At 38.2% G+C, this 72,089-nt stretch overlaps 2 non-coding genes and 1 pseudogene across 2 annotated transcripts; 2 read left to right on the plus strand and 1 right to left on the minus strand.

The window, feature by feature from the left end:
- The first annotated feature begins 21,300 nt into the window (after positions 1-21,300).
- Positions 21,301-21,404, plus strand: LOC112788183 (small nucleolar RNA R71). Its single transcript, XR_003195559.1, has one exon. It is a non-coding gene; the product is annotated as a small nucleolar RNA R71 (small nucleolar RNA).
- Positions 21,405-35,050: 13,646 nt separating this feature from the next.
- LOC112787627 (small nucleolar RNA R71) lies at positions 35,051-35,157 on the plus strand. Its single transcript, XR_003195030.1, has one exon. It is a non-coding gene; the product is annotated as a small nucleolar RNA R71 (small nucleolar RNA).
- Positions 35,158-46,862: 11,705 nt separating this feature from the next.
- Positions 46,863-46,964, minus strand: LOC112787762 (small nucleolar RNA R71; annotated as a pseudogene).
- Between the last annotated feature and the right edge of the window lie 25,125 nt (positions 46,965-72,089).

The raw sequence follows: 72,089 nt of genomic DNA on the forward strand, positions 1-72,089 counted from the left end.
CGGAGTCTAAGTACTTCGGTTAATTTTCATTTGGGGTTTGTTAATCGTGACACAACTCATATTTTAATTTGATGTGAGAGTTGTTTGTTAGTTTGCAGCTATGCTTGCAACGAAATTCTTTTTTCTATAAGAGAAATTCCTAACCAACACAATTTTCACTCATTAGGAAGTCCATGAAACTTGCAGTTCTGTTGCATCAGAGAAACTAATTGAGGCTTTAGCTCAAAATTGTTTGCTCTAATGGCAGGGATTGAGATGCTTCTTCCATGTAAATTGGAATTTGGTGCAGTAAAGTCACCAAGCATCTTCCTTGCATTGTTATTATTTTCGGCCATGTCTCCTTCTTTTTCGAAAATTTCTGTCAAATTTTCTCCAGAGAGTTGTGCTTTAGCTTCCTTTAGCTTCCTCTTCAGAGTCCTTTCAGGTTCAGGATCAGCCTCAACATGAATGTTCTTATCCTTGTTCCTGCTCATATGAAAAAGAAGAGAACAGAAAAGAAAATATGGAATCCTCTATGTCATAGTATAGAGATTCCTTTATGTGAGTAGAAGAATAGAAGAGTAGAATGGAGAAGAGAGAAGATGAAGAATTCGAATTTCAAATTAAAATAAAAGGAAAATATTTTTGTTTTTATTAAATTAATTAATTAGAATTCAAAAATATAAAAATAAATAAAATAAGATTGAAATTTAAAACAATTAGTTAATTAAAAAGAATTTTGAAAAAATGGTTAGTGATTTTCGAAAATTGGAGAGAGAAAAGTAGTTAGGTGGTTTTGAAAATGATATGATTAAAATAGAAAACTTTTAAAATCAAACAAAAATTCAAGTAGTTAATTGAAAAAGATTTGAAAATCAATTTTGAAAAGGTAAGAAGTTAGAAAATATTTTGAAATTAAGTTTTGAAAAAGATATGATTGAAAATTATTTTGAAAAGGATTTGAAAAGGAAATTAAAAAGATTTGATTTTTGAAATTAGAGTTGATTACTTGACTAACAAGAAACTAAAAGATATGATTTTTAAAATTTAAAGATTGAATCTTTCTTAATTTTTGAATAAAAATATTAAATGTTAGTTTTAATTTCAGAAATATAAGATAAAATTAAGAAAAAGATTTTTGAAAAATTAATTTTTAAAATTTTCAAAAAAATTTAAGAAGAAAAATAAAAAGGATTTGATTTTTGAAAAAGATTTGAAAAAATAGAATTTTTAAAATGAAAATTTGACTTGACTCATAAGAAACAACTAAATTCATAAGAAACAACGAAAATTTATGAGTGAATAAGGGAAAGATATTTTTTTGATTTTTGAATTTTTAATGAGGAGAGAGAAAAACACCAAAAAGACTCAATGCATGAAAATTTTGGATCAAAACAAGTGATGCATGCAAGAACACCATGAATGTCAAGATGAACACCAAGAACACTTTGAATGTCAAGATGAACACCAAGAACTTATTTTTTAAAATTTTTAAGAAAAGAAAAACATGCAAGACACCAAACATAGAAATTTTCAATAATTAGACACTAACAAATTGAAAATGCATATGAAAAACAAGAAAAGATGCAAAACATGAAAATGCAAAGATCAAACAAGGAAAATCATCAAGAACAACTTGAAGATTATGAAAAACAAGAAAGAAACTCAATGCATGTGTTCTTCGAAAATTTAAGAAAAGTTAAAAGCATGCAATTGACACCAAACTTACAATTAGACACTAGACTCAAACAAGAAACATCAAATTATTTTTGATTTTATGATTTTATAAAATTTTTTGGATTTTTCGAAAATTATTTTGAAAAGAAAAATAAGGATTTCAAAATTTTTAATAAGAATTCCAGGAAACTTGCAATGTTAGTCTAAAGCTCCAGTCCAGGAATTAGACATGGCTTACTAGCCAGCCAAGCTTTCTGTGAAAGCTCCGGTCTAAAACACTAGACATGGCCAATAGCCAGCCAAGCTTTAGCAGAACATTACATACAATAGCTAATTTGTTGAGAAAGACAAAGAAACTCTTCTCAAGATAGGTGAAACCTCGATCCAAAAGATTAGACATGGCTTAACAGCCAGCCAGGATTTAACATATTTCATGAAACTCTAGAATTCCTTCTTAAAAATTCTGAAGAACATAGAATAATTTATTTTTTTGAATTTTTTTTGAAAATTTTTTTTTCGAAAATAAATAAAAACAAAGAGTTAAAATTAAAATAAATTACCTAATTTGAGCAACAAGATGAACCGTCAGTTGTCCAAACTCGAACAATCCCCGGCAATGGCGCCAAAAACTTGATCGTTCATTCCTTGGTAACGGCGTCAAAAACTTTGTATGCACGTTCATAATCTTAACTCTTTGTCACAACTTCGCATAACTAACCAGCAAGTGCACTGGGTCGTCCAAGTAATAAACCTTACGTGAGTAAGGGTCGATCCCACGGAGATTGTCGGCTTGAAGCAAGCTATGGTCACCTTGTAAATCTCAGTCAGGCAGATTCAAATGGTTATGGTGAATTGATAATTAAAATATAATTAAAATATAAAATAGGATAGAGATACTTATGTAATTCATTGGTGAGAATTTCAGATAAGCGTATAGAGATGCTTAGTTCCTTCTGAATCTTCGCTTTCCTACTGCTTTCATCCAATCCTTCATACTCCTTTCTATGGCAAGCTTTATGTAGGGCATCACCGTTGTCAATGGCTACATCCCATCCTCTCAGTGAAAATGGTCCAAAATGCGCTGTCACCGTACGGCTAATCATCTGTCGGTTCTCGATCATACTGGAATAGGATTCAGTAATCCTTTTGCGTCTGTCACTACGCCCAGCACTCGCGAGTTTGAAGCTCGTCACAGCCATCCCTTCCCAAATCCTACTCGGAATACCACAGACAAGGTTTAGACTTTTCGGATCTCAAGAATGGCCGCCAATAATGCTAGCCTATACCACGAAGACTCTGATCTCACTATCAGGAGGCTAAGAGATACACATTCAAGCTTGTTTGCATGTAGAACGGAAGTGGTTGTCAGGCACGCGTTCATAGGTGAGAATAGTAATGAGCGTCACATAATCATCACATTCATCATGTTCTTGTGTGCGAATGAATATCTTAGAGAAGAAATAGGCTTGAGTTGAATAGAAAAACAATAGTACTTTGCATTAATTCATGAGGAACAGCAGAGCTCCACACATTAATCTATGGTGTGTAGAAACTCTACCATTGAAAATACATAAGAATAAGGTCCAGGCATGGCTGAATGGCCAGCCTCCATGATCTAAGAACTAAACGTCCAGAGATGTCTAACACAATAGTAAAAAGTCCTATTTATACTAAACTAGTTACTAAGGTTATAGAAATAAGTAAATGATATAGAAATCCACTTTCAGGGCCCACTTGGTGTGTGCTTGGGCTGAGCATTGAAGCTTTCATGTGTAGAGGTCTTCCTTGGAGTTGAACGCCAGTTTGTAACCTGTTTCTGGCGTTTAACTCTGCTTTGCAACCTGTTTCTGGCGTTTAAATCCAGAATAGGGCAGGGAGCTGGCATTGAACGCCAGTTTGTGTCATCTAAACTCGGGCAAAGTATGAACTATTATATATTGCTGAAAAGCTCTAGATGTCTACTTTCCAACTCAATTCAGAGCGCGCCATTTGGACTCATGTAGCTCCAGAAAATCCACTTTGAGTGCAAGGAGGTCAGAATCCAACAGCATCTGCAGTCCTTCTTCAACCTCTGAATCTGATTTTTGCTCAAGTCCCTCAATTTCAGCCAGATATTACCTGAAATCACAGAAAAACACACAAACTTATAGTAAAGTCCATAAATGTAAATTTTATTTAAAAATAATAAAAATATACTAAAAACTAACTAAATCATACTGAAAACTATGTAAAAACAATGCCAAAAAGCGTATAAATTATCCGCTCATCAATAAACTACTCCAATTTCAACTCAGGATAAACCCTAAAAATGGGGTTTATCACTCTCTCCCTCCATCTCCTTCTTCTACTTTATTCTTCTCTTTTATTTATTTTTGCTCAAGGATGAGCAAAGCTTTTAAGTTTGGTGTTGGAAAAGCATTGCTTTTTGCTTTCCATTCCCACTTATGGCACCCAAGGTTAGAGAACCCTCTAGAAAGAGGGAAGGAAAGGCAGTAGCCGCCACCTCCGAATCTTGGGAGATGGAGAGATTCATCACCAAAGCCCACCAGGACCACTTCTATGAAATAATGGCAGAGAAGAAGGTGATCCTTGAGATCCCTTTTAAGCTCAAGAAGAATGACTATCCAGAAATCTGAAGAGAGATCTGGAGAAGATGTTGGGAAATCCTAACCAATCCCATCCAAGAGGTTGGGATCATAATGGTGCAAGAGTTCTATGCTAATGCATGGGTCATGAAAAACCATGACTTTAGTGTGAACCCTAATCCCAAGAATTAGAGCACCATGGTCCGAGGAAGAATCTTAGATTTTAGCCCAGAAAGTGTGAGGTTGGCATTCAACTTTGATCAAAGACTGGATCAAGTGCTCTTAGACATCTGTGTAGAAGGAGCACAGTGGAAAAGGGATTCCCAAGGCAAGCCCATTCAAATAAGAAGGCCTGACCTCAAGCTCGTAGCTGGAGGATGGTTGGAATTCATCCAACGCTCTATCATACCTACTAGCAATCGGTCAGAAGTGACCATTGACAGAGCCATCATGATTCATTGCATCATGATTTGGAGTGTGGTGGATGTACATGAAGTGATACCTCAAGAACTGTACAAGGTAGCTGAGAAGCCTTCCAACCAAGCAAGGTTAGCATTCCCTCACCTCATTGGTCACCTATGTAATTCAGCTGGAATTGTCATAGAAGGAGACACCTTTATTGAGGAGGACAAGCCCATCACTAAGAAGAGGATGGAGCAAACTAGATGGCATGCACGTGAGCCTGTGCAACCGCCTCAACATGAGATCCCTGAGATACCTCAAGGGATGCAATTCCCTCCTCAAACCTATTGGGACCAATTGCATAATTCTCTTGGAGAATTAAACACTAGTATAGAGCAATTGAGGTTGGAGCATCAAGAGCATTCCACCATCCTCAATGAAATAAGGGAAGACCAAAGGGCCATGAGAGAAGATCAAATGGCTATGAGGGAAAAACAATAGAGACAAGGGCGTGACATTGAAGAGATCAAGCACTACATTGGATCCTCAAGGAGGAGTAGTAGCCGCTATCACTATGGTGGATTCGTTCTCTTAATCCCCTTTTCTTATGTTATTTTTCTGTTTTCTGTTATGTTGTATTGTTTGTTCTCTTGTTTTTATTGCATAATCATTTCCATCTATGTCTTTAAGTTATAAAATGTTCTATATATCTCTCACCATTATTTAAAAGAAAAATTTATTTGAAAAGAATTAAGAGATACATGAATTTCAAGTTATTTAATAAGAATAGTTCAATTATTTTGATGTGGTGGCATTGCTTTAGGTTTTTGAATGTATGAATAAACAATGCAAATTTGAAATTGAAATTAAGAATGTTGGTTCTTGAAAGAATGATGAGAAAGGAAAAGTATTATTGGTAATCTGAAAAATCTAAAAATTGATTCTTGAAGCAAGAAAAAGCAGCAAAAAGAAAAAGAAAAAGCATGTTGCAAAAGTAAAAATATATATATATATATATATATATATATATATATATATGCATGCAAAGAAAAAAATAAAAAAATAAAAAGCAGAAAAAGCCAATAGCTCTTTAAACCAAAACGCAAGAGCAAAAAGCCAATAACCCTTTAAACCAAAAGGCAAGGGTAAAAAGATCCAAGGCTTTGAGCATCAATGGTTAGGAGGGCCTACAAGGAATAAATTCCTGGCCTAAGTGGCTCAACCAAGCTATCGCTAACCATATGCTTATGGTGTGAAGGTGTCAAGTGAAAAGCTTGAGACTGAGCAGTTAAAGTTGTAGTCCAAAGCAAAAAGAGTGTGCTTAAGAACTCTGGACACCTCTATCTGGGGGTTCTAACAAAGCTGAATCACAATCCGAAAGGGTTCACCCAGTTAAAGTGTCTGTAGCATTTATGTATCCAGTGGTAATACTGGAAAACAAAGTGCTTAGGGTCACCGCCAAGACTCTAAAAAGCTGTATTCAAGAATCAAAGAGAACTAAACTAGGAGAGTAAAAAACATCATCTGGATTCTAAGTTCCTAAAGAGACCAACACTTGTGAGTTTCAATGGATAGTGAGATGTCAAAACTATTTAGAAGCAAAAAGCTACTAAGTCCCGCTCATCTAATTGAAACTGAGCGTCATTGGAAACTTTGAGATTTGTTATATCTTACTCTTATTTTTATCCTACTTTATTTTTAGTTGCTTGGGTACAAGCAACAATTTAAGTTTGGTGTTCTGATGAGCGGATATTTTATATGCTTTTTGCCACCATTTTCATATAGTTTTTAGTATGTTTTGTTTAAGTTTTATTAAATTTTCATATGTTTTAGTGTAAAATTCACATTTTTTTATTCTACTTTACGGTTGTGTGTTTTTATGCAATTTCAGGTATTTTCTGGCTAAAATTGAGGAGCTGGAGCAAAAGTCTGATTCAGAGGTAGAGAAAGCACTACAGATGCTGTCTGGATCTGACCTTCTTACATTCGAAAGAGCTTTTCTAGAGCTAAAAAAGTCCAAATGGAGTGTTCTCAACGGTTATGGAAAGCTAACATCCAGAGCTTTCTAGAAATGTATAATAGTTTATACTTTGTTTTAGAATTAGAGGCCCAAAACTGGCGTCCAACGCCAACCTTCTGCCCCATTCTGGCGTCCAGCGCCCAAAGGAGATGAGACCAGCGCCTAACGCCCATAACGGCCCCCTAGCCAGCGTTCAACGCTCTAGAGGCCTCCTAGCATGTGGATCTCATCATTTCTCAGCCCAAACACTCACCAAGTAGGCCCTAGAAGTGGATTTTGGTACTAAAAGACTGTTTTACCATTCTTGTGTACTCCTTAGTCATTAGTATAGTATTTATTTGAGAATTTTTACACTATTCAAGACCCTTAGACACTTTACACATTTTTCATATTGTATCTTCTATCAGTATAATTTTCTAAACCTCCTTGGTTGAGGGGAGGAGCTCTGCTGAGTTTTATGGATCAATAAAAGTATTACTGTTTCTTTTCAATCCGTGTTTGATTCTCGATTCTAAGATGTATCTTCATTCTTCATCATTATGAATGCGTTGAACTGGAACAAGGTTATCTCAATCTACATGGGTTCAGAGTGCGTCTTTCATTGGACAATGATGAACCACTAGCTTGATTATACATCTCTTAGACGGCTAATCCACGACTTCGTTGGGGATTTCTCGAAACATCAGTTCATCCGAGGTAGTCTTTTTAGTAGAGGCTAGAACCCAAAGGCACAGCATTCTCTGATCCGGAAGATTCGACCTTGTCTATGGCGTTTTGAGTAGGATCATTAAGGAGAATGGAATGTAGGAGCTTCACCCTCAATCAGAATGGATCCATACTAACCCTGGGGTTCAGATCTAGAGGAGCATTGGCAACCTCTAAACCAGCGTTAATCACATACAGCCTGTCATAGAAAAAATCGTTCGCAGTTGAAGAAGATAGTAAAACCAGAGTTATCCAAAAGAACAAAGCATCTCCAAGCCTTAGCCATCTTCTTATCACTGGTTATAGTCAAACATTGTAATTCCATCTTATTCTAATTTATGCGCTTTAAACAACATGCCTACTTCTTCTATCTGCCTGACTAGGATCTACAAGATAACCATAGCTTTCTTCAAATCACAATCCTTGTGGAATCGACCCTGAATCGCTCAGTTATTACTTGGATGACCCAGTGCACTTGCTGGTTCAGTTGTACGAAGTGTGAGAATTCTTGCCACCAGGCATCTTGAACAAGATGTGGTCCTCCCAAAACTGTAGAATCAGCTTTCCCTTTGCTACATCAATGATGGCGTTGGTAGTTGCTAGGGAGGTTCTACCAAGGATGATGGATTCATCGTCTTCCTACCCAGTATCCAAGATTATAAAGTCCGCAGGGATGTAAAGGTTCTCAACCTTTACTAGGATATCCTTTACCAGACCATATGCCTTTTTCATTGACTTGTCTGCCATCTCTAGTGAGATTCTTGTAGATTTCACCTCAAACATTCTCAGTCTCTCCATTACAGAGAGTGGCATGAGGTTAATGCTTGACCCTAGGTCATACAGAGCCTTCTCAAAAGTAATGATGCCTATGGTGTAAGGAATTAGCAAGCGTCCGGGATCCGGCAGCTTCTAAGGTAGTTTCTTTTGAACCAAGGCATTGCGTTCCTTGGTGAGCACTGGAGGTTCTTCCTCCAATGGCTCTATTCTAAATAGCTTGGCATTTAGCTTCATGAGGACTCCTAGGTAACGAGAAACTTGCTCTTCCCTTGTTTCCTCTTCCTCATCAGAGGATGAGTGATCCTCATAATCCATGATTTGCAACAAGGCATTCAATGGAACTTCTATAGTTTCCTCATGAGCCTTAGTTTCCTTAAGTTCTTCATTGGGGAAGCTTTTAGTGGGCGTTGAATTTCCAGTAAGGTCTTCTGGTGCACGAAATTGTGATCTCTAAAACGGCGCCAAAAACTTGGTACGCACGATTGTAATCTCAACTCCTTTTCACAACTACGCACAACTAACCAGCAAGTGCACTGGGTTGTCCAAGTAATAAACCTTACATGAGTAAGGGTCGATCCCACGGAGATTGTCGGCTTGAAGCAAGCTATGGTCATCTTGTAAATCTCAGTCAGGCAGATTCAAATGGTTATGAGGTTTTGATAATTTAAAATATACATAAAATATAAAATAAGATAGAAAAACTTATGTAATTCATTGGTGGGATTTCAGATAAGCGTATGGAGATGCTTGTTGCTTCTGAATCTCTGCTTTCCTATTGTCTTTATCCAATCATTAACACTACTTTCCATGGGAAGCTGTATGTTGGGGGGTCACCATTGTCAATGGCTACCGTCTATCCTCTCAGTAAAAATGGTGTAAATACGCTGTCACCGCACGGCTAATCATCTGTCGATTCTCACTCAAGTTGGCATAGGATCCATTGATCCTTTTGCGTCTGTCACTACACCCAACACTCGCGAGTTTGAAGCTCGTCACAGTCATCCCTTCTCAGATCCTACTCGGAATACCACAGACAAGGTTTAGACTTTCCGGATCTCAGGAATGACCGCCAATAATTCTAGCTTATACCACGAAGACTCTGATCATGAACCAGGAGGCTAAGAGATATGAATTCAAGCTTGTTTTCATGTAGAACGGAAGTGGTTATCAGGCACACGTTCATAGGTGAGAATGATGATGAGTGTCAGATAATCATCACATTCATCATGTTCTTGGGAGCGAATGATTATCTTAGAATAAGAATAAGCTTGAATTGAATAGAAAAACAATAGTACTTTGCATTAATTCATGAGGAACAGCAGAGCTCCACACCTTAATCTATGGGGTGTAGAAACTCCACTGTAGAAAATACATAAGTGGAAAATGTCTAGGCATGGCCGAATGGCCAGCCCCCAAAACTTGATCAATGGTCTCAGTTTCGAAATATGAAAACTGGATACAAAATAAATCTCTAAAAGTAGTTTTTATACTAAACTAGTAACTAGGGTTTACAGAAAATGAGTAACTAAGTGCAGATAGTGCAGAAATCCACTTCCGAGGCCCACTTGGTATGTGCTTGGGCTGAGCATTGAAGCTTTCATGTGTAGAGACTCTTCTTGGAGTTAAACGCCAGGTTGTAGCCTGTTTATGGCATTTAACTCTAGTTTGTAACCTGTTTCTAGCGTTTAACGCCAGAATAGGGCAGGAAGTTGGCGTTTGAACGCCAGTTTGCATCGTCAAAACTCGGGCAAAGTATAGACTATTATATATTTCTGGAAATCCCTAGATGTCTACTTTCCAATGGAATTGAGAGCGCACCAATTGGGTTTCTGTAGCTTCAAAAAATCCATTTCGAGTGCAGGGAGGTCAGAATCCAACAGCATCTGCAGTCCTTTTTCAGCCTCTGAATCAGATTTTTGCTCAGGTCCCTCAATTTCAACCAGAAAATATCTGAAATCACAGAAAAAAACACAAACTCATAGTAAAGTCCAGAAATGTGAATTTTGCGTGAAAACAAATAAAAATATACTAAAAAGTAGCTAGATCCTACTAAAAACTACCTAAAAACAATGCCAAAAAGCGTATAAATTATCCGCTCATCACAACACCAAACTTAAATTGTTGCTTGTCCCTAAGGAACTGAAAATCAAATAGGATAAAAAGAAGAGAATATACTATAAATTCTAAAATATCAATGAAACTTAGCTCCAATTAGATGAGCGGGACTAGTAGCTTTTTGCCTCTGAACAGTTTTGGCATCTCACTTTATCCTTTGAAGTTTAGAATGATTGGCATCTATAGGAACTCAGAATTTAGATAGTGTTATTGATTCTCCTAGTTCAGTATGTTGATTCTTGAACACAGCTACTTTATGAGTCTTGGCCGAGGCCCTAAGCACTTTGTTTTCCAATATTACCACTGGATACATAAATGCCACAGACACATAACTAGATGAACCTTTTCAGATTGTGACTCAGCTTTGCTAGAGTCCCCAATTAGAGGTGTCCAGGGTTCTTAAGCACACTCTTTTTGCTTTAGATCACGACTTCAACCGCTCAGTCTCAAGCTCTTCACTTGACACCTTCACGCCACAAGCACATGGTTAGGGACAGCTTGGTTTAGCCACTTAGGCCAGGATTTTATTCCTTTGGGCCCTCCTATCCATTAATGCTCAAAGCCTTGGATCCTTTTTACCCTTGCCTTTTAGTTTAAAGGGTTACTGGCTTTTTCTGCTTGCTTTTTCTTATTCTTTCTTTCTCTTTTATTTTTTTCGCCATTTTTTTCTGCAAGCTTTGTATTCACTGCTTTTTGTTGCTTCAAGAATTAATTATATGATTTTTTAGATTATCAAATAACATTTCTCCTTTTCATCATTCTTTCAAGAGCCAACAATTTTAACATTCATAAACAACAAATTCAAAAACATGCATTGTTCAAGCATTCATTCAGAAAACAAAAAGTATTGTCACCACATCAAAATAATTAAACTAATTTCAAGGATGAATTCGAAATCATGTACTTCTTGTTCTTTTGTGATTAAAAACATTTTTTATTTAAGAAAGGTGATGGATTCATAGGACATTCATAGCTTTAAGACATAGACACTTAGACATTAGTGATCATGTAATAAGACACAAACATAAATAAAACATAAAGCATACTTTTCGAAAAAAAGAAAAAATAAATAGATAAATAGACAAGGAGATTAAGGAACGGGTCCACCTTAGTAAGGGTGCCATCTTCTTCCTCTTGAAGAACCAATGATGCTCTTGAGCTCCTCTATGTCTCTTTCTTGCCTTTGTTGCTCCTCCCTCAAAGCTCTTTGATCTTCTCTAATTTCATGGAGGAGGATGGAATGCTCTTGGTGCTCCACCCTTAGTTGTCCCATGTTGGAACTTAATTCTCCTAGGGAGGTGTTAATTTGCTCCTAATAGTGTTGTGGAGGAAAGTGCATCCCTTGAGGCATCTCGGGGATTTCATGATGAGGAATTTCCTCATGCTCTTGTTGAGGTCCATGAGTGGGCTCTCTTGTTTGCTCCATCCTCTTTTTAGTGATGGGCTTGTCCTCTTCAATGAGGATGTCTCCCTCTATGACAACACCAGCCGAATTGTAGAGGTGACAAATGAGGTGAGAAAAGGTTAACCTTGCCAAAGTGGAGGACTTGTCAGCCACCTTGTAGAGTTCTTAAGGTATAATCTCATGAACTTCCACTTCCTCCCCAATCATGATACTATGGATCATGATGGCCCGATCCACAGTTACTTCGGATCGGTTGCTAGTAGGAATGATAGAACGTTGGATGAACTCCAACCATCCTCTAGCCATAGGCTTAAGTTTATGCCTTCTCAATTGAACCGGCTTGCCTCTTGAGTTAATTTTCCTTTGAGCTCCTTCCACACATATGTCCATGAGGACTTGGTCCAACCTTTGATCAAAGTTGACCCTTCTAGTGTAGGGGCGTGCGTTTTCTTGCATCATTGGCAAGTTGAACGCCAATCTTACATTTTCTGGACTGAAATCTAAGTATTTCCCCCAAACCATTGTAAGCCAATTCTTTGGATTCGGGTTCATACTTTGATCATGGTTCTTGGTGATCCATGCGTTTGCATAAAACTCTTGAACCATTAAGATTCTGACTTGTTGAATAGGATTGGAGAGAACTTCCCATCCTCTTCTTTTAAACTCATGTCGGATCTCCAGATACTCACTCCTTTTGAGCTTGAAAGGGACCTCAGGGATCACCTTCTTCTTGGCCACAACTTCATAGAAGTGGTCTTGATGGACCTTTGAGATGAATCTCTCCATCTCCCATAACTCGGAGGTGGAAGCTTTTGCCTTCCATTTCCTCTTTCTAGAGGTTTTTTCGGCCTTAGGTGCCATAAATGGTTATGGAAAAACAAAAAGCAATGCTTTTACCACACCAAACTTAAAAGGTTTGCAAGTCTTCGAGCAAAGAAGAAATAATGAAGGAAAAGAAGAAGAAAATGGAGGAGATGGAGGGAGAGGGTGAATTTGGCCAAGGGGGTATAAGGTGTTTGTGATGTGTGAAATTGAAGGAGGGATAAGGGGTATATATAGGAGTGGGGGGGAGGGTTAGGTTCGTGTATTTGGGGTTGGGTTTGGGAGGAAAAAAGGGTTTTGAATTTGAAGGTAGATGGGATTTTGAGGAAGAGTGAATGAGGTGATTGATGAAGGATATTTGGGAAAGAGTGTTAAGAAAAGGTGTGAAGAAGAGAGAGAGAGTGAGTTGAGGTTGGTGGGGATCCTGTGGGGTCTACAAATCCTGAGGGGTCAAGGACTTAGCATCCCTGCTCCATTTAGGCATGTAAAACGCCCTTAGAATGCACTTCTGGTGCTTGTTTCTAGCGTTAAACGCCAGTCTGGTGCTTGTTTCTGGCGTTAAACGCCCAGAATGGTGCCAGGCTGGGTGTTTAACGCCCATTCTGCTACTCTTACTGGCGTTTAAACGCCAGTAAGCTCTTCCTCCATGGTGAGCTATTTTTAATGCTGTTTTTTATTCTGTTTTTTATTTTTTCAGTTGTTTTTGTGACTTCACATGATCATCAACCTAAAGAAAATATAAAATAACAATGGAAAATAAATAGATATAATTAAATAACGTTGGGTTGCCTCCCAATAATTGCTTCTTTAATGTCAATAGCTTGACAGTGAGCTCTCATAGAGCCTCACAGATAATCATAGCAGGGTTTGGGCCTCTCAATACCAAACTTAGAGTTTGAATATGGGAGCTTTCTTTGACCCTGTATTGAGAGAAGCTTTTCATGCTTCCTCTCCATGGTTACAGAAGGAGAACCTTGAGTCTTGAATACAAGGCAGTCCTCATTCAACTGAAGGACCAACTCTCCTCTGTCAACATCAATCACAGCTTTTGCTGTGGCTAGGAAGGGTGTGCCAAGGATGATGGATTCATCCTCATCCTTCCCAGTGTCTAGGATTATGTAATCAGCAGGAGTGTAAAGGCCTTCAACCTTTACTGGCACGTCCTCTACTAGTCCATAAGCCTGTTTCATTGATTTGTCTGCCATCTTGAGTGAGATTCTTGTAGCTTGTACGTCAAAGATTCCCAGTTTCTCCATTACAGAGAGTGGCATGAGCTTTATCCCTGACCCCAGGTCACATAGAGCCTTCTCAAAGGTCATGGTGCCTATGGTACAAGGTATGAAGAATTTTCCGGGATTCGGTTTCTTCTGAGGTAATGTATGTCTCATTAATGCATTCAGTTCATTGGTGAACAAGGGGGGTTCTGATAAACCCCATATTTAGGGTTTATCTTGTATTGATTTTAGGGGGATTTTATCACCTTTTACCCAAATTTATTCAATGAAAAATCATGTATAAATGGAGAACTCATAAAGAAATGAAGGAATCACAAAAGCTATCAAGCCGACCTTTTCGCACTTAAACGGCCATAACTTAAGCTACAGAAGTCCAAATGATGCGGTTCTAGTTGCGTTGGAAAGCTAACATCTGGGGATTCGAAACGATATAAGATTTGACATAGTTGCTACATGTATGGTGATGCGTACGCGCACTGTACGTGCACACGTCATTTCTGCCATATGATCCACTTAAAGCAATACGTGGCCAACGAATTCTAAAGCCTTGTGGGCCCAATCCAACTCATTTCTGATGTTATTTAACCCAAGGATTGAAGAGAGATGGGACATGGAGTCATTAGTTTAGTTTTATTTTAGTTTTATCATGCTTTAGTTAGTTTTTAGAGAGAGAAGCTATCTCTTCTCTCTCGAATTAAGAGTAGGTTAGATCTAGATTAGGAATTCTTAGATCTAGGTTAATTTCATGCTTTGATTTACTTTTTCTTTTGCAATTCTTCTTCTTCTACCTTTCCTCTCTCTAATTTAGCATTTAATTCATGTAATTCTCTACTTTTATGTTGATGCACTTTTGTTCTTCTATCTCTCTTTCAATGCAATTTATGATTCATGTTCCTTTATTATTGATTTGATTTGTTGTTGTTTAATTCCTTGCAATTGAGTAGTTTAGATTTACTTTCCTTGCTATTTTACTATGCTTTCCTTTTATTCCTTCTAAGTGTTTGATAAAATGCTTAGTTAGATTTTAGGGTAGATTTTAGTGATCTTGGCTTGGGAAGGTAACTTAGGAACTCTTGAGTTACTAATGTCCAAGTGATTGATAGTTGGGAGCCATTAACTCTAGATCTCACTAATTGATTTGGTGTAGAACTAGGACTTATGATCTTGGATTGACATAGCTCACTTGACTTTCCTTTATTAGTTAGAGGATGACTTAGTGGGGTTGATCCTTGCCAATTCTCATGTTGTGGTTAGTGATTAGGATAGAGATCTTTGACCACCAAACCTTGCCAAGGCCTTTGTTAGTTGTTAGTTTATTTTCATTGCATTTTACATTTCTTGTCTATAATCCCCAAAAACCCCAAACATAACTCATAACCAATAACAAGACACTTTATTGTAATTCTTAGGGAGAATGACCCGAGGCTCAATACTTCAGTTTATAAATTTAGTGGTTTGTTTTAGTGAGAAACAATCTTTCGTATGAAAGGATTATTGTTTGGTTTAGAAACTATACTTGCAACGAGATTTCATTTGTGAATTCTAGACCATCAAAAAGTCTTCTCATCAGGTTCATCCTCCCAAGTCCAGTACCAAATAACTTGGCATTCAGCTTCATGATTGCTCTTAGATATTTAGCAACTTACTCTTCAGTGATGTCTTCATCCTCTTCAGAGGAAGAATATTCATCAGAGCTCATGAATGGCAGAAGGAAGTTTAATGGAATCTCTATGGTCTCTGTATGAGCCTCAGATTCCTTTAGTTCCTCAAAGGGAAACTCCTTTCTGTCCAGAGGACGTCCCATAAGGCTTTTCTCACTGGGACTCACGTCCTCCTCACTCTCTCCAGGTTCGGCCATGTTGGTCATGGTTATGGCCTTGTACTCTCTCTTGGAATTTTCTTCTGTATTGCTTGGGAGAGTATTGGGAGGAGTTTCAGTAATCTTCTTACTCAGCTGACCCACCTGTGCCTCCAAATTTCTAATGGAGGACCTTGTTTCATTCATGAAACTTACTGTGGTCTTGGATAGATCAGAGACTATAGTTGCCAGGCCAGAATGGCTATGTTCAGAATTTTCTGTCTATTGCTGAGAAGATGATGGAAAAGGCTTGCTATTGCTAAACCTATTTCTTCCACCATTGTTATTAAAGCCTTGTTGAGGCTTCTGTTGGTCCTTCCATGAAAAATTTGGATGATTTTTCCATGAAAGATTATAGGTGTTTCCATAGGGTTCTCCCATGTAATTCACCTCTGCCATTGTAGGATTCTTAGGATCATAAGCTTCTTCTTCAAAAGATGCTTCTTTAGTACTGTTGGATGCAGCTTGCAATCCATTCAGACTCTAAGAAATGATATTGACTTGCTGAGTCAATATTTTGTTCTGAGCCAATATGGCATTCAGAGTATCAATTTCAAGAACTCCCTTCTTTTGAGGCGTCCCATTGTTCACAGGTCTCCTCTTAGAGGTGTACATGAACTGGTTATTTGCAACCATTTCAATGAGTTCCTGAGCTTCTACAGGGGTTTTTAGATGAAGAGATCCTCCTACAGAATGGTCTAATGACATTTTTGATAACTCAGACAGACCATCATAGAATATACATATGATGTTCCATTCTGGAAGCATGTCAGTAAGACACCTTTTGATCAATTGCTTATATCTTTCCCAAGCTTCATAGAGGGACTCACCTTCCTTCTGTCTGAAGGTTTGGATTTCCACTCTAAGCTTGCTCATCTTTTAAGGTGGAAATAATTTGGCCATGAAAGCACTAACCAGCTTTTCCCAAGAGTTCAAGCTTTCCTTAGGTTGTGAATCCAACCATGTTCTAGCTCTGTCTCTTACAGCAAAAGGGAAAAGCATATGCTTGTAGACCTCGGGATCAACTCCATCGGTCTTGACAGTGTCACAGATTTGCAAGAATTCAGCTAAGAACTGATGATGATCTTCCAATGGAAGTCCATGAAACTTGCAATTCTGTTGCATTAGAGAAACTAATTGAGGCTTAAGCTCAAAGTTGTTTGCTCCAATGGCAGGAATTGAGATGCTTCTTCCATAGAAATTGGAAGTTGGTGTAGTGAAATCACCAAGCACCTTCCTTGCATTATTGTTGTTGGGTTTGGCCATAGCTGTTTTCTCTGTTTCAAAAATTTCAGTTAGGTCCTCTTCAGAGTATTGTGCTTTAGCTTCTCTTAGTTTCCTCTTAAGAGTCCTTTCAGGTTCAGGATCAGCTTCAACAAGAATGCCTTTATCCTTGTTCCTACTCATATGAAAGAGAAGAGAACAAAGAAAATATGGAATCCTCTATGTCACAGTATAGAGATTCCTTTATGTGAGTAGAAGAAGAGAAGAATAGAAGAAGGAGAAGAGAAAAATTCGAACACAGAGAAGAAGAAGTAGTTCTAATTATGAGTAGAAGAGAAGTGTTAGTAGATAAATAAATAAATAGAAAGAGATTAGAGGGGGGATAATTCGAAAATTAAATAAAATAAAATAAAAATATTTTTGTTTTTATTTTAAATATTAGTTATAATTCCAAATTTAAAAAGAGAAAAAAAATAAAATTTAATTACAATTTAAAATAATTAGTTAATTTGAAAGGAATTTTGAAAAAGTGGTAAGGGAATTTCGAAAGTTAGAGAGAGAAAAGTAGTTAGGTGGTTTTGAAAAAGGATATGATTGAAATTCATTTTGAAAAAGATTTGAAAAAGAAATTTAAAAAGATTTGATTTTGAAATTAAAGTTGATTACTTGACTAACAAGAAACTAAAAGATATGATTTTAAAATTTAAAGAATGAAACTTTTTTTAATCTAAAAATTGAATGCTAGCACTAAATCCGAAAATATGAAACAAAAATAAGAAAAAGATTTTGAAAATCAATTTGAAATTTTTGAAAATATGAAAGAAAAAAAATGAAAGAGATTTTATTTTTGAAAAAGATTTGAAAAGATAGGATTTTTAAATTGAAAATTTGACTTGACTCATAAGAAATAACTAATTTTTTTTTTAATTTTTGACTAGGTCAATCCAAATTTTCGAAAATTATGAGCAAAATAAGGAAAAGATATTTTTTTTTATTTTGGATTTTTAATGAGGAGAGAGAAAAACACAAAATTGAAACAAAACATAAAAATTATGAATCAAAACAACTAATTCATGCAAGAACACTTTGAATGACAAGATGAACACCAAGAACACCTTGAAGATCAAGATGAACATCAAGACTTATTTTTGAAAATTTTTAAGAAAAGAAAAACATGCAAGACACCAAACTTAAAAATTTTTAAACTTTAGACACTAATAATTCAAAAATGCATATGAAAAAAAGAAAAGACACAAAACATAAAAATACAAAGATCAAACAAAGAAGATCATCAAGAACAACTTAAAGATCATGAAGAACACATGCATGAGTTTTCAAAAACTTTAAGAAAAGTTAAAAAGATGCAATTGACACCAAACTTACAATTTGACACTAGACTCAAACAAGAAACGCACAATTATTTTTGGTTTTTATGATTTTATTAACTTTTTTGGTATTTTTCGAAAATTATTTTGAAAAATAAAAATAAGGGTTTCAAAATTTTTAATAAGAATTCCAGGAATCATGCAATGTTAGTCTACAACTCCGGTCCAGGAATTAGACATGGCTTACTAGCCAGCCAAGCTTTCAGTGAAAGCTCCGGTCCAAAACACTGGACATGGCCAATGGCCAGCCAAGCTTTACCAGATCATTACATTCAACAGCAAGATTCATAGAAATCAACAAGCTCTTGTGATGATAAGTTGAAACCTCGGTCCAAAAGATTAGACATGGCTTCACAGCCAGCCAGACTTCAACAAATCATCATGAAACTCTAGAATTCATTCTTAAAAATTCTGAAGAACATAGAATAATTTATTTTTTGAAATTTTTTTTCAAAAATAAAAATAATAAAAAAACAAAGAGCTTAAAATTAAAATAAAATTACCTAATCTAAGCAACAAGATAAACCGTCAGTTGTCCAAACTCGAACAATCCCTGGCAACGGTGCCAAAAACTTAGTGCATGAAATTGTGATCTCTAAAACGGTGCCAAAAACTTGGTACGCACGATTGTAATCTCAACTCCTTTTCACAACTCCACATAACTAACCAGCAAGTGCACTGGGTCGTCCAAGTAATAAACCTTACATGAGTAAGGGTCGATCCCACGGAGATTGTCGGCTTGAAGGAAGCTATGGTCATCTTGTAAATCTCAGTCAGGCAGATTCAAATGGTTATGAGGTTTTCATAATTTAAAATATAAATAAAATATAAAATAAGATAGAAATACTTATGTAATTCATTGGTGGGATTTCAGATAAGGGTATGGAGATGCTTGTTGCTTTTGAATCTCTGCTTTCCTATTGTCTTCATCCAATCATTCACACTCCTTTCTATGGCAAGCTGTATGTTGGGGGGTCACCGTTGTCAATGGCTACCGTCCGTCCTCTCAGTGAAAATGGTTCAAATGCGCTGTCACCGCACGGCTAATCATCTGTCGATTCACACTCATGTTGGAATAGGATCCATTGATCCTTTTGCATCTGTCACTACGCCCAACACTCGCGAGTTTGAAGCTCGTCACAGTCATCCCTTCCCAGATCCTACTCGGAATACCACAGACAAGGTTTAGACTTTCCGGATCTCAAGAATGACTGCCAATAATTCTAGCTTATACCACGAAGACTTTGATCGTGAACCAGGAGGCTAAGAGATATGCATTCAAGCTTGTTTTCATGTAGAACGGAAGTCGTTCTCAGGCACGCGTTTATAGGTGAGAATGATGATGAGTATCACATAATCATCATATTCATCATGTTCTTGGGCGCGAATGAATATCTTAGAATAAGAATAAGCTTGAATTGAAAAGAAAACAATAGTACTTTGCATTAATTCATGAGGAACAGCAGAGCTCTACACCTTAATCTATGGAGTGTAGAACCTCCACCGTAGAAAATACATAAGTGGAAAAGGTCTAGGCATGGCCGAATGGCCAGCCTCCAAAACATGATCAATGGTCTCAGTTTCGAAATATGAAAACTGGATACAAAATAAATCTCTAAAAGTAGTTTTTATACTAAACTAGTAACTAGGGTTTATAGAAAATGAGTAACTAAGTGCAGATAGTGCAGAAATCCACTTCCGGGGCCCACTTGATGTGTGCTTGGGCTGAGCATTGAAGCTTTCATTTGTAGAGACTCTTCTTGGAGTTAAACGCCAGGTTGTAGCCTGTTTCTGGCATTTAACTCTAGTTTGCAACCTGTTTCTGGCGTTTAACGCCAGAATAAGACAGGAAGTTGGCATTTGAACGCCAGTTTGCTAGAAAGCCATAGATGTCTACTTTCCATAGCAATTGAGAGTGCGCCAATTGGATTTCTGTAGCTCCAGAAAATCCATTTCGAGTGCAAGGAGGTCAGAATCCAACAGCATCTGCCGTCCTTTTTTAGCCTCTGAATCAGATTTTTGCTCAGGTCTCTCAATTTCAGCCAGAAAATACCTGAAATCATAGAAAAACACACAAAGTCATAGTAAAGTCCAGAAATGTGAATTTTGCTTGAAAACTAATAAAAATATGCTAAAAAGTAGCTAGATCCTACTAAAAACTACCTAAAAACAATGCCAAAAAGCGTATAAATTATCCGCTCATCACCTTCCTTACTGGCGTTCAACGCTAGTGATGGCTCCTCTTTGGGCATTGAACGCCCAGTAGGGACTTCCTAACTGGCGTTCAACGCCAGTGATGGCCCTTCTTTGGGCAGATCATCCCTTTCAGATTTGGCCTCAACTTCTACAGTGATGGCCTTACACTCTTCCCTTGGGTTACCTTCAGTGTTACTAGGAAGAGTGTTAGGAGGGGTCTCAGGGATTCTCTTGCTTAGTTGACCAACTTGTACCTCCAGATTTCTGATAGAGGACCTAGTTTCTATTATGAAACTGTGAGTGGTCTTACAGAGTTCAGAGACTATAGTTGCTAAGTCAGAGAGACTCTGCTTAGGAGTCCCCATGTTTTTATGAGAAAAAAGGAATGGTTTATTATTAAACCTATTCTGGTTTCTTTCACCTTGATTATTGTTGAAGCCTTGCTGAGGCTTCTGTTGATCTCTCCATGAAAAGTTAGGATAATTTCTCCATGAGGAGTTGTAGGTGTTTCCATAGGGTTCTCCCATGTAATTCACCTCTTCCATCATGGGTTGATCTGGATCATAAGCATCTCCATCACAGGGAGCTTCTTGAGTACTGCCAGCTGCAGCTTGCATTCTAGTCAAATACTGAGATATCATATTGACCTATTGGGTCAAGATCTTGTTCTAAGCTAGTATGGCATTCAGAGTGTCAACAGTCAGGACTCCTTTCTTCTGAGCTACCCCATTGTTCACAGGGTTTCTCTCAGAAGTGTACATGAATTGGTTGTTTGCAACCATTTCAATAAGTTCCTGTGCCTTTTCAGGCATTTTCTTCAAGTGGAATGATCCACCACCAGAATGGTCCAAAGACATCTTGGAAATCTCAGATAGACCATCATAGAAGATACCTAGGATAGTCCATTCTAAGAGCATGTCAGGAGGACATCTCCTGATCAGTTGCTTGTATCTTTCCCAAGCTTCATAGAGGGATTCACCCTCTTTTTCTCTGAAGGTTTAAACTTCCACCCTGAGCTTGCTCACCTTTTGAGGTGGAAAGAACTTGGTCAAGAAAGTATTTACCAACTTTCCCCAAGAGTCTAGGCTTTCCTTAGATTGAGAATCCAACCATATCCTAGCTCTGTCTCTAACAGCAAAGGGAAAAAGCATAAGTCTGTAGACCTCAGGATCCATTCTATTGGTCTTAACAGTATCACAGATTTGCAAGAATTCAGATAGGAATTAATGTGGATCTTCTAGTGGAAGTCCATGGAATTTGCAATTCTGTTGCATTAGAGAGTCTAAGTGAGGCTTAAGCTCAAAGTTATTAGCTCTAATGGCAGGTATGGAGATACTTCTTCCATAGAAGTCAGAAGTGGGTGCAGTGAAGTCACCAAGAACTTTCTTTGCGTCTCCTCCATTATTCTGATTGGCTGCCATGTTTTTATTTTCAGTTTCTTGTTCGAAATGTTCTGTGAGGTCTCTTCCGGAGTATTGTGCTTTAACTTATTGTAAATGCTTCCTTAGGGTCCTCTCAGGTTCAGGATCAGGATTAAAGAGAGGTTCTTTATCTCTGTTCCTGCTCATAAACAAGAAAAGAAGAACAAGAAAGAAAGAGAGTGGGAGTTTCTATGTCAAAGGATAGAGAACTCCTTGTGAGATGTGAAGAAGAAAGTGGAATTCGGATAGAGGGGCAGAAGAATTCAAAAATTTAAGAAGTAAAAAGAGAAACTAGAATTAAAATATTTTTGTTTTTATTTTAATTATTAATTGAATTAAAAATATTTGAGAATTGAATGTGATTTTCAAAAAAGAAGAAAGAGAAAGAAGTAAGAAGTTTTCGAAAATAGAAGACAGAGGAATTAGTTAGGAAGTTTTGAAAAAGAGGGAAGGAAAAAAAGTAACTAATTAAGAAAGATTTGAATATAAGATAAGGTAGGAGATTTGAAAGAGATTTGATTTTAAAATTTTTTAAATTTAAAATTAGAAAGTAAAAGTTAACAAGATAAGATAAGAATTGAAAAGATTTGAAAAAGATTTGATTTTGAATTTTGAAATTGAAATAAGATAAGATAAAGATTTGAAAATAAGTTGAAAAGATAAGATATGGTGAAGATTTGAAAAAAAATTGAATTTGAAATTTAAATTAAGATAAGATAAGATAATGATTTGAAATTTAAAGAAAGATAAACCAAAGATAAGATAAAGATTTGAAAAGGTTTTGAATTTTAAAATTTTAAAAGAAAGATAAGATAGGAAGGAATCAAATTAAAAGAAAAGAATTGAAAACAATTTAAAAAGATAATATTTGAAATTTTACTTTACCTACAAGAAAACACTGATAAACCACTATTTTATGGTTTATCTTATACTAATTTGAGTGGTTTTTATCAACTCTTTACTCCCTTATTCATACTATTTGCAAGATTTTACAATTCCTTCCTAATTATGTTCTATGATTGAAAACTTGCTTCCTAAGCCTTTAAATTATGTATTTTTAATGTCCTTTCATACCATTCGATGCCGTGATCTGTGTGTTCAGTGTTTTCAGGCTTTACAGAGCAGGAATGGCTTAGAGGATGGAAAGGAAGCTTGCAAAAATGAAAGGAACACAAGAAACTAAGGAGATAACCAGTGAACATCGACGTGCACGCATGGCTCACGCATGCGCGTGAATTGGAAAAATTCACAGCGACGAGTGCACGTACCTGACGTGTACGCGTGACACACAAAATTGACCATCGACGTGTACGCGTGACTGACGTGTACGCATGACATGCGCGACCTGCAGAAATCGCAGAAAATGCTGGGGGCGATTTTGGGCTGAGTTTGGACCCAGTTTTCGGCCCAGAAACACAGACTAGAGCCAGGTTACAGCAGAGACTCAACACATTCTCATTACATATAGTTTTAGTTTAGTTTTTGAATCTTAGAGAGAATTCTACTCCTTCCTCTAGGGTTCTTCACATTCATAGTTTTAGAGTTTATTGCTTTTTCTTTGGATATTGGGAGACATCATTACCTCCATGGAAGTTTCATTATTCTAGTTTGTTTTCTTATTCCTTTACTCTTTTGTTGCCCATTAACCCTGTATGGATAAGTATGTTTATGATTTTGGGATTTATTAATGCAAAGAACTACTTTTACTTTTAATTAATTTTTAGTTTCTATTTTATTTAATTTATCATGTCTTCTTCTTATATTTCTTTGAACATTACTTTTATGTCAATAGAGTACATCCCCCACTTGACTTTGGGGTTGATTAAAAGGAGACCCTTGAGTTGGAATGCTGATAAACCTCATTTGGAGGGTTTATCTTGTGCTTGATTTAGGAGATTTTATAACCTTTTACCCACATTTATTCAATGAAATAGCATGGTTTCATGATTGTCTCCTAATTTGTGCTTAAATGTGAAAACGTGCTTTTTAGGCCCTTAATTGTTTAATCTTGATTCACCTTTGATTCCACTAGATACCTTGATTTGTTTGTTAAGTGATTTTAGATTGAAAAGGCTAGGAATGGAGAGAAAAGCATGTAAAGTGAAGAAATCATGAAAATCCAAAGATTTGGAAAAAATCCCATAGGCGCGCGCGTGCACTATGCGCCTACGCGCGGATCGCGTAATGTTCCATCAGCGCGTACGTGCACTGTATGCATACGCGCTAATGCCATACGTGACTTTTTGAGTGAAAATGTGCCTGGCGATTTCTGAGGAGGCTCTGGCCTAATTTGGAACTGACTTTGGCGCCAGAAGTGCTTTAAAAGACCAAGGATTGAAGGGAATTGGGAACTTTTCATTCTTTTGTTCATTCATTCACATTAGGATTAGTTTAGAGTTATTTTTATCGAGAGAAGCTCTCACTTCTCTCTAGAATTAGGATTAGGATTAGGTTTAGGTTTAGTTTTTAGATCTAGGATTTAATTCATGCTTTCTTCTACTTTTGCTTCTCAATTCCTTGTTGTTGCAATCATTACTCTTCTATTCTTTTTTGTAATGTCCTTTATGTTGTTCCTATACTTTGTTGTAGATCTACATTCCTTCTTCAATGCAATTGGTAAGTTCTTTGTTGTTTCACAATTGTTCTCCTTTTCTATTGTTAATCTCTTGCTTTTGTAGTTGTAGATTCCTTTAATTCTTGCAATTAATAATGTTTTGCCTTTATTGCCTTCTATGTGTTTGTTAAAATGCTCCTTTTAGTTGTGAGTTAGATTTTTGTTCCTCTTGGCTTAGGAAGGTAACTTAGGAACTCTTGAGTCACTAATGTCCAAGTGATTGACGATTGGGAGCCATTAACTCTAGATCTCACTAATTGATTTGGTGGAGAACTAGGACTTATGGACTTGGATTGATATAGCTCACTTGACTTTCCTCTACTACTAGTTAGGGGATGACTTAGTGGGATTGATCCTTGCCAATTCTCATATTGTGGTTAGTGATAAGGATAGAGATCCTTGACCACCAACCTTTGCCAAGACCTTTGTAGTTGTTAGTTTATGTTCATTGCATTTATATTTCTTGTCTAAAATCTCAAAAACCCCAAACATACCTCATAACCAATAACAAGACACTTCGTTGCAATTCCTAGGGAGAACGACCCGAGGTTCCAATACTTTGGTTTATAAATTAAGGGGTTTGTACTTGTGACAAATAATCTTTTGCATGAAAGGATTATTGTTTGGTTTAGAAACTATACTTGCAACGAGAATTCATTTGTGAATGCTAGACCGTCAAAAATCCACTCATCAAAATGGCGCCGTTGCCGGGGAGTCACAATGGTGTTGTGTTATTGGTTATTGTATATATGTGAATATTGTGAATAGCTTGATTTTTGGATTGCTTGCTAGTTTTTGCTAGTTTTAGGACTTTGTTTTATTCTTTCTTATTAGCTTTTGTTTCTTATTTTCTCTTCTCATTATGAATTCTCACTTTGGCTATGAGTTTGGTTCTAACTATGTTGTAGGAAATGAGGAGTACAATGAAGATGTGTATAAAGGATGGGACAATCAAAGGTGGGAAGAGCCATATGCATATGATCAATCCTCATGGCAACAACCTCCACCAATACACTATGAACAAGAGCCATTCTATGATGCATATCAATCCAATGGCTATGGTGAATCTCCTTGTGACTTTCAAGAACCACCACCATATGCCGATGAGCCATATCCTCAACATAACCCTCAACCATACTCACAAGCCACTTTTCACCAACGACCTTCATATGACCCTCATCCATACCCACCATTACAACAACCATATGAGCTATATGAACCACATATAGAGCCACCACCATTCCAACCTCAATACTTTCAAGAACCACCCCCTCCATATTATTACCAAGATGAACCACCTCCAATGTATGAAAATTTTCAACCACAAGATGACTACTACTTTCCACCATAACCTCCCATTGAAGAATACTCATGCCCATTGATCCAAGAGCCATATGATCCTAATCATATTATCCAAGAGGAACAAGAGTCAAGAGATCGTCTAAAGGAAACATTGGATCAACTTCAAGCAACCATGGAGCGTGTTGTGCAACAAGTAGAAAGAGTGGAAAGTATTGAACCACCACAACTCTACCAGGAGGAACCACCTCCCTACTATGAATCCTTCCCCCAAATTGATGAACCCTTCCATCCACCCCAACTTCCAATGGATGACATCCTTGATTTTCTTGTTCAAGGACAAGAGGAGATGAAAAGGGATGTGCAACAATTCACGGCCGCCTTGGACGAGGTGGTAAACCGGTTAGCATCCCAATGCTTGAATACTCAAGGAACTCCCATGGCTACATGTGGAGAACCTAAGGAAGAGCATAGCATGAAGGAGAGATTGGAACAATTAGAGGAAGCTACAATTATTGAAGAAAAGGAAGAAGTGGTTGAAGACTTAGGAGATGCGGAGCCTCCATGGGAACATAGAATTGAAGAAAACCCCTCCAAGACGATTGAACTTGATACTAAGGAGGAATGTGCACAACCTCCAAGGCATATTCCATATGAAAAATTGGACGGGATAGAGCAAGAATTGAGTTCCCTTGGTGATGAAGATCAAGCATCAAGTCTTAGTGGTAAAGAATCCTTTGAGTTTGAAGAACCTTCTCTCGGTGAATTTGAAGGCAATGTGGAGGTAAAATTCTCTCACCTTCCCATTTATGATTTAAGTAAGGGAAAGGACTTAGATAGAACTGATAAACAAGGGATTGAAATTAAGAGATCTTGTGAAGATGTGGAAGTCCCTAGAAATAGAAGGATGGGAATTGAATACACTTTGTCAAGATCCTTGGACGCTTCTTCGCCTAGGTTGCCATCTACACCTTCATTTGAGTGGGTGAAATTCATTTCTATTAGCTTTATTATCCTACTTGAATATGGTTTGCTTGAAACGGATGGCCAACGTACGGAATTTTATGGGATGAAGCGTAAGCGAAAAAGGTTTTGTGGTTGGCGTTGCAAATCAAGGCTCATTATAGTCGATGCATCAAAGATGGAATATAAGGGTTGGAATAGAGCTCAATTAGATGGGTCTAGGAGGATTGTTGGGAATTTCATTGAGAATTCACCTTTCTTGCCACTCGGATGGACTAATAATGATAATCAACTTCAAGACGGGTGTGAAAATAAAGTATGGAATCCTAGATTACAAAAAGAGGATCAACTTTGGGAGCCCCAGGCTTGTGAAGAACTCCATCAAGACTTGGCTCAATCCATGAGGAATCTTGCGGCACAATGGAGAACCAAGCATTGGTGAGAGTTCCAAGATGAATTCAAGCACAAGCCACCTTGAGAGGAGCTCCCCATAAGTCCAACTTAAGGACAATAAACAAAAGTGCTGATGCATGGAAACTTTTCTCTCAACAATTTTCCCTCGGCAAGTATACCAAATTGTCGTCAAGTAAAAACTCATAATAGAGTGAGGTCGAATCCCACAGGGATTGATTGGTCAAGTAACTTTAATAAGAGGAATGTTCTAGTTGAGCTAAGCAGGAATTGACTTGAGATTTGCAAAAAAGTAAATGGCGGGAAAGTAAATAACAAAAAATGTAATTGCTGGAAGTAAATGACAGAATGTAAATGACGAAAAGTAAATTGCAGAATCTTAAATAGGGATTTGGGGAAATGAACCTAAAGGTAAATGGCAGAAAGTAAAGAGAATGGGTAAGATCAGAAGTGAGGGATTCATTGGGCTCATGAGATGTTGTATTCTCCAGATCAAATTCATTCTCATCTCTTCCTCAATCAATGCATTCATTGATCTCCTTGGCAATCTTAAGTGATTGGATTCCAATTCCTTGGCAACCCAATCTCTCAAATCTTGATCAATAGCCAATTCCTTGGTCTAATTGCTCATAAGAAGAGATGAAGTATGGTCACTGATTATACCACATGTATTCCCAAATCAAAGTGTTAGTAGGATTATATGTCACCATATCCATCCAAACCCTGATTTGGTCCAACATGAGAAAGCATTTCTAGCATGATCTCTTCATTCCTCTTCCAAGGTCCGAAGAGATCCAAGTATGAATAGCTTCTTTTCTAAGACAACTACCCAATTGGATAAAGATTGAAAGCTTTCTAGTAAAATCAAGAGAAAAGAAAGAAGAAGAATAATGAAAACTATTATTGATCCATCAAATTACAATAGAGCTCCCTAACCCAATGAAAGGGGTTTAGTTGTTCATAGCTCTGGGAATGGAAAGTGTAAATGAAAAATACATTCTGAAAACTCAAACTAGAAAGTGCAGGGAAAGTAAAATATATACAGAGTGTAGTTCTCCACAAAATGCCAAAAGCTCCCTTACTAGTTCAAAACTACTACTATATATGCTACTCTTCTGATCTTCTAGTTGGCTTCTTCAAGTCTTGGATATGGGCCTTTGGATCTTTAGTTGAAGCAGTTACACTCTTCAGTGGGCTCAGCTTTGCTTGCAGAGAAAGTGTGAGTTAGGCATGGACGTTAGTTAGGACATTAGTGGTGTTAACGTTAAGTGAAAGTGTGGTTTCGAGAACGTTAGTGACGATCACCTTTTTCACTAACGTTCCAAGCCAAAATTGATTCACGTTAACTTCAATGTTAGTGGCATTAACGTGACCGCAAACATTGCGTCTTGATCCTTCGCGAACGTTATTGGCATTCACCTTTTTTAATAACGTTGCTTATTGCCCCTTTTCCCCACGTTAGAGTTCACGTTAGTATAGCTAACGTGACCTTTAACGTGGACTTGCCTATTCTTCGAGAGTGTTAGTGACACTTACCTTTGTCACTAACGCTCCAAACGCCCCTCCTTCCCACGTTAGAGTTCACATTAATTAGATTAACGTGACCACTAACGTGGTGGTGATTGCCATCTCCAACGTTAGTGACAAAGGTTAGTGTCACTAACGTTGGTCCATCAATTCCTCTTCTACGTTAGCTTCCACGTTAATGTAATTAACGTGGCAACTAACGTGGGCAATAGTGGCTTAATAGTGGCTTAATCCAACGTTAATGACAAAGGTGAGTGTCACTAACGTTGGCAATTCCTTATCCCTTCCACATTAGAGTTCACGTTAATGTAATTAACGTGACTCTTAACGTGGCCAAGTGTGCCCCTTTTTCCAATGTTAGTGGTATTCACTTCTACCACTAACGTTAGAGCTTCACTTCTCTTCCACGTTAGCTTCCACATTAACGTAATTAACGTGGCAACTAACGTGGGCTATAATGGCTTTCGAAGGCGTTATTGGCGATCACTTTTCTCATTAACGTTGCAAGCTAGCTCCCATTCCACGTTAGTGGTCACGTTAATTAGACTAACGTGGCTACTAACGTGGTTCTTCCTTGCTTCCTTTGTCCTGAAATCAAGCAATTAAAGTGCATCAAAGCTTTATTCCAAGTCATGAGATCATGCATTATCCAATTTGTCATTAAATTCATGCATAATTCTCATGAAATCATGTAAAGTTCACAATGTTTGCTTGAATCAAGATGTAAGTGAATATCTACCCAAAACTTGCTTATTTGCTTAAGAAAATGCATGAAACTACCCTAAAACAGTAAAGAAAAGGTCAGTAAAACTGGCCAAAATGCCCTGGCATCACAACACCAAACTTAAAGCTTGCTTGTCCCTTAGCAAGTACTGAAACATAAGAATGATGAATGAAAGAACAAGAGGAATAAGTTCTTGTTATAGAAGTAAAGCTCTTGGTTTATGGGATTTCATGCATAGCAACTTAGATTCATTCCTTTACTGGTTTCCAAGTCCTTATCATGCTTTTGAAAACTTGCTTGATTGCATCCTATGAGATCCTTATTCTTTGATCCTTCCCCTTTTCAAGGTTTATTGCATCCTTAGGCTAAGTGCTCTGTGAGGGGGCGACTCTTAAAATAAGCTTTCAGCCAACACTCCCGAACCAGTTGGTTCAAGGTGCTAGGTGTTGAAACACCCCTAAGGATTTACTCCCTCAAGTCTCTCTCCCCCATACATGTACACCACAGGCACATGGTTTGTTATTTTCTTTCCTTGAGGTCTTGGTGTCCAGCACCTCTTTGAGTTACTAAATGTTCTGTAGCAAGGTTGCTCTTGATAGTGGATTTTTAGTTGATAATCTCGGGTTAGTTAACCCAAGTTATCAAGTGATGAAGCACTCCTAAGAACTTATTCATCCAAGCAGATCCTTGGTACAGGATCACCACAGACACATCCCTCAAGATTTAAACCATTGGTGCCTAGCCTTATTTCTTATTACTTTATTGTTCTTTCTTTTTCTTATTAGGATCTTGTTGTTCGGTTAATCTCATAGAATGTGTTTCAAGCATGTAATTCAATGCATAAGTGTCCTTATACCTTACATGTGAACCAACTTAGCTAAACTATTACCACACCACATACCTTGAGAACTTACTCCACAATGTGAACTTCACTATGGTTTTTCTTTTCATAACATTCTTTTTCATTAAATTCAAAGGGCAAGCATACAAGTAAGTAGGATGAAAATGAAAACAGGTAACTTGGACAGCACACATATGACAAAAGCAACGAAAAATATTAGAGACAGAATTGAAAATTCCTAAGCTACTATGGAAGCACGTTCTGTTTCATACATGATTTTCCTTATTTAGACTTCAAAGAGATAAAACGAAGAGGGAACTCCACCACCTTTTACTCACGGGGCTGCCCATGCTCTTCCTCTTGTTTGTCCTCTTTGTGTCCACTTGTGTTTCCTCGTATCCGTGTCATTCTGGCTCTTTTCCAATCCTCAAGTGCTTTTCTTACTAATTCATGACTCCTTTCGACTTTTTCTCTTTCTTCTCGCGCTAAGTCATCCTTCACTTCTTCATATCTTGTGATTCTCGGATGCAATATAGGCAGTTGTCCGACTAAGTATCCTAGCCTCGCTTGAGTGTTCACATGATGTCCAGTCTCACTCATGTTAACTCCTTCTGAAAATGCCCTGTATTCATCGAAGAGTTCTGCCTGTTCTATTTATTTCCGATGCATCTCATATATGTGTGCACCTTGATATACTTGGATATTGATTAGCTTTTGGATGGCTTCTTGTTGTTGTTCTTGCCTTTGTTCCAACCTGTGGAAGGATTTACCCCACTGTTTCCCTTGTTCTAATTGCTGTTCCATCATTTGCTTTTGCCACTCCTCCTGTTGATTCATCCATCTAGAGAGTGATTCTTCTTGGCGGTTCATCATTTGTAGTTGAAGCTCTCTCTGTGTCCCTCTATTTTCCACATATTGTCTAGATAAGCCATCAATGGCTTCCTGTAATTGGTGCATGTCCAAACTGGCTGGGGCTTGCTCCCCTAGGTCTTGTCCTTCTACCACTTGATGGGCTGTCCTCTTTCTTAGCCTTTGCTGAGGTAGGGGAGATGCAACAGCATGCATCTGCGAATAGTATAGGGATGCCAGTTTTTATCCATTCGAGGTTCTCATCTTCGAACACCACCCCAGTTATGTCACACAGACGGAAAATAGTACTGGGGTAGCCTAACTTTCCTCCAGAATCGCTTTTCTCAGCCATCTTCCTAATGCCTTGGGCTATGAGTTCATGAACCTTGATCTCTCCCCCCTTTTAGTATACATTGTACCATTGTTACTCTCTTAAGATTCATCTCTGAGTTATTTCCGGCGGAGAGGATGGATCTTCTTTCAATTTTGAACCACCCCTTTGCTTCAGGGATAAGGTCTCCTCTCTTGATGAACTTGGACTTTCTTTGAGGATCTCATACCCAATCATCTCCTTGCACGTAAATATCTTGCACAATTTGGTCATAATTGGGACTGCTATCTATTCTGGAGTGATAGCTTTCCTCTGCAAATGGTATGATTCTTAGTTTTAACGCCCTCATAATGCTCATGGGACTAAAATCCACTGTTGCTCCTCTTACAAAACTTATATAGGACTCATCTGCCTTATCATACCAGACCACATTTGCATAAAACTCTCTTACAAGGGTTGCATTTACTTTAGTGACCGGATCAGTAAGGAGCTCCCATCTTCTTTTTTCCACTTTCTCCAAAATTTTGGGGCACTCAGTTTTCTTGACTTGAAAGCCTAGCTCATATATAATCTCCTTAGCAGCCATCCACCCAAATTGAAGTGCATGGTGAGAGGTTCTAAACTTCTTTTCATCAAAAGGGCGTTGCTCCATAGGCTCCTTCCCCTTTCGTCTTTTAGAGCTGGATGAGGCCATAAGTGACTTCTGAATTTGAATTTGTAAATGTATGGATGATTGGTGAGAGTATCTTTGATGGGGTAAGAGGTGTTGGGTTTCGAAAGTGAGAAGTACAATGAATGGGAATTGGAATGTGAAGGGGGTATGGAATAAGAACCACTTATATAGAAAAGTGGTGAGTAAATGAAAGGTGTGGATTGATGGTGTTGGTGTATGATGAACGGATAAGGTTTAGCATGGGATAAGCACAAGGATCATCAACTTTATGATGGGGTTAGTTCGATTTCCAAGTGTGTCATTCTTCCAATGCTGCATGGCAATATTTCTCAATGCATTCCCCTTGAAGACATGTGTATAGTCCCCTCTTTTTGAAGTGGCCGAACCCTCCTTCTTTAATTGTCCCATCAATTCCTTCCAAACTACCCTTCATTTTCCCTAAAAAAAGAATGTTATTAATAACTTTTTGGATAATGGCGGCAAAATTTAAAAAAAAAAAAGGAAAGAATAACTACTTTTTAAAATTTTTGTTTTTAAATGACTAAGTGCTATTCATGAATGCAAACCAACTAACTATTTAGTTATCCATGTATGCAACATTGGTGACACTAAACTTAGTTTGTAGCCATGTGGTGTAAAAAGATTTGTTCAAGGTTCTAAGAGTAACATGATATGAATTACATTCATGTCCTCTTAGTGTGCCTTGAACACCAAACTTGTTCTTCACTATATGTTGCATAAAAGGATTCATTCAAGTATATGTCAAAGTTGATTTGGAATGCATGAACCTTGCATTATTAACTACTTTAAAAGCATATAAAACATGGGTTGCCTCCCATGAAGCGCTTCTTTAGCGTCACTAGCTTGACGTTCTGCCTTTGTCAGGGTGGTTGGTAATGCTTCAAATCTTCCCCCCTTGCAGTGAATCTATCTCCATTGGCTTCGTTAAGGATCTCCACGTGTTCTAATGAGAGAATTCTGTTGATGGTGAAAACTCTAGGCATCTGAGATGGGATGGTAGGGAGATGAGGTGGGATAACTGGGAGATAAGCTGAGATCACTTTATCCCCTGGAGAGAAATCCTCTGTAGGGATCTTCTTGTTCCTCCATCTCCTTGGTGCCTTCTTCTTTGTTTCTTTTAATGTTGCCTTGCTCTTTGTGGCCTCTTTTTCCAAAAAAATTTTGTTGCTGGTCTCATATGAATCTAGTGGTTTTGGTTCCTCTTGGATTTCCTTTAGCTGTGGTACCTTCTGACTGTTTTGCTTACCAGCCAAAGGGATTCCCAGGTGTACAGCTTGTGTTTGAATGCTTGTTTCTTCCACCAGTGCCTTGTCATGTTCTTCCCTTGGTTCCTTGTTTTCTTGATCTGCTTCTTGTGAGGGTTTGAAGACATTGAATGCGAGTTGTTCATCATGTATCCTCAGGATTAGCTCTCTTCGCTCCACATCTATAAGCGCTCTGGCTGTAGCCAGAAATGGTCTTCCCAATATGATTGGATGGAGGTTACTTTCTTCCATTTCCAATATGACAAAGTCTGTAGGAAGGAAGTAGTTCCCAACCTTTACCAACACGTTTTCAACCACTCCTACTGCTTGTTTTTGAGTTTTGTCAGCCGACCTAATAACTACATCTGTGGGCATTAGCTCATTGATCTGCAGCTTCTTCATGAGGGATAGAGGCATTAAATTAATGCTTGCTCTCAGATCACAGAGTCCCTTATCAATTACTGTTTCTCCTATGGCACAGGGGATGTGAAAACTCCCTGGATCCTTCCTTTTTGTAGGCAACTCTTGTTGAATGAGAGCACTGCACTCCTTATTCATCACTATTGTTTGCCCTCCTTTGAGTGAGCTTTTCCTGGTCAGCAGCTCCTTCATACACTTAATGTATGAGGGCATTTGTTGGAGAGCCTTGATGAATGGTATGTTTACATGGAGAGATGCAAACATATCAAGGAACTTTGAGTATATTCTCTTTTCTACACCACCCTTGAGTCTTTGGGGAAAAGGTGGATAGAGTTTCAGAATCTCCTTCTGTGTAATTTTGGTTTCTTAGTGACCCTCTTCCTGCTTCTCTACTGAGGTGTCTCTAGGTTGTACGAATGGTTTGTTCAGCTCTTCCTCAGTCTCCTTATCACTTATAGTAACCATCTTGCATTCTTGCCATCTTACTTTCTTTGCTTCACCTCTCGGGTTTTTCTCTGTGTCACTTGGAAAGCTGTCAGTAGGTTTAGGAATCTTCATAGAGAGGTATCCCACTTGAAATTCTAGCCTCTTGATGGTGTCTCCCTGGTTTTTGATATTGGCTAGCACCTCCTCCTTGAACACCTTGTTATCTTGGATTTCCTTACATATGCCTTCAAGTAGAGTCTCAATCCTTGAGAGTCTATCTTTGGATGATGGTGAGTTGAGATTGGAGGGATGAGAAGGGCCATTTTGGTTTTGATATGGATGTTGAGAAGTGTTGTTAGGTGGGTGCTGATATGATCTCTGTGTGGAATGTTGGTGAGCTGCATTGTTGTTGGGGTTGTGACATCTCTGATCTTGGCCTTGATCTTGTTGATTTCCCCACCCAAAGTTTGGGTGGTTCCTCCAACCAGGATTATAAGTTTTGGAGTATGGATCATGGGTCTACCTAGGTGAGTTCCCAAAGTAGTTGGCTTGTTCCTGATCACCCTCTGCCTCTGCATTCACTCCTTCTTGAGCTGCTGATGAGGTGGTGATTGCTGTTACTTGGTTCGTTTCCATCTTCTTGGTAAGGTCAGCCAGCTGCTTGGTGATCATCTTGTTTTGAGCCAGCAGTGTATCCACTTTGCTTAGCTCCATCACTCCTCTAGTGTTGCCTCTTTCAAAAGCATAGAAGTAGTCATTCTCAGCTACAGTCTCAATGATATCTATGGCTTCTTCAATGGTCTTCTTCTTGTTCAGAGATCCCCCGGATGAGTGGTCTACTGCCTTCTTTGATTCATAAGAAAGACCTTCATAGAAAATATGTAACTGCACCCATTCATTGAACATATCTGGCGGGCACCTTCTTGTCAAGTCCTTAAACCTCTCCCATGCTTCATAGAGAGTTTCACCATCTTGTTGCCTGAAGGTTTGTACCTCAGCTCTCAACCTGTTGATTCTTTGAGGAGGATAGAATCTCACCAAGAATTTGTTCACCATATCTTCCCAGGTTGTTAAGCTCTCCTTCGGGAAAGACTCCAGCCATTTAGATGCTTTGTCCTTGAGTGAAAAGGGGAATAAAAGCAATCTATAGGTGTTAGGATGAACACCATTAGACTTCACAGTATCACATATCCTCAGGAAGGTGGTTAGATGTTGATTGGGGTCTTTTTGGACACTTCCTCCGAATGAACAGTTGTTCTGAACAAGGGTGATGAGCTGTGGCTTTAATTCAAAGTTATTGGCATGTATGGTTGGCTTTTGGATGCCACTTCCACAGTTTCCTGGGTTTAGATTGATATAAGAGCCTAGAACTCTTCTATCTTGTCCAGCATGATGCACTGGACCTTCTCTGCCATGGTTGTGAGCCTCTTCTTCATGATGGTTCTCCATATTCTCATCCATGTCTGGTTCAAAATACTCCTCCTCTTCCTCATCACTAACAACTCTCTTTCCTCTTGCTTCCCTCCTTAGTCTAAGGAAGGTCCTCTCAGGTTCAGAATCAAAGGAAGTTGAAGCCCCGCTTCTTCTACCTGTCATACAACCAACAAGGCACAAGCAAGAAGGAGACAAATGCAGGAAGTATTCTCGTCAGAAATGCTGTTAGTGTGAGTGATGCAATATGTCAAACAGTTAGTGGGTTAGTGAACTGAATTGCAACAAATAAGAGAACACCACAAACGGGTAAGGGGTAAAGGAAAGAAAATAACTAAAACTGAAAGTAAATCACTTAAACAGAATTTAAATAAAACAAAAGAAAAATGCTCAATCTAGTTATCCACCAATTTAATCATTGTTGATACAAAATCAATCCCCGGCAACGGCGCGATAAACTTGATGCATGGAAACTTGTCTCTCAACAATTTTCCCTCGGCAAGTATACCGAATTGTCGTCAAGTAAAAATTCACAATAGAGTGGGGTCAAATCCCACAGGGATTGATTGGTCAAGCAACTTTAATCAGAGGAATGTTCTAGTTGAGCTAAGAAGGAATTGAGTTGAGATTTGCAGAAAAGTAAATGGCGGGAAAGTAAAAAATAGAAAATGTAATTGCTGGAAGTAAATGACGGAATGTAAATGACGGAAAGTAAATTGCAGAATCTTAAATGGGGATTTGGGGAAATGAACATGAAGGTAAATGGCAGAAAGTAAAGAGAATGGGTAAGATCAGAAGTGAGGGATTCATTGGGCTCATGAGATGTTGTATTCTCCGGATCAAATTCATTCTCATCTCTTCTTCAATCAATGCATTCATTGATCTCCTTGGAAATCTTAAGTGATTGGATTCCAATTCCTTGGCAACCCAATCTCTCAAATCTTGATCAATAGCCAATTCCTTGGTCTAATTGCTCATGAGAAGAGATGAAGTATGGTCACTGATTATACCACATGTATTCCCAAATCCAAGTGTTGGTAGGATTATATGTCACCATATCCATCCAAACCCCAATTTGGTCCAACATGAGAAAGCATTTCTAGCATGATCTCTTCATTCCTCTTCCAAGGTCCGAAGAGATCCAAGTATGAATAGCTTCTTTTCTAAGACAACTACCCAATTGGATGAAGATTGAAAGCTTTCTAGTAAAATCAAGAGAAAAGAAAGAAGAAGAATAATGAAAACTATTATTGATCCATCAAATTACAACAGAGCTCCCTAATCCAATGAAAGTGGATTAGTTGTTCATAGCTCTGGGAATGGAAAGCTTAAATGAAAAATACATTCTGAAAACTCATACTAGAATGTGCAGGGAAAGTAAAATATACAAAGTGTAGTTCTCCACAAAATGCCAAAAGCTCCCTTACTAGTTCAAAACTACTCCTATATATACTACTCTTCTGATCTTCTAGTTGGCTTCTTCAAGTCTTGGATATGGGCCTTTGGATCTTTAGTTGAAGCAGTTACACTCTTTAGTGGGCTCAGGTTTGCTTGCAGAGAAAGTGTGAGTTAGGCATGGACGTTAGTTTGGACGTTGGTGGTGTTAACGTTAAGTGAAAGTGTGGTTTCGAGAACGTTAGTGACGATCACCTTTTTCACTAACGTTCCAAGCCAGAATTGATTCACGTTAACTTCAACGTTAGTGGCACTAACGTGACCACTAACGTTGCCTCTTGGTCCTTCGCAAACGTTATTGGCATTCACCTTTTCCAATAATGCTACTTATTGCCCCTTTTTCCCACGTTAGAGTTCACGTTAGTATAGCTAACGTGACCTTTAACGTGGACTTGCCTATTCTTTGAGAGCGTTAGTGATACTTAACTTTGTCACTAACGCTCCAAACGCCCCTCCTTCCCACGTTAGAGTTCACGTTAATTAGATTAACGTGACCACTAACGTGGTGGTGATTGCCATCTCCAACGTTAGTGATAAAAGTGAGTGTCACTAACGTTGGTCCATCAATTTCTCTTCCACGTTAGCTTCAACGTTAATGTAATTAACGTGACAACTAACGTGGGCTATAATGGCTTTCGAAGGCGTTATTGGCGATTACTTTTCTCATTAACGTTGCAAGCTAGCTCCCATTCCACATTAGTGGTCACGTTAATTAGACTAACGTGGCTACTAACGTGGTTCTTCCTTGCTTCCTTTGTCCTGAAATCAAGCAATTAAAGTGCATCAAAGCTCTATTCCAAGTCATGAGATCGTGCATTATCCAATTTGTCATTAAATTCATGCATAATTCTTATGAAATCATGTAAAGTTCACAATGTTTGCTTGAATCAAGATGTAAGTGAATATCTACCGAAAACTTGCTTATTTGCTTAAGAAAATGCATGAAACTACCCTAAAACAGTAAAGAAAAGGTCAGTGAAACTGGCCAAAATGCCCTGGCATCAAGTGCTAGGTGGGAGACACCCCACCATTGTAACACCTTTTCATTTTCTCTTTTCTAAATAATGGTAGAAGTAGTTTAAATTTATGTTTTAATTGATTTGTTGAGTTTAGTTGATAGTTTAGCATGTTAAACAAGGTTTTATGGTGTTTTGGTAGCTGTTTGGAGGTTTGGAATGCTTGGATTGGTGCAAAAACATAGAAAAATTTTGAAAAACAGAGCACCATCCACGCGTACGCGTGCATTAAGCCTTTTCGCCCCTCCACGTGCACCTGCCATGTGTGTGTACGCGTGGATTGCAAGATTTCATTCCTCCCTACATTGACCCGAGAGTTGTGCCAACGTTGCGCACCCATTGTGCCTTTCGCACAAAACCACTCGCGCGTACGGGTACATGACGCGTACGTACCACTCTCGAAATTAGCCATCGACGTAGACGCGCCATGCACACATACGCATCACATCCATTGCACCACCATCTGCACGCGCGTGCCATGCATGCGTACGCGCGGATGTCCTTCCTTCACTACACTTCCTTTCTTCTTCTCTTTCCATTCCTTTCCTTTCCCTTTCTTTTTCCCTTCTCCTATCCTCCTCCAACACTTCCAAACACCATCCATACCACTTCTTTTAGTTAGCTAGGTTAGTTAGTTAGTTGCTTAGTTTACTTTCATTTCATTTTTTCTTTTTCATTATAAGTGTTGGATTATTACTTTTGTTGATATATATTGCTGCCTATTCCTAATTGCATGCTATCTTAGCATAATTGTTTTTGATATTCATTGTTGGACTCTATTGTTGAGGTTATCATTTGCTACTTGGTTTTAAGTTTTTCATGCTTACCTTTTGAGAATACCAAGTGATGAGAATTGCCTTCGAACTTGTAACTCTTTATGAATTGCATGATTTGGCCACCATGTAATTGGAATCCTTTTTTCTCGATTAGGCAACTTCTCGATGGATGTTGTGTATTTACCTTAATGCATTGTATTTCATGATCATATGCATCCATATGCTTTTAGCTTGAATGCTCTCATGCTTCTTTAATGCTTGTTTTACCTTACAAGTTTACTTAAAGCATCTCAAGCATACTAGAATAAGTGAAGTGCATGCTTCTTTTGTGACATCGCTTTTCATGCTAATGTGTGTTCTAAAAGGCGCAATTTAGAATTCACTATTTGTCATTAATGTCACACTAATTCACTCACTCAATTCTAGTGATTTACCTCATCCCAACAATGTATGCTTCCTTGCTTTGTATTTTCTCATCTTATGGTGTTATTTTCTATTTTTTATGCGTGATGCACCATAAGCAAAAATGGAAGCAGAAGCAAAGAAAACGTAGCACCGGTTGATCTACCAGCTGAAGGTGGCAATCCGGAAAGTCGCCGTACCCTCTTGCTTATCTTTGAGTGCACCGAGGACGGTGCAAACTTTTAAGTGTGGGGAGGTCGTCTGACCAATCGGCGATTATGGGTGACAAATTTCTAATCCCAACACTTTTGTATTTCATTTTAGGTTTTAGGATTTTTACTTGTATTTTCTTAATTTGGCATATATATACATAATAAGCTTAGTCAAAATAATAAAATTTTTCAAGATTTCTATCCATAGGGCACCTCAATTGATTTGAGTGAAAACTTTTCATAGAACTTGCTTGAATTATATATATTGTGGAACATGTTTTGAGCTAAGAACACAAGCAAGTGAGATTTGAGCTTAATGGTGTGGTTACATCTTATAACCACTTATTTTCCTTCTTGTGTGTAATTATTCTCTTTCTATGATTGTAATCTTTGATTTGTTTGATTCTTTATGTCTGTTATTTTGTGTATTCATGCATTTATATGATTGAGGTCATCATTTCATTTAGCTAACTTACCCAAATAGCCTCACCTTCTATCTTCCATTGTTAGCCGAATTTGAGCCTACGATTAACCCACTTGTTCTTAATTTAGCACATTACAAGCCTTAAAGCGAAAAATAATAAATTTCCTTTTTTTAGATCTTTGATTAGCTTAGGCTAGTGTGTGTGTATCATTCAAGTGTGGGAACCTTGGGACATTGGGTGAATAAAAGGGTAGTTTTATTTTTTTATTGCAAATATCGGGAATTGGGTACATGCTCATATGTAATAAATGTAAAACCATATGCATTGATGCTTTTGTATATATTTTATTGCAAAGCAAAAAGAAAAGAAAAAAAATGAGAAAAAAAAAAGAAAGAAAGTAAAAAAATAATAATATATCAAAAAAAGAAAAGAAAAAAATTAGAAAAAGAAAGAAAAAGAAGAAAAAAAGTAACAAAAAGTGGACAAAATGCCCCAAGGAAAAGTGAAGCTCAATAAAGTCAATGCATATGAGTTATGATAAAGGAAAGAATGCATGAGTATGTGAAAAAAGTGAAAAATGGGTAGTTAGGTTAGCTTTGAATTGTATAGGTTATCATAGGTTAGGTGGAAGTCTAGGCTTATCAAAGATTCAAATTTTAAGCTCACTTGACTAAATATGCATCCTACCTTAACCCTAGCCCCATTACAACCCATGGAAAAGACTTCATGATATGTGTATGCATGCATGAAATATATGTTGATTGTTAGAAGAAAAATAAATCTTAGAAAGCATGAAATAGGGGAGAATTGAGTGAACCAACCCTAAACACTTGAGCAAATAGAGTGCAAACACATCCGGTGAGGGTTCGATTGCTCAATTACATTTTTTCACCTATGATCATCTCTTCTTGCAAGTTTGTAAAAATATTTAATAACTCAATTCAATTGTGGATTAGACTTGCTAGTCCTTAGCCCTTATGCATATATGTTTCTTGGGAATCGATTTATTTTGGCCAAGCAATTGCATTCATGTAGATAGTTGCATATAGCAAGATTGCATTTAGTTAGTTTACATTGAATAAATGTTGATACCTTTTGCTCTCTCTTGGTTTAAGCATGAGGACATGCTTGGTTTAAGTGTGGGGAGGATGATAAACCCCATTTGGAGGGTTTATCTTGTGCTTGATTTAGGGGATTTTATAACCTTTTACCCACATTTATTCAATGAAATAGCATGGTTTTATGATTGTCTCCTAGTTTGTGCTTAAATGTGAAAATGTGTTTTTTAGGCCCTTAATTGTTAAATCTTGATTTACCTTTGATTCTACTAGATGCCTTGATTTGTTTGTTAAGTGATTTCAGGTTGAAAAGGCTAGAAATGGATCAAAGGAATAGAGAGGAAAGCATGCAAAGTGGAGAAATCATGAAAAGCCAAAGATTTGGAAAAAAGCCCATGGCGCGCGCGCGCACTATGAGCCTACGCGTGGATCGCGTAATGTTCCATCGCCGCGTACGTGCACTGTACGCGTACGCGCCGATGCCGCACGTGACTTTTTGAGTGAAAACGTGCCTGGCGATTTCTGAGGAGGCTCTGGCCCAATTTGGAACTGACTTTGGCGCCAGAAGTGCTTTAAAAGACCAATGATTGAAGGGAATTGGGAACTTTTCATTCTTTTGTTCATTCGTTCACATTAGGATTAGTTTAGAGTTAGTTTTAGAGAGAGAAGCTCCCACTTCTCTCTAGAATTAGGATTAGGATTAGGATTAGGTTTAGGTTAAGTTCTTAGATCTAGGGTTTAATTCATGCTTTCTTCTACTTTTGCTTCTCAATTCCTTGTTGTTGCAATCATTACTCTTCTATTCCTTTGTTGTAATGTCCTTTATGTTGTTCCTATACTTTGTTGTAGATCTACATTCCTTCTTCAATGCAATTGGTAAGTTCTTTGTTGTTTCATAATTGTTCTCCTTTTCTATTGTTAATCTCTTACTTTTGTAGTTGTAGATTCCTTTAATTCTTGCAATTAATAATGTTTTGCCTTTATTGCCTTCTATGTGTTTGTTAAAATGCTCCCTTTAGTTGTGAGTTAGATTTTTGTTCCTCTTGGCTTAGGAAGGTAACTTAGGAACTCTTGAGTCACTAATGTCCAAGTGATTGACGATTGGGAGCCATTAACTCTAGATCTCACTAATTGATTTGGTGGAGAACTAGGACTTATGGACTTGGATTGATATAGCTCACTTGACTTTCCTCTACTACTAGTTAGGGGATGACTTAGTGGGATTGATCATTGTCAATTCTCATGTTGTGGTTAGTGATAAGGATAGATATCCTTGACTACCAACCTTTGCCAAGACCTTTGTAGTTGTTAGTTTATTTTCATTGCATTTATATTTCTTGTCTAAAATCTCAAAAACCCCAAACATACCTCATAACCAATAACAAGACACTTCATTGCAATTCCTAGGGAGAACGACCCGAGGTTCCAATACTTCGGTTTATTAATTTAGGGGTTTGTACTTGTGATAAACAATCTTTTGCATGAAAGGATTATTGTTTGGTTTAGAAACTATACTTGCAACGAGAATTCATTTGTGAATTCTAGATCGTCAAAAATCCACTCATCAAATGCTCAAGTGATTAGTCAAATTAGAAGTTATTGGCTAATTCTCTATTCACTAACGCTAATCCTTCCCAAGGGAGAGGATTAGGACTTGCGAGTAAGAGTTAGCTCAATCACTTGACTTTCCTTTATTTAGTAAGGGTTAACTAAGTGAAAATAACAACCTCTTGATACTCCACTTGAGAAAACCCAACAAGGATAGAACTTTCAATTAATCTACCTCCGGTTAAGGCTTTTATTTGATTATATAAATCCTCAATCATTTATTTTTTTGTTCTTCAACTCTCAAAAATTCTCGGAAAACCTCTGACTAATAAAATAGCACTCTTTTGTCAACTCGTTGGGAGACGACCTGGGATTCATACTCCCAGTATTTTATTCTTAAATCAGTGATAACTCTTCTAAATTGATAAGTGGATTTTTGCTGGTTAAGAACTGTACTTGCAACGTATTTCTTATATTAATTTCTTAATCGGCCAATTTCCACCACGTCAAATTTTGGCGCCGTTGCCGGAGAGTTGCAACGGTGTGCTAACTTATTGGTTGGAATATATTTATTTGCATTTTTTTATTATTTATTTTGTTTTATTACCATGAGCTGTATATTTCTTTCGTTGAATGACGCGTTCACTGCCTGATTCGAGCTTAGCCGCATTTGATCCTGCAATCGAAAGAAATCTTTCACGTATTAGGCGAGCTCGGCGTCAGTTAGCCTCTGAGGGCGGTGAATTGTCATTTGAGGAAATCTGAGAGCAAATCTGAACTGTCATTTGAGGAAGAAACAAGCTCATCTACTACTGATTCGGTTGATTTACGTGCAGGTGACATTGGCAGAGCCCAGGAGAATTACTCTCCAGGAAGCTGGAGCCCTAGACTTCACCCTGCAACTGTATCTAGTGCATCACCCAAATCTGGCTGCAGATTTTGAACTGAAGACTTCGCTAATCAACCTAACACCTAAGTTTCATGGCTTACCTGCTTAGGAGCCTATAAAGCACCTCAGGGATTTTCAGACAACCTGTTCTACTGTTAGGCGTCATGGTGCAGATGAGACTACTATTTGGCTGATCGCCTTCCCATTTTCTCTTGAGGGAAAGGCAAGGAAGTGGTTCTACACTTGATAAACTACTATTTTATGGTTTATCTTGTGCTCAATTGAGTGGTTTTTATCAACTCTTTACCCACTTATTCATACTAATCGCATGTTTTACGTTTTCCTTCCTGATTTTGTGCTATGATTGAAAACATGTTTCTTTGGCCTTCAAATTGCTAATTATTAATCCTCTTGATGCCAGTGCATTTTGGCCAGTTTCACTGACCTTTTTTTACAGTTTTTGGGTAGTTTCATGCATTTTCTTAGGAAATAAGCAAATTTTGGATAGAATTTCACTTACATCTTGATTCAAGCAAACATTGTGAATTTTATATGATTTCATGAGAATTATGCATGAATTTAATGACAAATTGGATGATGCATGACTCATAACTTGGATTATAGCTTTGATGCACTTTATTTGCTTAATTTCAGGACAAAGGAAGCAAGAAAAAGCCACGTTAGTAGCCACGTTAGTCTAACTAACGTGACCACTAACGTGGAATGGGAGCTAGCTTGCAACGTTAATGAGAAAAGTGATCGCCAATAACGTCTTCAAAGCCATCATAGCCCACGATAATTACCACGTTTACTACATTAACGTGGTAGTTAACGTGGAGGAAAAGGAAGCTCCAAGCATTAGTGGTAAAAGTGAGTGCCACTAACGCTCCAAAAGGGCAATTGGCCACGTTAAGAGTCATGTTAACTCAATTAACGTGAACTCTAACGTGGAAGAGGAAGACAATGCCAACGTTAGTGACACTCACCTTTGTCACTAACGTTGGACTAAGCCCATATTGGCTACGTTAAGAGCCACGTTAACTTAGTTAACGTGAACTCTAACGTGGAAGGAGCAAGGATGAGCTAACGTTAGTGACACTCACCTTTGTCACTAACGTTGGAGATGGCAATCAACACCACGTTAGTGGTCACGTTAATGTAATTAATGTGAGGCAATAACGTGGGAAAGGGGCGTTTGAGAGCGTTAGTAAAAAAGGTAGGTGTCACTAACGCTCTCGAAGATTTGGCAAGCCTACGTTAAAGGTCACGTTAACTATACTAACATGAACTCTAACGTAAGGAGAAAGGGGTACTCTCAACGTTATTGGGAAAGGTAAACCCCAGTAACGTTTGTGAAGGGCCAAGAGGCAACGTTAGTGGTCACGTTAGTGCCACTAACATTGAAGTTAACGTGGACCATTTTGGGTTAGGAACGTTAGTGAAAAAGGTGATTGTCACTAACGTTCTCGACCCCACATTTTCACTTAACGTTAACACCACTAACGCCCTAAGCTAAAGTCCATGTCTACTGCACACTTTCTTTGCAAGTGAAGCTGAGCCCACTAAAGATGATAACTGCTTCAACTCAAGATGCAAAGGCCCATATCCAAGACTTGAAGAGCCAACTAGAAGATCAGAAGAGTAGTATAAATAGGAGAAGTTTTGAACTAGAAAAGAGCTTTTGGGAATTGAGAGGACTACTCTCTGTATAATTTTACTTTCTCTGCAACTTCTAGTTTTACTTTTCATAATGCATTCTCCATCTTTGTTTTCCATTCCCAGAGCCATGAACAACTAAACCCCTTTCATTGGGTTAGGGAGCTCTGTTGTAAATTGATGGATCAATAATAGTTTTCATTATTCTTCTTCTTTCTTTTCTCTTGATTTTACTAGAAAGCTTTCAATCTTCATCCAATTGGGTAGTTGTCTTGGAAAAGAAGCTATTCATACTTGGATCTCTTCAGAACCTTGGAAGAGGAATGAAGAGATCATGCTAGAAATGCTTTCTCATGTTGGACCAAATTGGGGTCTGGATGGATATAGTGACATATAATCCTACCAACACTTTGATTTGGAAATACATGTGGTATAATCAGTGACCATACTTCATCTCTTCTCATGAGCAATTAGACCAAGGAATTGGCTATTGATCAAGATTTGAGAGATTGAATTACCAAGGAATTGGAGTTCAATTACTTAAGATTGCCAAGGAGATCAATGAATGCATTGATTGAGGAAGAGATGAAAATGAACTTGATCCGGAGAATGCAACATCTCCTAAGCCCAATGAATCCCCCATTTCTGATCTTACCCATTCTCTTTAATTTTTGCAATTTACTTTCATGCTAAATTCCCCATTCCCCATTTAAGATGCTGCAATTTACTTTACGTCATTTATATTCAGCTCTTTATTCCCAGCATTTATATTTTCTGCTATTTACTTTCTGCCATTTAATTTCCTGCAACTCTCACATCAAATTCTGCTTAGCTCAACTAGAACATTCCTCTAATTAAAGTTGATTGACCAATCAATCCCTGTGGGATTCGACCTCACTCTATTGTGAGTTTTTACTTGACGACAATTCGGTATACTTGCCGAGGGAAATTTGTTGAGAGACAAGTTTTCGTGCATGAAGTTTATGGCGCCGTTGCCGGGGATTGATTTTGCATCAACAATGATTAAATTGGTGGATAACTAGATTGAGCATTTTTTTATTTTGTTTGATTTCATTTGAGTAATTCACTTTCAGTTTAGCTGTTTTCTTCCTTTTCCCCTACCTTTTTCTTAGTTATTTACAATTCAGTTCACTAACCCACTAACTGTTTGATATATTGCATCACTCACACTAACAGCATTTCTAACAAGAATACTCTCTACATCTACCCCCTTCTTGCTTTTACCTTGTTGGTTGTATGACAGGTAGAAGAAGCGGGGCTTCAACTTTCTTTAATTCTGAACCTGAGAAGACCTTCCTTAGATTAAGGAGGGGAGCAAGAGGAAAGAGAGTAGTTGGTACGGAGGAAGAAGAGGAGTATTTTGAACCAGACATGGATGAGAATATGGAGAACCATCATGAAGACGAAGCTCACAACCATGGCAGAGAAGGCCCAGTGCATCATGTTGGGCAAGAGAGAAGAGTTCTGGGATCTTACATCAATCCAAACCCAGGAAACTGTAGAAGTAGCATCCAAAAGCCAACCATACATGCCAATAACTTTGAACTTAAGCCACAGCTCATCACCCTTGTTCAGAACAACTGTTCATTCGGAGGGGGTGTCCAAGAAGACCCCAATCAACATCTAACCACCTTCCTGAGGATCTGTGATACTGTGAAGTCTAATGGTGTTCATCCTGACACCTATAGACTGCTTCTATTCCCCTTCTCACTCAAGGACAAGGCATCTAAATGGCCGAAATCCTTCCCGAAGGAAAGCTTAACAACCTGGGAAGATGTAGTAAACAAATTCTTGGCGAGATTCTATCCTCCTCAAAGAATCAACAGGTTGAGAGCTGAGGTTCAAACTTTCAGGCAACAAGATGGTGAGACTCTATATGAAGCATGGGAGAGGTTTAGGGATCTGACAAGAAGGTGCCCACCAGATATGTCCAATGAATGGGTGCAGTTACACATTTTCTATGAAGGTCTTTCTTATAAATCAAAGAAGGCAGTAGACCACTCATCTGGGGGATCTCTAAATAAGAAGAAGACCATTGAAGAAGCCATAGATGTCATTGAGACTGTAGCTGAGAATGAGTACTTCTATGCTTTTGAAAGAGGCAACACTAGAGGAGTAATGGAACTAAACAATGTGGATGCATTGCTAGCTCAAAACAAGATGATCACCAAGCAGCTGGCTGACCTTACCAAGAAGATGGAGATGAGTCAAGTAGCAGTAATCACTACCTCAACAGCAGCTCAATAAGGAGTGAATGAAGAAGCAGAGGGTGATCAGGAACAAGCCAACTACATTGAAGAAGCAGAGGGTGATCATGACCTATACTCCAAGACTTATAATCCTGGTTGGAGGAACCACCCAAACTTTGGGTGGGGAAATCAACAAGACTAAGGCCAAGATTAGAGACGCCACAACCCCAACAACAATGCAGCTCACCAACATTCCACACAGAGATCATATCAACACCCACCTAACAACACACCTCAACATCCATACCAAAGCCAAAATGGCCCTTCTCATCCCTCCAATCTCAACTCACCATCATGGGAAGAAAGACTATCAAGGATTGAGACTCTACTTGAAGGCATATGTAAGGAAATCCAAGATAACAAGGTGTTCAAAGAGGAGGTGTGAGCTAATCTCAAAAACCAGGGAGACACCATTCAGAGGCTAGAATTTCAAGTGGGATACCTCTCTGAGAAGATTCCCAAACCCACTGACAGCTTCCCAAGTGACACAGAGAAAAACCCGAGAGGTGAAGCAAAGAAAGTAATATGGGAAGACTGCAAGATGGTCACTACAAGTGATAAAGGGACTGAGGAAAAGCTGAACAAACCATTAGAACAACCTGGAGACACATCAGCAGAGAAACAGGAAGAGGATCACCAAGAAACCAAAATTACACAAAAGGAGCTGCTGAGGCTCTATGCACCTTTTCCCCAAAGACTCAAGGGTGGTGTAGAAAAGAGAATATACTCAAAGTTCCTTGACATATTTGTATCTCTCCATGTGAACATATCATTCATCAAGGCTCTCCAACAAATGCCCTCATACATTAAGTATATGAAAAAGCTGTTGACCAGGAAAAGCTCACTCAAGGGAGGGCAAACAATAGTGATGAATAAGGAGTGCAGTGCTCTCATTCAACCAGAGTTGCCTACAAAAAGGAAGGACCCAGGGAGTTTTCACATCCCCTGTGTCATAGGAGAAACAATGTTTGACAAAGGACTCTGTGACCTGGGAGCAAGCATCAACTTAATGCCCTTTTCCCTTATGAAGAAGCTGCAGATCAATGAGCTAATACCCACAGACGTAGTGGCTGACAAAACTCAAAAACAAGCAGTGGGAGTGGTTGAAAACATGTTGGTAAAGGTTGGGAGCTACTTCCTTCCTACAGACTTTGTCATATTGGAAATGGAAGAGAGTCACCTTCACCCAATCATATTGGGAAGACCATTCCTAGCTACAGCCAGAGCGCTCATAGATGTGGAGCGAGGAGAGCTAATATTGAGGATACATGACGAACAACTCGCATTCAATGTCTTCAAACCCTCACAAGAAGCAGATTAGGAAAGCAAGGAACCAAGGAAAGAGCACGACAAAGCACTGGTGAAAGAAACAAGCATTGAAGCACAGGGAATCCCTTTGGTTGATAAACAAGATAATCAGCAGCTGTCACAGCTCAAGGAAAATCAGGAGGAACCTAAATCACCAGAGTCATATGAGACCAGCAACAAAATTTCCTTGAAAGAAGAGGACACAAAGAGCAGAGCAACATCAAAAGGAACAAAGAAGAAGGCACCCGTTATCCCACCTCATCTCCCCACCATCCCATCTCAGCTACCTAAAGTTTTCACCATCAACAAAGTTCTCTCCCTAGAACATGTAGATATCCTTGATGAAGCCAATGGATATAGGTTTACTGCAAGAGGGGAAGATCTGAAGCATTACTAACCACCCTGACAAAGGGCAGAACGTCAAGCTAGTGACACTAAAGAAGCACTTCATGGGAGGCAACCCATGTTTTATATGCTTTTAAAAGTAGTTAATAATGCAAGGTTCACGAATTCCAATTCAACTCTGACATATACTTGAATGAATCCTTTTATGCAACATATAGTGAAGAACAAGTTTGGTGTTCAAGGCACACTAAGAGGACATAAATGCAATTCATATCATGTCACTCTTAGAACCTTGAACAAAACTTTGTACACCACATGGCCACAAACTAAGTTTGGTGTCACTAATGTTGCATACATGGACAATTCAATAGACAGTTTGTTTGCAGTCATGAATAGCACTTAGTTAGTTAGAAACAAAAACTTTAAAAAAGTAGTTATCCTATTTTGTTTTAAATTTTGCCGCCACTTTCCACAATTTCATTAATCACTTCCCTTTTGTTTTGTAGGAGAATTGATGGGACAATTAAAAGAGGAAGGGTTTGGCCACCAAAAAAGGAGAAATACTATACACGTGTTTTCAAGGGGGATGCATTGGGAAATGTTGCCATGCAACATTGGAAGAAGAACACGCTTGGAAACTGAACCAACCCCATCATAAAGTTGATGATCCTTGTGCTCATCCCATGCTAAACCCCATCCGTTCATCACACAACCACTCAATCAATCCACACCTTTCATTCACTCACCATCTCCCTATATAAAGTGGTTCCTAGTCCGTACTCCATTTCACATTCCAATTTCCATCCTTTACACTTCCCACTTTTGACACCCAACTCTTCTTACCCCATCAGAAACACTCTCACTCACTCCCTTCACTACACCCCATCTTAACTGGCCGAAGCCCATTATCTACACCCTTTACACATTCACATATCAAAAATCACTTATGGCATCATCAAGCTCTAAGAGAAGAAAAGAGAAGGAGCCTATGGAGCAACGCCCTTTCGATGAGAAGAAATTCAAAACCTTTCACCATGCATTGCAATATGGATGGATGGTTGATAAGGAGATCATATATGAGCTAGGCTTTCAAGTCAGAAAACCTAAGTGCCCCGAAATCACAGAGAAGGTGGAAAAGAGAAGATGGGAGCTCCTTACTGATCCAGTCATAAAAGTAAATGCAACTCTTGTAAGAGAGTTTTATGCAAATGCAGTCAGGTATGATAAGGCAGATGACTCCTATACAAGCTTCGTGAGAGGGGTAACCGTGGACTTCAGCCCCATTAGCATCATGAGGGCATTAAAGCTACGAGCCATATCTTTTGTAGAAGAAAGCTATCACTCCAGAATAGATGACAGCCCTAATCATGACCAGATTGTGCAAGATATTTGCGTGCAAGGAGCTGATTGGGTACGAGATCCTCAAGGGAAACCCAAGTTCATCAAGAGAGGGGACCTCACCCCTGAAGCAAAGGGGTGGTTTGAAATTGTAAGGAGATCCATCCTTCCTGCCGGGAATAACTCAGAGGTGAATCTTAAGAGAGCAACAATGGTGTAATGTATACTTAAAGGGGGAGAGATCAAGGTCCATGAACTTATAGCTCAAGGTATTAGGAATATGGCTGAAAAGAGCGATTCTAGAGGAAGGTTAGGCTACCCCAGCACTATTTTTCGTCTGTGTGACAGGGCTGGGGTGGTGTTCGAGGATGAGGACCCCGAGTGGATAAAAGTGGGTATCCCAATTACTGTTCGACGGATGCATGCAGTTGCATCTCCCCTACCTCAACGAAAGCCAAGAAAGAGGCCAGCCCATCAAGTAGTAGAAGGACAAAACTTAGAAGAGCAAGCCCCTTTAGACATGCACCAGCTACAGGAAGCCATTGATGGCTTGTCTAGACAATACTTGGAAAATCAAGGGGCACAGAAAGAGTTACAACTACAGTTGGTAAGCCATCAAGAAGAATTACTCTCTGGATGGATGAATCAACAGGGGGAATGGCAAAAGCAATTGATGGAGCAGCAACTGTAACAAGGGAAACATTGGGGTGAATCCTTCCACAGGATAGAGCAAAGGCAAGATCAACAACAAGAAGCCATCCAAAAGCTAATCAACATCCAAGCACATCAAGGTGCACACATACATGAAATGCATCGGAAACAACTGGAATAGGCAGAACTCTTTGACGAATACAGAGCGTTCGCAGACGTTTACATGAACAAGACTGGACATCATGTAAACACTCAAGCCAGGCTCGGGTACTTAGTTGGACAACTGCCTGTACTGCACCCAGGAATCACAAGATAAGAAGAAGTAAAGGATGAATTAGCGCGAGAAGAAAGAGAGGGGGTAGAAAAGAGTCATGAATCAATAAGGAAGGCACTTGAGGAGTGGAAGAAAGCCAGACTAGCACGGATACGAGGAAACACAAGTGGACACAAAGAGGACAAACAAGAGGGAGAGCATGAGCACTCCCATGAGTAAAAGGTGGTGGAGTTCCCTCTTTGTTCCATCTTTTTCAAAGCTTTAAATAAGGAAAATCATGTATGAAATAGAACATATTTCCATGGTAGTTTAGGATTTTAAATTCTGCCTTTAAGTTGTCATTGCTTAGGTCTATGCTTGCTAGTCTAATGTCACTACAAGAAAAACACCCATTCAGGTACACTTGAAAAGTGTAGCCAAAAGTGAAAAAAAATGATGCCTTAGGCTACGGCTACGCTTTTTGTGCTACGGCTACGCTTTTTGGAGTGATTCCTATTCGACCGTTGCCTATTCTCAAAGGCTAAGCTTTTCTGCACCAAGGGCTATGCTTTTGGCATTTGGAAATAGGCTACGCTTTTCAAGTGATGCTGTTTAGGACCAAAGGCTATGCTTTTCAGCTTTCATTTTTTCAGAATAGGCTATGCTTTTCAACGCTACTGCAGCACTTGTAAAGCGTAGCCACATTGTATACCATAGCTACTTTTTATAAGCGTAGCCTTAGATCCCTCCTTTTTTTTTGTATACTATAGCTACTGTATATAAGTGTAGCCTTAGGTCCCTCATTTTTTTTTACTTTTTATGTATATATATTCTAATAATTTTTTTTTTCTAAAACCTAATATTTAGTAATATGATTATATATATAATCTTATTTTTTAATTAAATTAGTTAAAAATTATAAAATAAAAATAAATACATAATAATACCATACAATATTCTTTAAATAATAAAAATTATCCTTTAACAAAATATATTTATAATGAACTAAAAATATTGGGATGATCATAAATGAGTATTCATACATCTCACACTAAATTAAACATACCCATATCAAAATATACATTAGACCACTTAGAATTTACTACTAATAAACTATATAAAACCAAAATATTGTATCCTACATAAGTATCTTCTAATAAAAGTTATTAACCTTCTGATAGAAGAGAAAAAAATCTTGTTCTTTAAATATCTTGTTCGATAGAAGATCGTATTTGGGAGATTTCTGGTTCTTCATCTGCCTCAAATCTTGTTCTGTAGGTTCTGGCAACTACTAAAGAAAAAAATCAAAATTATATAACACTTACTAAACCCCTTAAGGCTTAAATTTGAAAGCATACATAGCACAAAAATGGAAAAAAATGAAATTCACAAACAAAATCAGAAACAAGGTAAAGAAGTGTATATCATACCAATTCAATGTGACCCTGAGGGAAATAGAAAACTCTATCTTGAATACAAGGAACATCCATTAATGGCCCTGCACAGCCTCCATAGCTCTTTAAACAAATCATCACCAGCCCCATCTGCCACAAAACAAAACACAACCATAGTCTCTTGAAACATAGCTCCAAGATAGCCACTAGAAACATGGAACCAGTTATCCAATAACAAGTTGTTTGCCACAGTACCAGAAATATATAGATAATAATAAGAGACAATCAAGAAGACATGAAAGGAGAGAATGAAGGGTACAGACCTCATTTTGGATCCTGTTGCATAAAGATTCAACCAATTGATTTCTGTCAAATCCCATATTAACCACTTCCTGAAGAAGCTCTTCGTCAATCTCCAAAACCATGATATTGGTGGATTTTGTAAGTGAATAAGTGTGAGTATCAAAATTGTTTAAGGTGGAGTTAATGTCAAAAATAAAAACCAGGCAAATTGATAAACATAAGGACACTATTCTATTCTTTATCAGAAGGTAAGATAAAGAACAAATATGTTCCTTTTGCTTCACTCAAATTTTAACTCCAGTTGGCATAGTCTCAGAGAAAGAACAAACTTTGAAATGATGAATTCAATGATAGGAATATTTAGGAACATGAAGCTCAATAGTTGACAATAGTTGATAAATTGCCATGAGCCACGAAAATACTGCAGCATATATAATCCACATGCAACAAAAATAATTAACATGGAATCAGTAAACTACTCTAGACAAATGAATAATAGTCCCCATTAGTACTTGATTTTTGTTTATTAGAACATTACCATTTACCACTACAAAGTAAACTGCTGATTAAGAAAGCAACAATCATTCACATACAGATCCAAGAATCAAGCAGCTGACTGGTCAATAAATATATTATGTAGCCTAACTTATTTGAGAATAAGCATACTCAATGGAAAGGTTTCTGCCATTTAATCACCAAATACATCTAAAATCAATATCTAACTATTCTAACCCTTACCTCTTTGTTGATCAAATACACAAGACTTATCCCTGTTTTTCTCTTGAGCCCAAACCTTAACCGTTCCAAGAACCAGAATTTTGGTTACATTTTACAAGGCCATTCGACCAAATTAAACATAGAGGAGAGAAATCACTCACCTTTCTTTGCTTGAGGTGGTAGTTGTGTTAAAAGAAATTGAATAAACTGGAAAAAATGGAGCAAGAGAATTATCAGAATTTTGAATTAAAGGAGAAAAGAAAGAAGATGAAGTCGCTGTCCTCACATAGCAAATAAACTCGAAGAACAGTTGGGTGAGTGGAACGCAGCTCCCTCTTAAGCTTCAGTCAGCTCCCTCCTTGGCCATCATTCTCTTTCTCTTGGTGCTATGATTGATGAAGAGCCAAAAACTTGAAGAACGCTCCTGTTTTTGCTCCCTGGTGCTTTGGCTATTCCTCTGTTCCTTGCCCTCTCTCTACTGTCTGTGAATTCATGAGGGAGACAGATGGAGACACAATGTTATGTTATGATTTGTGAATTCACGAAATAAGTATAATTTAGCAAATTAAGTCAAGTCACAAGATTCCTCGCCTCAAGCCTTGGATTCGCTACGGGCAATTCTTTATCTGCAGAACATATTTGACTATATGCATAATAAGATCAGCATCACCCTTAGCATAATATGAAAATAAACCAGAATTAAAAAGCATACTAGATATACTTATTCTTTTGCTAAAAGAAATCTAAATTGGAGAGAATAAGAATTTCACACACAACTCAACTGCCATATTAAACCGACTGACTTATTTTTAATTGAAATAATAATTTTTATATTTTATAAAAAACCGGGAGAACTTCCTGTCCTTTTTATTTCCTGGTCTCTAATATCTTGACCAATTCATACAAGCACCACTCGCTGGAAGCATAGTCCTGTGAGAAAACAATAATAGATACATGTGAACTTTCAATAGCCTTTGAGAGTGAAGGCCCTATGCTCTGCCCCTTTGGGAGATCCTCATCTATGACCACTTTGACTTGCTGTTCGTTGTAAATGAGCTTCGCGGAGATGAATCACAAAGTTGGTGCGCGTGTCGTTGCCCCTAAAGAGAGGAAGTGTCAAGTCAAAGAGTGATCCAGCTGACCCAAGAAAGGAAATGAGCTCAGATTCAATGTAAGGTCCACGCTGATGCACGTGTGGATAAAGATCGCACGAGGCAAAACCTGCATAGCAATTATATTAGCCGGCTAGCCAAGATTCACGGAATGGAGCTTGGCTGACGACATAGGATCCAAGAACTAGTTAGTTGGTTAGTATAAATAGGACTCGGTCTCCTCCCACATTCTCGGATTTATGTTTTTCTTTCTAGCCTTCTTTTATTTTTCATTTCAATCTACATATTTAGTATGCTTTTTTTTTAAAAAGAATATTTTAACAAGATTACGATTTTCTTCTAAGGATTTATGGTGATCATTGCCAAGTTGCTGAGTACCCCTCTTGGCATTAATCATATAGTAAAGGTAATCATGAAGAGTGAGTTTCAGACAATTTCTTGTTTTGAAATTTAATCAATTCAATTTAACCAAACAATAGTTATGCACATATATCATTAACCAACCCAGCAAAAAGCAGAATAAAATTGCCACCCTATTTCCACAAAAGTGTAACATATTGTGGTTTGATCCGTGGATTAATAACTTTTTCAAAATAGTAAACACCAACACCAATTTCGTTCCATTGATGTAGAAAACCTTTACCTCATTAGCCAACAATGTTCCTTCAAGTTATAGTTTAGCAAATTTCCTTCCAATTGTTAATAATAAGCTATGGGTTTGAAAAAGGCTGAAATGTAGGAATAGACCAGCATTTCAAGAATCATTAGAGCTAACTCAACTCAATGGTGGAAATTAATTAGCCACTTACAACATTCTTGCATTGTGCTCCACATGAGGTTTATATTGAACTATCACAACAAAGTTCATGTCATAACAATTTTTTCAAACCTAGCACAAATCCTCATGTCAATAACTCACAGAACAAACAGAGTTCAGCAAAAAAATAAATAAATAACAAATAAAAAAATCAAACACAAACAATTTTAAACCACATGTTCTAGCAGAAAGTCAATTACTGCACTAACAGTTTAAAAGAAAAAAAAAGTATCAAAGAGAAACATTTAATCAAGTACAAAAACTTTCAAAACAAAAAGTCTTTCAATATTACACACATAACACATTAAAACATTCACCTATTCAAGAAATCAACTTCAGTCTCAGAAAAGAATTACCATAAGAATCAGCAACTGAGGGAAAAATTGTAATTTTAGTCAAAAGGGGTATAAGTAACTATAATGTCCCCATTTTTATAGATGAATACCTAGATTGATGTCAAACAATCAGATTTCTACAACTGAGGCATCCTAAACCCAATTCATACCTGAAGTAGAAGATCTTGTGCTTGAAAAAGATGAAGAAGTTGCAGAAGACAAATTAAACTCTCTTTGGGGTTATTGCTGAGAAGCACCTGAGGTAATATTTATTCTGATGAGAACACCATAAAACTAGCAAGGAATCATAAATTTTCTTAACAAAGTCCACAAACTCTTTGTATCACTTCTGTACAAAACAGGAATTGTTATTATTAATATTATTAATTTCTTATACTATGTTCTGTATTAATTATTAATTTAAAAAAGCTTTTAAATATATCAGTATATCAATATTTTAATAAATTTTAATTATTAATTTTAATTATATATATTATAACTTAAATAACATAGTCTTTTTATATTTATTGATATTTACAAGTTTATTGCCTTTGTTGAAGGCTCACCTGATATGGCTACATAAACAAGATTGTATATGATTGGTTTTCATGTTAATCAGATTTCTTTCTTTCAATTCAATTTACAATTCAACTCACCTTTCTTCTTCCTCTTCTACTTCTTCTCCACTCCTTGTCTTCTTTTCATTCTTTACATTCTTCACACCATTTCTGTTTCTGGCTAACCAAGAAACCGTTCAAACTGTAAGAACTCTGTTAGAAACAGGAAGCTGAAAACAGGAAGCTGAAAATAGAGAAACGGAAGCCAACTTATTCATTGAGAAATCACAGAAACAAAAGATTATTAACCCTGCATTTGGATTCAGTCTCAGAAACAAAAATACAGAGAAAATAGACAAGCTGTATATTAAATCACAGTTCACAAATCCTAAAATACCACACATCTTCATCAACAACAGCATGCATGTTATCAAATTACAGTTCACAAACCCATATTTCAGAGATCAAAAGCCCCAAATTAAAACCTCTAAAATAGGAACCCTAAGTCACTTATCAATTTCAGAAGCAAATAAAAATCAATACATATCTATTCAATGATGTGAGCACAGCGAAGACGATGATGATAAGCACGGAGATGACGATGGTGAGAGCGGTGCAGCGACGATGGTGAGGGCCGCACAGCGACGATGGTGAGGGCGGCACAGCGACGATCAGTGCAAGCAATGGCGAAGAGGAGTGATGACGGTCAATGTGGAGAGTAGTGCAGGTGAGTCGTGAGTGGGAGGCGACGACTCTCAATGGCGAGAGTGAGAGGGTTTCCGCTTGTAGTGAGAGGGTCAATGGAGACACCGAGAGTGAGAGGGTCAATGGCGAGAGTGAAGAGAGTGAGTGGGGGCAACGATGGTGAGCTATCGAGGGTGACTGAGCTATCGAGGGTTTACGAGGATGAAGGTGACTGAGCTATCGAAGGTGACTGAGACTCAAGAAGTTTGCTAAGTTTTACTAAGTGTTAAGGTCATCACTCATCAGTTTGCTTTCAGGAAAAACAAGGAAAAAAATTACTAAGTGTTAAGTTTTTGGCTCTAGAGATATTAGGCATCACTTTTAAAACGCACCCAAAACTTAACAAATAGGCTATCCTTTAAAAGCGTCTCCTTTGATACGAAAAGTGAACCTATAGATATCAACCTACGGCTATGCTTTATAAGTGATATCTTTAATACCTAAGGCTATGCTTTTTAAATGATGCCGCATTTGTGTATCCTTTTCTCTTATAAAAAGGCAACACGGAGAAAAGCGTAGCCTATTCTATGATTTGGCTACGCTTTTCAAATGTAGCCTAAAAAAAGTGTGGCTGAATGGGTATTTTTCTTGTAGTGTGTCACTGCTACATCTTCACCTTGCTTACTTGTATGCTTGTCCTTTTGAATCAAATAAAAAGAGAATGTATGCTATGAAAGACCAGAGTGAGGTTCATATTGTGGAGTAAGTTCCTAAGTTTGTGGTGTGGTAATAGATTAGCTAAGTTGGTTCACCAACAAGGTAGGAAGGCAACTATCTGTCTTGAAGTCATATGCTTGAAACACACCCCATGAGACCAGCTAAATAACAAGATCCTAATAAGAAAAAGGAAAAAAATAATAAGAGTTGAAAAAGAAAAAAAAGTAATAAGAAATAAGGCTAGGCACCAAGGGCTTGAATCTTGAGGGATGTGTCTGTGGTGCTCTTGTACCAAGGATCTGCTTGGATGAATAAGTTCTTAGGAGTGCTTCATCACTTGGTAACTTGGGTTAACTAACCCGGGATTATCAACTGAAAATCCACTATCAAGAGCAACCTTGCTACAGAACATTTAGTAACCCAAAGAGGTGCTGGACACCAAGGCCTCAAGGAAAGAAAATAACAAACCATGTGCCTATGGTGTGCATGTATGGGGGAGAGAGACTTGAGGGAGTAAGTCCTTAGGGGTGTTTCAACACCTAGCACCTTGAACCAACTGGTTCGGGAGTGTTGACTGAAAGCTTATTTTAAAAAGTCGCCCCCTCACAGAACACTTAGCCTAAGGATGCAATGAACCTTGAAAAGTCAAAGGGGTCAATAAATAAAAGTCTAAAGGGTGCAATTAAGCAAGTATTCTAGGGCATGATAAAGGTCTAAAAGCCAGTAAAGGAATGAACCTAAGTTGCTATGCATGAAACCCCATAAAACCAAGGACATGACTTCCACAATAATGATTCATTCCTTTTGCCATTTCATTCATCATTCTCATGTTCCAGTACTTGCTTAGGGACAAGCAAGCTTTAAGTTTGGTGTTGTGATGCCAGGGCATTTTGGCCAGTTTCACTGACCTTTTCTTTACTGTTTTAGGGTAGTTTCATGCATTTTCTTAGGAAATAAGCAAATTTTGGATAGAATTTCACTTACATCTTGATTCAAGCAAACATTGTGAATTTTATATGATTTCATGAGAATTATACATGAATTTAATGACAAATTGGATGATGCATGACTTATAACTTGGATTAGAGCTTTGATGCACTTTATTTGCTTAATTTCAGGACAAAGGAAGCAAGAAAAAGCCACGTTAGTCTAACTAACGTGACCACTAACGTGGAATGGGAGCTAGCTTGCAACGTTAATGAGAAAAGTGATTGCCAATAACGTCTTCGAAGCCATCATAGCCCACGTTAATTACCACGTTAACTACATTAACGTGGTAGTTAACGTGGAGGAAAAGGAAGCTCCAAGCGTTAGTGGTAAAAGTGAGTACCACTAAGGCTCCAAAAGGGCAATTGGCCACGTTAAGAGTCACGTTAACTCAGTTAACGTGAACTCTAACGTGGAAGAGGAAGACAATGCCAATGTTAGTGACACTCACCTTTGTCATTAACGTTGGACTAAGCCCATATTGGCTACTTAAGAGCCACGTTAACTTAGTTAACGTGAACTCTAACGTGGAAGGAGCAAGGATGAGCCAATGTTAGTGACACTCACCTTTGTCACTAACGTTGGAGATGGCAATCAACACCACGTTAGTGGTCACATTAATGTAATTAACGTGAGGCACTAACGTGGGAAAGGGGCGTTTGGGAGCGTTAGTGAAAAAGGTAGGTGTCACTAACGCTCTCGAAGATTTGGCAAGCCTATGTTAAAGGTCATGTTAACTATACTAACGTGAACTCTAACGTAAGGAGAAAGGGGTACTCTCAATGTTATTAGGAAAGGTAAACCCCAGTAACGTTTGCGAAGGGCCAAGAGGCAACGTTAGTGGTCACGTTAGTGCCACTAACGTTGAAGTTAACGTGGATTGTCACTAACGTTCTCGACCCCACATTTTCACTTAACGTTAACACCACTAACGCCCTAAGCTAAAGTCCATGCCTACTACACACTTTCTCTGCAAGTGAAGCTGAGCCCACTAAAGATGATAACTACTTCAACTCAAGATGCAAAGGCCCATATCCAAGACTTGAAGAGCCAACTAGAAGATCAGAAGAGTAGTATAAATAGGAGTAGTTTTGAACTAGAAAAGAGCTTTTGGGGATTGAGAGGACTACTCTCTGTATAATTTTACTTTCTCTGCAACTTCTAGTTTTACTTTTCAGAATGCATTCTCCATCTTTGTTTTCCATTCCCAGAGCCATGAACAACTAAACCCCTTTCATTGGGTTAGGGAGCTCTGTTGTAATTTGATGGATCAATAATAGTTTTCATTATTCTTCTTCTTTCTTTTCTCTTGATTTTACTAGAAAGCATTCAATCTTCATCCAATTGGATAGTTGTCTTGGAAAAGAAGCTATTCATACTTGGATCTCTTCAGAACCTTGGAAGAGGAATGAAGAGATTATGCTAGAAATGCTTTCTCATGTTGGACCAAATTGGGGTCTGGATGGATATAGTGACATATAATCCTACCAACACTTTGATTTGGAAATACATGTGGTATAATCAGTGACCATACTTCATCTCTTCTCATGAGCAATTGGACCAAGGAATTGGCTATTGATCAAGATTTGAGAGATTGAATTACCAAGGAATTGGAGTTCATTCACTTAAGATTGCCAAGGAGATCAATGAATGCATTGATTGAGAAAGAGATGAAAATGAACTTGATCCGGAGAATGCAACATCTCCTAAGCCCAATGAATCCCCCATTTCTGATCTTACCCATTCTCTTTAATTTTTGCAATTTACTTTCATGCTAAATTCCCCATTCCCCATTTAAGATTCTGCAATTTACTTTCCGTCATTTATATTCAGCTCTTTATTCCCAATATTTACATTTTCTGCTATTTACTTTCCACCATTTAATTTCCTACAACTCTCACATCAAATTCTGCTTAGCTCAACTAGAACATTTCTCTAATTAAAGTTGATTGACCAATCAATCCCTGTGGGATTCGACCTCACTCTATTGTGAGTTTTTACTTGACGACAATTCGATATACTTGCCGAGGGAAATTTGTTGAGAGACAAGTTTCTGTGCATCACCTCTCCTATTACCATTCGATGCCTTGATATGTGTGTTAAGTATTTTTAGAGATTACAGGGCAGGAATAGCTTGGAGGATGGAAAGGAAGCATGCAAAAGTGGAAGGAATACAAGAAGTTGAAGGAACTACAAAGCTGTCAGCCTGACCCTCTCGCACTAAAATGGTCACAACTTGAGCTACAGAGGTCTAAACGACGCGGCTTCAGTTCCGTTAGAAAGCTAACGTCCGGGGCTTCGATTTGATATATAATATGTCATAGTTTCCCTGATGCTAGGCAACGCGAACGCGTGCTCCACGCGGACGCATCGCAGTGACGAGAATCAGCGTGGCAGATTTCTTCTCCAGCAATTTTTTGGCTGTTTTTGACCCAGTTCTCGGCCCAGAAAATACAGATTATAGGATATAAAGTGGGGGAATCCATTCATTCATAATAACAAGCTCATAATTCATAATTTTTAGTTTTAGATGTAGTTTTTAGAGAGAGAGAGGTTCTCTCCTCTCTCTTAGGATTTAGTTTTAGGATTTAGGATTATTTCTTCTTCATCACAGGTTCAATGTTCCTTTAATTTATGTTTCTAATTTTATTTTATTGCTTTAATTGATATTTATCTTTTCAATTTAGCTTATAAACCTTTCCATGTTAGATTTGAATTTATGTTTAGACGTAATTTGATGTGTTTCAAATTTATGAATGCTTTTAATTTAATTTAGAATTTCCCTTTTGGCTTTGGTTGAATCATTGGAGACTCTTGAGTTATCAAACTCATTGTTGATTAAACATTGAAATTCTTCAAGAATTAATTCGAGTTCCAATAACTCTAGCCTTTCCTAAGAAAGGACTAGGACCTGAGGAATCAAAATTAATTCCTCCACTTAACTTACCTTCATAGTTAGAGGTTAACAAAGTGGGAGAAAAAATCCAATTCTCATCACAATTGATAAGGATAACTAGGATAGGACTTCCAGTTCTAATACCTTGCCAAGAGTTTATTTTATTATTACTATTTTATTTTTCTTATCATTTAACATACTGGTTCCTTACTTTCAAAACCCCCAATTTATAAGACTCAACCAATAATAAGAACATACTTCCCTGCAATTCCTTGAGAAGACGACCCAATGTTTAAATACTTCAGTTATTAATTTTAAAGCGGTTTGTTACTTGTGACAACCAAAATTTTTGTAAGAAAGGATTTTTGTTGGTTTAGAAGCTATACCTGCAACGAGGATTTATCTGCGAATTTCTAGACCACGCAAAAGTCTCTCTTCAACACTCAACCTGAAGTGGTCGTTACCAACTGGAATTTGCTCAGGAGAGAGTTCCTGGATAAATACTTTCCGGCTGAAGTTACAGACAGCCTGAGGAAAGAGATCTCCTGCATTATCCAAGGAGAGTCAGAAACCCTTTATGAGTACTGGGAACGCTTCAGGAACCTCTTAGATTCATGTCCCCACCACAAAATTGATGACATGGTGTTGATCAGCTACTTCACACAAGGCATGAAGCCTTAGGAAAAGAGCACACTAGATGCTGCAAGTAATGGTTCTTTGAAGAAATACAAGACAGCAACAAAAGCGTTGCAGCTGATTGCCGATCTAGATGAGTCTACTCGGAATGCTAGACACAGGAACCACCACCCTAAAGCTGTTGCAGAGATTTTCTCTAGCAGTGAGACCACTGCTTTCACACAAGCTATATGTGAGATAACCAACCTACTAAAGCAGATACATCTGAATCAACAACAACCACAGCCTCCCCTATCACAATAGAGTCAACAGCTGGTTCCTCAAAGAGTATGCGAAATATGTGCTAATTATAGTCATTACACTGATGAGTGTCCACAGCTCCAATACGAGGGCAACACCTTGGCAGCTACTCACAATTTCTATGACCACCCAAATCAAGGATCCTATCAATAAGGAGGTAACTATAACCAAGGCTAGAGGGACAACAGAGGAGGTAGAGATAACCAGAAAAATCAGAGGTGGAATAATAATAACAATAAGCAGAACAGCTATCAGCAGAATCCTCCCTACCAACAGCAGAACCAGAACTAGCCTTACAAGGCGCCTCACCTAAGGCAGCCCCAAGCGCCTCAACACAACCAACAGCAGGCCCCTCAAATCACTTACCCCCCCTTCTTCTTCTAAAGATGAGATGCTTCACATTATGAAGCAAGGGCAGCAAGACATTTAGAACTCAATTAACTCATCCATGAATGGTCTGAATGCCACTTTACAAGCTCTTGTCTCCCGGATGGATTCACTAATTACCTCCAACAATCAACAAGCAAGCTCCAGTGCAATTTCGTCTCAACCCTTACCCAACCCCAAGGGTGGCACCAATGCCATCACTTTGAGGTCCGGAACCACACTACAAGAGAGGAATCAGGAGGAGCCAAGCCCACAAGAAAATGCCCCAGTTGAGGACATGGTTGAAGTGGAAGATGTTGAAGAGGAAGGTGAAGTACAAAACATGGTTGAGGAAGAAGCAACTCAACCCAAGAATGGTGCACTAGAAGAGGCTAAAGCTACCAGAGACGCCATCCCTGTCCCATTTCTGCACCTTGCAAGGAAGCTCAGAAAGTAGATAGAACTCGATCCCAAAATGGTAGAAATCTTCAAAAAAGTTGAGGTAACTGTTCCCCTTTTTGATGTTATTCAGCAAGTACCTAAATATGCAAAGTTTTCTAAAGGATTTGTGTATGCATAAGAATAAGTTTACTGAATTAGAAACTATTCCTTTAGGTAGTTCCATATCTGCTTTAATGGGAGATATACCTGAAAAATATAGTGATCCAGGGCCATGCATGGTTAACTGTGCCATTGGGGGTGTAATATTTTCTGACTACATGTGTGACTTAGGAGCGTGCATGAGTATTATGCCTTTGTCTATATATGATGCTTTGAGGCTCCCTCCCTTAAAAAGGTCAGCAGCTCGATTTGTGTTAGCAGATAAAAGCATTATTACAGTGGTTGGAATTGCTGAGGACGTGCTGGTGAGCATTAAGGGGCTCATATTTTCCATTGACTTCTATATCTTGGAAATGCCCCCTAATGACTCAGGAAGACTGTCATCAATCCTGCTTGGGAGACCACTCCTGAAGACTTTAAAGTTCAAGTTGGATGCCTTCTCAGGGACTTATTCTTTTAAGATAGACGACCGAGCAGTAAGCTTCAATCTGAATAAAGCCATGAAGCACCCTTCGGAAGATAATTTCATCTTCCAATTCGACATCATTGATGAGATCGTGAATGAGGTCCACCAAGAAGAAGTAGAGGCGCTACACATGGAGCAAGGTATAAGTATGGGGAGACTCCCTGGACACAATGAGGACACTTTGCCATCATCACTAGCTCCAGATGGTCAAGTACCTAGCCATGAGTAGAAATTGGAGTTAAAGCCCCTTCCACCCCACCTCAAGTATGCTTACCTTGAGGATAATCAGAAGCTTCCAGTTATCATTGCAAGGGAACTCACTCCCTAACAAGAGGAGCAGCTGCTCAGTGTGCTGAGAAGACACAAGAAGGCTATTGGGTGGAGTTTAGCGGATATAGTAGGCATCAGCCCTCAAGTTTGCGAGCATAGGATATTTTTAGATGAGGGAGCAAGACCTGTCCGCCAACCTCAGAGGCGGCTGAACCCCACCATTGGTGCACGAAATTACAATCACACTTTTGTAACTCTGCACAACTAACCAGCAAGTGCACTGGGTCGTCCAAGTAATACCTTACGTGAGTAAGGGTCGATCCCACGGAGATTGTCGGCTTGAAGCAAGCTATGGTTATCTTGTAACTCTTAGTCAGGATATCAGTAATTCTCAGATTTAATTGTAAAAAGTAAAAGAACATGAAATAAATACTTGTTATGTAGTAATGAAGAACAGGTTGAGGCTTTGGAGATGCTTTGTCTTCTGAACCTCTGCTTTCCTACTGTCTTCTTCTTCATGCACGCAAGACTCCTTCCATGGCAAGTGATGCGGGTGAAAACTTGTCTCTCAACAAATCTCCCTTCGGCAAGTGTACCGAATTGTCGTCAAGTAAAACTCACAATAGAGTGAGGTCGAATCCCACAAAGATTAACGGATTAAGCAATCAATGGTTAATTGATTATCCTAGTTAGACGAATCATAATGGAGTGATAAGCAACAAGGAAATGTAAATTGACAGAAAAGTAAAGAAAGCAATAAAGTGCAGAAAAGTAAAATGACAAGAAAATTAAATGTAAGAACTAAAAATAAAATGAACATTGGGATCAAGAAATATTGCAATCCCCTGGATCATGTTCATTCTCATCTCTTCCTCAATCAATGCACTCATTGATCTCCTTGGAAATCTTAAGTGATTGAATTACAATTTCTTGTAATTCAATCTCTCAAATCTTGATCAATAGCCAATTCCTTGGTCAATTGCTCATGAGAAGAGATGAAGTATGGTCACTGATTATACCACATGCATTTCCCAAATCAAGTGTTGAGAGGATTATAGTCACATATCCATCCAAAACCAATTTGGTCCAGCATGAGAAAGCATTTCTAGCTTGATCTCTTCATTCCTCCTTCAAGGTTCAGAAGAGATCCAAGTATGAATAACTTCTTTTCCAATATAACTACCCAATTGGATGAAGACCGAAAGCTTTCATGTAAAATCAAGAAAAAAGAAAGAAGAAGAAGAATAAGAACTACAATTGATCCATTGAATCACAATAGAGCTCTCTAACCCAATGTAAAGAGTTAGTTGATCATTGCTCTACAAAAATAGAAAAAAAAGAAAGTGCAGAAAAGTAAAGATAAAGATAAAAACTGAAAATAAAACTTCAAATTCATAAATGAAAATTACAACTAAAAGAAAGAGAAGGAAAAGTGTGTGAGGGGAGGGAGTCCGAAGACCCCTCATCAATCCCCCATTCCAGAATTCAGTTCCCCCCCTTTTTTCTTAACGTTAGAGGCCACGTTAACTAAGTTAACGTGGCAACTAACGTGCCCACTTAAGAGCTTGGTCCAACGTTAGTGATAATGTTAAGTGTCACTAACGTTGGCTCCATTTCCTTTCTTCAAAGTTAATGCCACTAACTTTTCCCACTAACGTTGGGGCTTTCCTTCCTTCCACGTTAGTGCCTACGTTAGTGTAACTAATGTAGCCACTAACGTGGCTCTTCTCTTCTTCTTTTGGCCTGAAATCAATCAAACAAAGTGCATCAAAGTCTTGCTCTTAATCATGGATCATGCATCATCCAATTTATCATATAATTCATGCAAAATTCTCATGAAATCATGTAAAGTGCACAATGTATGCTTGAATCAAGATGTAAGTGAATATCCACCCAAAACTAGCTTATTTCCTAAGAAAATGCATGAAACTACCTTAAAAACAGTAAAGAAAAGGTCAGTGAAACTGGCCAAGATGCCCTGGCATCACAACACCAAACTTAAAGCTTGCTTGTCCCTAAGCAAGTACTGGAATAAGAGAATGATGAATGGAATGCCAAGAGAAATGAGTCATTCTTGTGGAAGTCATGTCCCTGGTTTTATGGTGGTTTCATGCATAGCAACTTAGGTTCATTCCTGGCTTTCAGACCTTTATCATGTCCTAGAATACTAACTTTGATTGCATCCCATGAGACTTTTATTCATTGATCCTTTTGTTGTCATTTCAGGGCTTATTTTTGTTCTTAAACTAAGTGCTCTGTAAGGGGGCAACTCTTTAAAATAAGCTTTCAGCCAACACTCCCGAACCAGTTGGTTCAAGGTGCTAGGTGTTGAAGCACCCCTAAGGACTTACTTGCTCAAGTCTCTCCCCCACACATACACACCACAGGCACATAGTTTATTTATTTTCTTTTCTTGAGACCTTGGTGTCCAGCACCTCTTTGGGTTACTAAATGCTCTGTATTGAGGGTTACTCTTGATAGTGGACTTTCAGCTGATAATCCCGAGTTAGTTAACCCAAGTTACCAAGTGATAAGGCACCCCTAAGAGCTTATTCATCCAAGTAAATCCCTCATACAGGAGCACCACAGACACATGCTTCAAGATTAAAACCATTGGTGCCTAGCCTTATTGCTTACTCTTTTTCTTTTATTTTTCAACCTTTATTGTTCTTTCCCTTTTTCTTATTAGGATCTTCTTATTTAGCTAGTCTCATGGGGTGTTTCTCAAGCACAGTATTCATGACAGATAGTTGTCCTCCCACCTTCTGGTTGAACCAACTTAGCTAACTTATGACCACACCATAAACTCATGAACTTACTCCATAGTATGAACTCTACTCTGGTCTTTTAAAAACACTCATTCTCCTTTCATTTGATTCAAAAGGACAAGCATACAAGTAAGTAAGGAGATGATGCAGTAATGACATTCAGACTAGCAAACACAGCCCCAATCAACAAAAAGTTTAAAAGACAGAATTGACATGCTTATTCACAAGGAGAAAGCACACATACATACAAAGAACATAGAAGACAATCATGCAAATTAAAGTGCTGGAAATAAGTAAGAGGAGAAAGAAACTTTACCACCTTGTATTTTATCTTCATTGTTGTTGCCCTTTTCCTCCTATTCTTCCCCTTCCCACACCAGACATAGAATGATTGCTTATACTCAAGCAACAATTAAAACAGTGGTGACGAGGTTTATGATGGATCATGAATGTCTTAAAATGAAGTGTGAGTATGCATGTGTTTCAGCAAGCAAGATTATGGATCATAACAAAAGCACAAGAAGTAAAATAGAGACAATGTGATTGCATTAATGAGTGGTGTTGGCATGGTACTTTGCATGAAAGTTAAGTGGCAACACCAAACTTAGTGTGCCACTGTCAATTTAGAATGTTGCAAGTACCCAGTGAAGATTGAAAATCAAATTGTTGCATAGCAACACCAAACTTAGAGTGCAATCATATGCCAAATTATTGAAAGTAAACTAAGCAAAGCAAGAAAATGTTACCTACGGTTGGGTTGCCTCCCAACAAGCGCTCTTTTAATGTCATTAGCTTGACATGTTGTTCACGACTTTCTTCCTCTTCTTCCAGTTTGTTAAGAGGAATGACCTCAAGAGGAAAGAGGAGCCAGTTAATGCCCCTTGTTTTGAGTGCCTCTCCCCAGCAAGCCTTCTTCTGTTGTTAGCTTGAGTAAACTTGCTTGTTGGGGTAGGAGTGGGATGGCTTTTGGTTGACCTTTTCTTCTTCATGAATATTGTCCTTCTTTTCTTGGTCACCATCCTTTTGTTAGTGTTCATGTTGATTGCCTTTACCACCTTGATTTCAGGACTTGGGTATTGTATGATGGTTGGAGCATCCTCTTCATCAAGAACTTCTTGAATTGGTGGTTCAATGAACTCACTCTCTATGCAACTCTCTGTTTCATTGGAGTGTGGGCTCCCTTGATTGACTTCCTCGTTTGTTCTTGACCTTTGAATGAACTCCTCTGTTTCTGGAGAGAGTGAAGTGGTCTCTCTTTGTGCTCTCAGCTCTTCAATGAATTGTTCTTCAGAATAGAGTTGTGCATTCTGTCTCAATTTTTCTTCATGGTCCCTTCTTGCTATTTTCTCCTCTTCATTTGTCTTTATTATTTCTTCAAGGAGGAGCTCTATCCTAACGAGTCTCTCTTCTTCTCTACTTCTTTTGAGCTCTTCCATGAAGAGTTCCATCCTAGCAAGTCTATCTAAAGGTGGTTGGGTAGGTTGTAATGGTTGGGCGGGGTTGGTTTGTGAATGGAATTGGTTGTTTTGTGGTTGTGTGTTTTGAAAGTGGTATGACTCTTGTGGGTAGTAGATTGAGTTTTGTGGATGGTGAAATGAATTGTATGGATTTTGGATAGACTTTTGTGCTGAGGCATACTCAAATGATAAAGGATTTAGGAATGTGAAACTTGGAGGTGAGGTTGTATAATTGAGAGGTGATGGCTCTTGATGAATGGGGTATGAATGAGTGAAATCTCTTTGACTTTGATCTTCCCAGCCACAACTTGAGTAGTGATCAAAGTCATCAAAATATGGACCATTTTGTGACCCTGGGAAGCACCCTATTTCATGTTCTTGATACTCCCACCCACCATGAGCATAGTAAAGTGAATCATTCTGTGGTGGTGGAGAGTTTTTCATGAAATTTGATTGACTAGAATATGATGGATGCTCCTTTTTTTCCTGCAGAAAGCTCTGTCTCAAACAATAATCACCAAAAGAAATTGGAATCTCCATTGTCATAGATGAGGAAATTTCCAGTGAGGCAATATCACAAACAGTTAGTTAGCAAAAGAAAATAAAGAAATAAAAGAAAACAAAGACAAAAGAAAAGTGTCTAATCTAGTAAATCAATCAACCGATAGTTTGTTAATCACAATTAATCCCCGGCAACGGCACCATAAACTTGATGCGGGTGGAAACTTGTCTCTCAACAAATCTCCCTTCGGCAAGTGTACCGAATTGTCGTCAAGTAAAACTCACAATAGAGTGAGGTCGAATCCCACAGAGATTAACGGATTAAGCAATCAATGGTTAATTGATTATCCTAGTTAGATGAATCATAATGGAGTGATAAGCAACAAGGAAATGTAAATTGACAGAAAAGTAAAGAAAGCAATAAAGTGCAGAAAAGTAAAATGACAAGAAAAGTAAATGTAAGAACTAAAAATAAAATGAACATTGGGATCAAGAGATATTGCAATCCTCCGGATCATGTTCATTCTCATCTCTTCCTCAATCAATGCACTCATTGATCTCCTTGGCAATCTTAAGTGATTGAATTACAATTTCTTGTAATTCAATCTCTCAAATCTTGATCAATAGCCAATTCCTTGGTCAATTGCTCATGAGAAGAGATGAAGTATGGTCACTGATTATACCACATGCATTTCCCAAATCAAGTGTTGAGAGGATTATAGTCACATATCCATCCAAACCCAATTTGGTCCAGCATGAGAAAGCATTTCTAGCTTGATCTCTTCATTCCTCCTTCAAGGTTCAGAAGAGATCCAAGTATGAATAGCTTCTTTTCCAAGATAACTACCCAATTGGATGAAGACCGAAAGCTTTCAAGTAAAATCAAGAGAAAAGAAAGAATAAGAAGAATAAGAACTACAATTGATCCATTGAATCACAATAGAGCTCTCTAACCCAATGTAAAGAGTTAGTTGATCATTGCTCTACAAAAATAGAAAAGAAAGAAAGTGCAGAAAAGTAAAGATGAAGATAAAAACTGAAAATAAAACTTCAAATTCATAAATGAAAATTACAACTAAAAGAAATAGAAGGAAAAGTGTGTGAGGGGAGGGAATCCGAAGACCCCTCTTCAATCCCCCATTCCAGAATTCAGTTCCCCCCCCCCCTTTTTTCTTAACGTTAGAGGCCACGTTAACTAAGTTAACGTGGCAACTAACGTGCCCACTTAAGAGCTTGGTCCAACGTTAGTGATAATGTTAAGTGTCACTAACGTTGGCTCCATTTCCTTTCTTCAAACTTAATGCCACTAACTTTTCCCACTAACGTTGGGGCTTTCCTTCCTTCCACGTTAGTGCCTACATTAGTTACACTAACGTAGCCACTAACGTGGCTCTTCTCTTCTTCTTTTGGCCTGAAATCAATCAAACAAAGTGCATCAAAGTCTTGCTCTTAATCATGGATCATGCATCATCCAATTTATCATATAATTCATGCAAAATTCTCATGAAATCATGTAAAGTGCACAATGTATGCTTGAATCAAGATGTAAGTGAATATCCACCCAAAACTAGCTTATTTCCTAAGAAAATGCATGAAACTACCTTAAAAACAGTAAAGAAAAGGTCAGTAAAACTGGCCAAGATGCCCTGGCATCAGCAAGCTTTATGTTGGGCATCACCGTTGTCAATGGCTACATCCCGTCCTCTCAGTTAAAATGTTCCAAATGCGCTGTCACCGCACGGCTAATCATTTGTCGGTTCTCGATCATGTCGGAATAGGATCCATTGATCCTTTTGCGTCTGTCACTACGCCCAACTCTCGTGAGTTCGAAGCTCGTCACAGTCATCCCTTCCCAGATCCTACTCAGAATACCACAGACAAGGTTTAGATGTTCCGGATCTCAGGAATGACGGCCAATAATTCTAGCTTATACCACGAAGACTCTGATTTGAATCATGAGGCTAAGAGATATGCATTCAATCTAAGGTAGAACGGAGGTGGTTGTCAGGCACGCGTTCATAGGTGAGAATGATGATGAGTGTCACGGATCATCACATTCATCAAGTTGAAGTGCGAATGAATATCTTAGAATGGAAGCAAGCGTAATAGAATGGAAAACAGTAGTAATTGCATTAATTCATGAGGAACAACAGAGCTCCTCACCCCCAACAATGGGGTTTAGAGACTCATGCCGTAGATAATACAATATGAAACGTGTATAATGTCATGAGGTACCATATGAATCACTGAAAGTAGTATTTATAGTAAACTAGTGACCTAGGGTTACAGAAAATGAGTAAGCTAGGGTGTTTATTGTAAAATTCCACTTCCGGGGCCCACTTGGTGTGTGCTTGGGCTGAGCATTGAAACTTTCATGTGTAGAAACATTTCTTGGAGTTAAACGCCAGCTTTTATGCCAGTTTGGGCGTTTAACTCCAGCTTTTGTGCCAGTTCTGGAGTTAAACGCCAAAATTCTTGAGCTGACTTGGAACGCCTGTTTGGGCTATCAAATCTCGGGCAAAGTATGGACTATTACATATTTCTGGAATGCCCAAGATGTCTACTTTCCAACGCAATTGAAAGCGTGCCAATTGGGCTTCTGTAGCTCCAGAAAATCCACTTCGAGTGCAGAGAGCTCAGAATCCAACAGCATCTGCAGTCCTTTTTCAGCCTCTGAATCAGATTTTTGCTCAGGTCCCTCAATTTCAGCCAGAAAATACCTGAAATCATAGAAAAACACACAAAATCATAGTAAAGCCCAGAAAAGTGATTTTTATTTAAAAACTAATAAAAACATAATAAAAACTAATTAAAATATACTAAAAGCATACTAAAAATAATGCCAAAAAGCGTATAAATTATCCGCTCATCACAACACCAAAAAGTGTATAAATTATCCGCCAAAACACATATTTTTTTTGCAAGCTTTCTATTCACTGCTTTTTCTTGCTTCAAGAATCAATTTTATGATTTTTCAGATCATCAGATAACATTTCTCCCTTTCCCATCATTTTTTCAAGAGCCAACAATTTTAACATTCATAAACAATCAAGTTCAAAAATA

The sequence above is a fragment of the Arachis hypogaea genome, chromosome 20, assembly GCF_003086295.3.
Source record: "Arachis hypogaea cultivar Tifrunner chromosome 20, arahy.Tifrunner.gnm2.J5K5, whole genome shotgun sequence".
Classification (NCBI taxonomy): Eukaryota; Viridiplantae; Streptophyta; class Magnoliopsida; order Fabales; family Fabaceae; genus Arachis; species Arachis hypogaea.